General features: G+C 33.9%; 4 protein-coding genes and 1 long non-coding RNA gene across 6 annotated transcripts; 2 read left to right on the top strand and 3 right to left on the bottom strand.

The window, feature by feature from the left end:
- Positions 1-1,629: 1,629 nt before the first annotated feature.
- On the bottom strand, positions 1,630-4,072 carry LOC110719592 (probable WRKY transcription factor 56). The gene is made up of 2 exons (XM_021898558.1): positions 3,310-4,072; positions 1,630-2,023 (listed from the first exon to the last, which is right to left on the bottom strand). Exons 1-2 carry the CDS (start codon positions 4,008-4,010, stop codon positions 1,846-1,848), a joined length of 879 nt encoding a protein of 292 aa, XP_021754250.1. The 5' UTR covers positions 4,011-4,072; the 3' UTR covers positions 1,630-1,845.
- A 1,420-nt stretch (positions 4,073-5,492) lies between these two features.
- On the top strand, positions 5,493-8,534 carry LOC110719287. The gene is made up of 2 exons (XR_002511058.1): positions 5,493-5,962; positions 8,111-8,534. It is a non-coding gene; the product is annotated as an uncharacterized LOC110719287 (long non-coding RNA).
- Positions 8,535-21,197: 12,663 nt separating this feature from the next.
- LOC110719590 (endoglucanase 20-like) lies at positions 21,198-25,042 on the top strand. Its single transcript, XM_021898556.1, is given in 9 exon segments — positions 21,198-21,483; positions 21,913-22,125; positions 22,774-22,974; positions 23,088-23,165; positions 23,298-23,450; positions 23,917-24,025; positions 24,140-24,306; positions 24,516-24,589; positions 24,591-25,042. Coding segments are annotated over 9 exon segments (1,557 nt in total). The 5' UTR covers positions 21,198-21,234; the 3' UTR covers positions 24,904-25,042.
- A 547-nt stretch (positions 25,043-25,589) lies between these two features.
- Positions 25,590-27,385, bottom strand: LOC110719591 (WRKY transcription factor 22-like). The gene is made up of 3 exons (XM_021898557.1): positions 26,929-27,385; positions 26,711-26,830; positions 25,590-26,176 (listed from the first exon to the last, which is right to left on the bottom strand). The coding sequence occupies exons 1-3, from the start codon at positions 27,294-27,296 to the stop codon at positions 25,771-25,773; spliced, it is 894 nt and encodes a 297-aa protein (XP_021754249.1). The 5' UTR covers positions 27,297-27,385; the 3' UTR covers positions 25,590-25,770.
- A 19,938-nt stretch (positions 27,386-47,323) lies between these two features.
- On the bottom strand, positions 47,324-54,226 carry LOC110719589. 2 transcript variants are annotated; one of them, XM_021898554.1, is made up of 11 exons: positions 54,039-54,226; positions 53,809-53,893; positions 53,596-53,672; positions 52,152-52,176; positions 51,961-52,051; positions 51,756-51,822; positions 51,455-51,539; positions 49,112-49,287; positions 48,115-48,348; positions 47,925-48,041; positions 47,324-47,746 (listed from the first exon to the last, which is right to left on the bottom strand). In XM_021898554.1, the coding sequence occupies exons 1-11, from the start codon at positions 54,114-54,116 to the stop codon at positions 47,687-47,689; spliced, it is 1,095 nt and encodes a 364-aa protein (XP_021754246.1). In that variant the 5' UTR covers positions 54,117-54,226; the 3' UTR covers positions 47,324-47,686. The 2 variants fall into 2 exon arrangements, with proteins under 2 accessions (XP_021754246.1, XP_021754245.1); XM_021898553.1 differs by having other exon boundaries at positions 47,324-47,729; positions 54,039-54,224.
- Positions 54,227-54,811: the final 585 nt, after the last annotated feature.

The following is a 54,811-nucleotide window of genomic DNA, read 5'->3' as shown; positions in this document are numbered from 1 at the left end:
TTTTTTAAATTTTTTGATGATTAAATTAAATAATTTAAAAGAGATTCAATTATATGTTGCCACGTGGCCTTATTAGCCTTAATGACTAATGGTGTTAACGTCCGTTAGTCATTAATGGCATGTGGTGACATTTTTGTTAAACTCAGTGGTATATGGTGAATTTGAAAGTTTTCGATGGTATACGGTGAATTAAGTGAAAACTCAGTGGTATATGGTGAAAAAGCCGATAAATCAACTATTGTGGGGTCCATTTTTAGTAAAAAGTTGTTGATGTATTTACAGTTTTGCCATTTGATAAACATATTTTGTTTATAAGAAGATAACTTTGTATTTTCTCCAGAAGAATTAATATGTTGACTTTTTTCAGTACTCACGCACTAACTTTGATTATAAGTTTTTTATTTAGTAACATATTAAAAACAATTCGATCTTGAAAGATGTAGTTTAATAGTATTAAATTTCACAATATCAAATTTTGTAAAAAACCACATCTAATATCCTTAATTTTGTAAAAAAGCACATTTTTAAAAATGTTGTAAATAACCACTCAATTTAATTTTTGTTGTAATACTGAGTCAGTGCCTTTGTAAGTTAAGGACGCTGGTTTTTGAAGATCGGTGCTTTTTTGACCTTTTTTTTTTTGGGTTTGGGCAAGAGTTTTATGCACTGATTTTCATTCTTTTGCTGCTTTCTTATTACTTTTTTTTTTTTTTTTTTTCCACTAATGTGATTTGTATATATATAAAGATGGTTAAAGGTATAAATAGTCAAATTTGTGTGTTGACTACACATGTAGGTCAAAGAAATCTATACTCTATATAGTATTAAAAAGTGTTTTGAAACAAGTCCACACGCTACGTGGCACTCTGTTGTTGGTTATCATTCCATATACGTTAAAAATGGAAACATGACTTGTATAAGAATTGAAGCCTTTAGTGTAAAAAAGGAAACATGAGTTAATTCAAGACTAGGCTGGATTAGCATTAAAAACTTAATCGTTGAACTATACCATAGTTAGTGTCGTTTATTGTAAATAAAATAAATCAATAAAAGTAGAATTGAATCATGAAACCAGAGGAATCTATCGCCCATACTCGACAACTAGCTAGTACGTATCAAATTTAAAAATTGAGGTTTGCGTTAACCATATATATTCTTTAATTAATCTTTTGCTAGGCTTTAACTTCACCAACTTAGAATTAAAAGTTACTGGTCACCAAACCCTCACATTTGGTGCACAACCCCTTAGAATTATAGAAATGGATAGATCGTAGATATTACAATGAACTGTTTTTTTGACTTTTTATCTTCGACTTAGTTTTTACTTGGACGAAAGCAGAAAACTATGTTTCTTGACTCTTGAGCATTCTGGAAGCTTCCTAAGGCTTAAGGATTAAAAACATAGATAAGTTGTATTTGTACAAGTATCACTTACGTACTCGATCTCATGCGGTTTTGTGTAGAAATATTTATCGTTAAGTGTAAAACTCCGTAGGAGGTTACTCCGTAACAATTTTGAGTTTTGAGGGCTTAATTTAGTGACGCAATTATTTACCAATTTAGTAGGACGACAAGATAGTAAGATGCTTGTAAGTATCGTGGCCAAAAAATAAAGAATTAAAGCTAAGGAATTCGATCGATCTGCAATTAACATGTACTCGATCGTATAAGTATATAATTTTCATTGTTTTTCTTTTACATTTTCTATGTGCACTTTTTGTAAGTAATCAACAAAAGAAATGATAGATCAAGACTACTAATTAATGAATTAATTAATGTGCACAAGCACCAAATTAATGGTGTTAATTATCTAAATAATTACATGGAACTACAATAATAATAAGATTAAAATCGAGAGAGGAATTGGAGTTGCTTAAGAAGAGGGCTCAAAGTCTCCATCAATTTCTCGCTAGGATGATTATGAATGCCTTCATATGTTGTAATAACGATACTTTTATCCCTTGAATGGCGTTGTATCTGTTTCTTTACGTTGCATGTATGGTATGTGCAACGATAATAGCTCCTTCACCATGCAAAGCATAAAGATTAAGAACAAAAGTTAGGACTTTAATTAAAGATTAAGAACAAAAGTTAGGACTTTAACTAAAAAGTACAGTAGCTAGCTAGATGAATTTATTCGATCATCATTCTTGTTCTTGGAACGAATGTAGGATGACAACCCAATAACACATGGAAGATTTTTACCTCATAGTAACATTCGCAACATATTGCTTCATATTATAAGTACTTATTAGACTATGTTCTATTCGACTGTTGACATACTTTGTCAAACCTTATTAATTGTTATATCTTAGCCTATACGAAGTATAAATTTGAATTGTTTGAACTCATCCAAAAAAATATTAATCTTGTCATAATTTATATCTAATAGATAGACGACCACAGTACTACTATTTGTGAAAGTTGATCGAGTAGTATGTAACAGCAAAAGAAATGCAAGAACTCTTTGGGACAATAATAGCCATAAACACTAATGTTTTTTTGTATTTACGTCTCAAGAAATATTATATACTCATATAATTTAATTTAAATTTAAATTTCCATATAACCTTTATATGGAATGGTAGCTTAATTAGCAATTTTATTATTACCATATGATCAATAAACTTATTGTACTTCATTAGACATATATTATTCCATGTATAATGTTTTGAATCTAATTTCATTCTAAATATATGAATAATAATCCATTAGAAATTTGATAGGATATGATTCATACGAATTGAAGTAATAGAATATAGCTAATAATGTATTAATGTAGCTAGATGATGTTATCAATATACTGTATATATCATAACAAATATCAATATACTCCATAACATATTAACACTCCATATTTATTTTCCATCAACTATTATATAATCAATTATCTGTATAATTATCAATTTTATATTTTTGCCAAGTTCTTTTTAATATATAAAATTAAACCCATGCATGCATGCAATTTACAGACGATCTGATTGATCTAGGTTAGAAAAAAAAAATGAAATAGGTTACCTTATAAACCTACCATTCATCATGTACTAATTTAATTATACTTCATATTAAAATAAAACGTCACGTGAGTCACTAATAATCTCTATTATTGCTCTTTCTACTTTGGCATTTTGTCTCTAAATTAAGAAAGGTTCCAAGTTGTTTCAAAAAAAAAAAAAAAAAAAAAAAAAAGAAAGTTCCAAGTACGAAGAACAAGCAGAGACGTATCAACATATTTAATTTAAGTTTAGACAAGAACGTACAAAAAAAAAATGCAAAATCATGATCGATATAGATTTTATAAAGACATACCTAGGGTGGGTGCTATTTTTGACAGATTTCTGACCATATTTTCTCCATTTATACCCATCATCAAGAACATCTTCTACACTTTTTGTATGGAAGCAAAACCTCGGAGGCACAACTTTTTTCTTCATAGAATTAGATGAACATGCTATTGATCTTGATACTTTACTACTTGAACTATTATTGTACTCATTATTATGGGTTATTTTCCCTTTATCTTCTCTGCCTTTAGTCGGACCGTTATTACTATTATCGTTGAAATGGTTGTGGTTAGCTGGAGCTGATGAGGTTGATGATCCTACTGACACCGGGCTCGGCTCAAGACCCTTTTGTGGATCATTAGAAGCCGAAGAGAAAAGGTTAACCCAATCAATGTTATCTAAAATAGGAGGAGTTTGAGGGATTTGAAATTGTGAGCAATTAGGGGTTAATGGAGAGTATAATAGGTTGTTTAAGGAAGAAGAAACATTATTAATGTTGTTATTATCATTAATAATGTTATTATTGGTAAATGAAGATGTAGGGTTGGGTGAAAATGTGTGGTTTTGGATAAACTGATGATTATCATCTCCGTTATTAGAAGTGAAAATTTGCATTAGATGACGATCATCATCATCGTTGTTAGTATTGTAATTAGGTATTAGGGTTGATGGTTGTTGGACAAGATCTTGGGGTAATAATAGAGAAGTTATCCCAGTTGATTCCATTTGGAGAGGGAAGTTGTACAAATTTTATGATTTGGATAGATTATGTTGTGGTTGGTAAAAATAGGAATGTTTTCTTTGCTTGTTGAAGATGGTATTTATATTAACAAGGGGAAAGAGGTAGTTGAAAGGTATTGGGAGGAAGGTAGACAAAGGTAGGTAACTGCGCAGCCTCATTTTTGCATGATGTAAAAGTTTTTGACCTGGCCTTATAGTACTTGTTAGGACTATGCTCGGAGATATATTAGATTTAATACTTGTATATAGTAAGTCATATACAAAATATACTAATTTATTAGAATATACGAAGATTAAAAAAAAAAAAACAAAAAAAATAAAGATTATGTTGAGATTATTTCAAAACATTTATACCTCATGCCTCTCGAGTGTAGTAGTGCGTGGTGATAGATCGATGAAAGAAGACAACTACTCCGTATTGTACATGTTATTATTTAGTATATATAATGGTTCTTTTTATTACTTATAAGGGTTGGGTAATGTAACTATTAATTTTAATATGAATGGTGGAATATAATTCATTTCTCGCCACTTATTTAGACTGATGATTTGATGTTAATGTTGCATGTGTAATTAGCATTATCTAAAGAATTGAAAGTCTAGAAATTTACTACACTTTGTAGAAGTCGACTAGTTTAATAAGTTCGATCCACAACGTTACATTATTGTTAAATATACGCGATAAAATTGGCATGGACAAGATTAAATTATATATAACGGCCAGTTGATCCTCTGTCCTTAACTCAATTTGAATATTAGTCTAGACGAATGGAGTAATAACATATGTGAAAAATTCATGTAAAAAGGGAATCAAGATTCAAAAGTGTTAAAAAACACGTGGGAAAGGTAGAGAAAAGAGGGAGCTTGTAGCATACAATAAAAAAGAGAAGTAGAGCCAACCATACACTACTTAATTTTGTTCAACTGCCTTAGCAAAGTATAGAGGGATTGTATGTGTGACACACAAACGTATCCCAGAATTTATCTGTCGTCAGCAACCAAACAAAACACAAGCTGCCGTATTTTATGATATTAAACTTATAATCTAAGAGGACTAGAAATTAAAATCCAAATATATATACTATATAATTTATAATTATGCTAGAGATTAATTTTTAAATGGATAATAATGGTATGTGGTTTCTGAATCAAATGACACGTGTTTTATTAATAATTAATTAAGATGACTTTTAAGCATTTAATTTGTTTTATAATGAGTTGTATATATACTTGTATACTTTGAAGAAGGATCGGAATTGGATAGAGTAGCTAATTTGCCAGTATATATTATTGACCATGCATTGAATTTTAATTTGTTTTTGTGTAGTAATTTGCTTGGTGGAATAATTCACCATGTGTATTGTATTAGCCACGTCTCACAATGAAATAACGAGACAAATATCACATTTTGAGCAATAAATCAGAATTTAGATATTTTATCTTATAGTTTGAACGTAACATTATCTACCGATATAATATAATCATAATGTGTTAAAGTCTTAGGGGTGATAATATAATCTGATATCCATGACATGGGATCAAATCCATTCAATTCAACATCATTCACTACATGTATGCATGTCCTTGCAACTCACTTTACATTAAAAAAAAAAAATTAATATATATATATATATATGTATGTATATGAGAACCCCAACTTAAGTGAGAATAAATCTAGACCTTTGAATTGAGGTGATTCATCTGACGGCTCTTATTCAACCTGCCCCATTAAGGGTAAATGGGTAATTTCACAATTTGAATGACTACCCTCAATCTTCTCAATTTTTATTTTCACTTTATCTCTCTTCATTACATTTTCTCTCTCCTCCTTCATATTCTCTTTGTTCCTGCGAATTCGTTTTTGGTACTCTCATTGTTGCATCGATCTTGCTTTAATCTTCTTCGCTCTTCATATACCTTGATTCTGGACAATTAAGGTATTTGAGTTTTCTTTCTGTGTTGTTATTTATTCAATTTGTTTTTAAGTTTATGAATTTTTTATTATATCGAGTATAAAATTATGGTTTTTGCTCATTTTTGCTCAGCGATTTATGATTTTGATTATTATCGTTGAGATATTTTTGGCGATTTTTGTTGACATTTCTCACGATTAGGTGTCTAATTTGGAGAATTTTTTTTTTATTTTGTGTAATTTTTATTTTGTGTAATTTTATTTAATTAGGGTTTTTTCTTCGTTTTTGGAATACTTACAATCTGCGATTTTGTAGTTCGCTTTTTGTTTTTTTTGATCAGTTATGGTTTTATTAATTATTGTTTGTGATTTTGTTTTTATTTCAATTGATTTTTTTTCTTGAATTGCTTTATTTGTTAATTTGTTGTATTGTATTTGTAAGCTATTTGATATGTCTTTGTGATACATACCTTTTGATCAATTTGTAGCCAACAATGGGGTATTTTTCAAATTAAAGCCTAATACTACTAGCAACTGCTGATGTCCACACCATTATATACTCTGTATGAAATAAAAGAACACATAATTTAACCCAAAAATCTCAAATTGCGATTCTAAATGAGAGCACTATGAGTATGAGCATTGTGTACAGAGTATCTGGGTGCACCATCGACATCCCTAACCTACTTCTTCTGCCAATCGCAAAGTGGTCTTGCGTGTAACTTCCTTTGAGCTTGTAATTGCCCCAAACTCATGTGCATAGAGTAGTAAACTTATTTTAATTGAAAAGAAAGAAGCTAAGTAATGATGGGTTGAAAGGTTATATGCTTATATGCTCAAATGACACTTAAATTCGAAGCACAGTTTTGTTCTTTAGAATATTGGCAAACAGTAACTTTTATTCAAATTTCAGTTTTGTCAAATGGCAACTTCAGATTGCATAGTTTGCCTTATAAGGAGAACTCTGTATCAAGAATCATTTTCGGCTACATTACCAATAAGAAATTACCATCCATGCATAGTTGCATAATAAGATGTTTTGGTCTTATTTGCTTATTCAATGATAATTTATCAGATGACCAAATTTTTATTTGCTTATCTGTTAATTGAGCAAATAAATATTGCTCATTTGTCAAATGAGCAGGCAATAATTTGCTCATTTTTCAAATGAGCAAGCAATTATTTGCTCATTTTTCAAATGAGCAAATTATTCTTTGCTCATTTGTCAAACAGTGAGTATATATGGGATATAGTGGCTTATGTTTCTGGTGTTGCCGTGCTGAGATAGCTACGCTAAGTAACTTAGCTGGATCCGACTACTAGTGTAACTTCTTTGTAGCTGGGAGTAATAAGATAAATCCCCTATCCTTGTTTTCTTCTCTTTGATGCGCAGAAGTCGGACCTAATTAGTGAAAAAGGACACAAGGTAATGAAGGTGAACCACTGGATGTTCTTGTCTGACTGTTCTAATTCTAGTATAAGTGATGAAAGGTCAGTACATTTAGTTTTGAATTTTCCTAGAGGGTGGTGGAAGGAAAATGTTTGTAAAATTCTAAGTTGAATCATCAAATTTTGTTGATAGTGGTTAGACTGTTCTGTGAATAGAAGGGGATGGTTGTCAAAGTAGTTGGCTTCTGGGAGAGGCTGATGATGGCCTAAACCTTCAATCTTACTTCCCTAGTCAACAATGGAAAGTTTGCTAATGCCAAAGTAGTTTAACCTTTCCCTTGTTGATTGCTTCCGCCTTTCATTAATTTTTATCCATTACACTGATGGTTTATACTTGTAGTAATTTTATTCATATGCTGTATGCAATTAGGTGACCCATCATTCATAATTTGTCATTTAAAGCTACTTGTTTTGTGTCCCATCTATTTAAAGCAGATTTTTTTTGGATTTATACTCATACAAGTTGTCATCTGGAAACACGACTTTTCTTTAGTATTGATGCGTTTTTCAAATGAGCAAATTATTCTTATTCTTTGCTCATTTTGTTAAATGAGCGAATTGTTCTTTGCTCATTTTTCCAAATGAGCAAAGAATAAAATGCTTTCTGCTAAGATGTTTTACATTATCTATTCTATTCTTCTGCTTCCTGCTTCACCCTCCTCCCTGCATTTATATTTTTTAAAATTTTCTTGTTGCTTTATTTTTTCTATTTTATTTCTTACAGGTGATAATCATAGAAAAAATTCGTGTGAAGTACACCCTGTCAATAATTTCAAGTGAAGTAAACACAATTCAGTCCGTTAAAGAAATTCCTCGGAAGAAGAAAAAGCAGAAAATAGTTTCTGTTAAGGCCGAAGAAGAAAAGGCTGAAAGAGCAAAGAAGAAAAGGTTGAAGAAAGCTACTTGTTAGTGAAACCTCAGTATTTTACTTGGTAGTGTTGATTTAGATACTTGGCGGTGTTGATTTGGCTTTCTAGGTTTAGGGAAGTAGAGAAAGAATGATTTTGTCAACCTGTAAGTAGTTTAGTAGTGTTGAATTGAATCGAAATTAGATACTTAGTTTGAATCGAAATTAGATCTTTGTTAGTCTTTGAATGATGTAAAAATGGTGGTTATATTTGAATCGAAATTGGATATTTTGTGGTGAATTTTGTGGTGGTTATATAAATCAAAATTGAATTTTTTTTAGTTTTTACTTCAAATACTTTGTCATTTATACCTAGCGTTTATTTGAAATATTTGCTCATTTGACAAATGAGAAACGAACTATTTGCCCATTTGACAAATGAGTAAAGAAATATTTGCTCATTTGTCAAGTAAGCAAATAATTGATTGCTCATTTCACAAATGAGCAAAGAAATGCTTGTTGATTTAATGAATGCTTAAAGAAATGTTTTCTCATTTGACAATCATTTGACAAATGAGCAACTAACTATTTGCTCATTTGACAAATGAGCAACTAAGTTTTTGCTCATTTGTTAAATTAGCAACTAAGTATTTGCTCATTTGACAAATGAGCAACTAACTATTTGCTCATTTGCTAAATGAGCAAAAAATTGATTGCTCATTTCCCAAATGATCAAAGAAATGTTTGCTTATTTTACAAATGAGTAACTAATTATTTTCTTATTTGACAAATGAGCAAACTAATGGTTGCTCATTTCACAAATGAGCAAAGAAATGCTTGCTGATTTAATGAATAATTAAAGAAGTGTTTGCTCATTTGACAAATGAGCAACTAACTCTTTTGCTCATTTGTACAAACTATATGTTCAAAAAATAATAACCAAAGATTCATTTGATTCAATGATAGAATCAATTGCTACAAGTTTATTCAATAGCTAATTTGCTCAACCTCATAACATTCCGATGACTAATGAAATCAATCTCATAATGAACAAGACAGTCCTACATGTTTAAGAAAAATTGATTGCTCATGTGAAATGAGAAAATAAGCAAATAATTGATTCTGTTAAGAAATATAAAATTAACAAAATTTCAACAAAATTAAAAACACAAAATTTCTATATGTTCGATAAATCATGAGGGAATGTGCTAAAAATATTAAATCTTATATCTATATAAAAGTATCATTACACTCTTTTTGGACAATTTCTAATATCAAGATGACTCAATTCACCACAACCTCTGCATAATCTCTTCTTTTTCTAGTTTTGTTCTACAACCTTTTCTTTTTCTCCCGTTAGCCTTTTTGCACTTCTACCTTTTATTTCAACATTTGACACATCAATCTCAGTCCCTTTCTTTTTTGAAGTCTCTTCATTTGATTCATGAACTCCAGTCCCTTTATTCTTTGAAATTTTTGGAGGTTTGACAATTATTTCAGTTGGCACACTAGCTCCAATCAATAGCTTAATGTCTTGTTCTTTGTTTTTTGCACTTCCAGCTGTTGTTTCATTATTTCTTGCAATCCTCTTAGCTTCCAAATCCTTCTTAATCCTTGAAGGGTGGCAGGAGCAGTTGAGGAGCGGTAGCAGGGGGGCAGATAAGATAAAAAAGGTATCAATTGTATTTGCTCTTTGACAAATGAGCAAATAATTATTATCTAGGAAGCACAACCCAACAAAACAAACTATCCTAGCAACAACAACAAGAACGCAACAATGATACTCAAAATTAAAATAAGAAAACAAGAACGATCATACCACAACAACAGAGCTTTGGAATTCGATAATAAATCAAAAGTAAATTCAAAACTAAACATGAACATGGAACACAACTTATTTTTCTTATTTTGCTTATTTGCTCATTTTAATATTTGCTCATTTTTTTTTTTGTATTAGCTCATTTTAAGTTTTTGCTCAATCTTCAAATTATGCCTACACATATCTTAATATTTTCTCTCTGCATCAGATCTAATGTCAAAACACATTAGAAGACAAACAGAAGAGCACATAAAGCCACAGACAGATATTAAATCCTCATTATGATCTCACAAAACAGAAAACTAGCACCAAAAGGAACTAAGGGTACCGCAACACCAGCTCCAATGCTCCATGGCATGAAGTTCAAAGAAAGAAGGGCAACCATATAGCACATCAAAATAGAGAGCATGTCAAGATAAAATGAGCAAAAAACAATAATTGTTAAATTACAATAGCAAAAACACCCGAGCAAAGCAAGAAATAACACAAAGTTTTGTGCATTAATTAATGATTGATATACAAAAATGATAGCAAAAACTAGATGATTTGAAAAGGAGTAAAACTTGATAATGCAACCCTTCACTATGATTTGCAAAACCCAGCATATGTAGCATTCAATTTAACCTGATGTATCAACATCCTAAACAACTAATCACAACAACACCGTAGCTAAAACCAAGCATTATCCAAAAAATTCATAAGATACACCCAATTTTTTTCCCTCTCTTGAAGAATGTGTATTGAATAAATCCTAACATTTGACTATTCCAAACATCAAGAACCAAAAATAATATAGTAACAATCAATACAACCATAAAAAAGGAACTAAAAGAAACAAAACATTCTCAATACCTCGTGTCAATTGCTTCGGACTACACTGTCAGTTGCTCATTTTAAGTTTATTTTGCTCATTTTAATTCTGTTTGCTCATGATAAATTTTCTAGGACATATTTAGGTTTGCTCATTTTCAAATTTTTTGCTCATTTTATAATTTTTTTAAGTTAAAATGATTAAGAACATTCAATTGGAAAAAATAAGAACATAAAAAGAGCATTCAATTGAAAATTTATATCGTTAATTTCAAATGATTTGACCAAAAATTACAAAATAAGAATATTCAATTGGAAATTTCACAACATGAATAACAAATTTTAAAGAAATTCAAAAGTAAATTCGAAAATTATTAGAACATGGAATTCGATAATAAATCAAAAGTAAATTCGAAAATCATCAGATTATTGAATTCGATAATTTCAACAAAAATTCAAAAGTAAATTCGAAAATTATCAGAACATGATTCGAAAATTATCAGAACAATAAATTCGAAAATTCTCCTAGAATATAATGATAAATATCAAATACTAAGATTAACATGCAATTCAATAAGATTAGACGACTGACATCATTGAATTTTAACAAAAATAATCCAAAATTGAAAATAATTAGAACTGAACAATTGGAAATTTTAACGAAAATAATCTAAAATTTAGAGAATGAACAAACCTCAATAATCGATGGAAATTGTGTACTTGTGAACAAGCTAAGAAGAGGAGAAAGAAATTGTCGAGGTTGAGTTTTTAATTATACGCCAATGATGAAGCTTCGTGGTGGAGAGAGAAGACAATTGAGCGTGGTGGAGAAAGACAATTAAGCGTGGTTTTTAGGAGGTTTATATCATTAATCTCAGCTGTTGGATTTAATACAATCTAACGGCTGAGATTTGTTCTCACATAAGGGATGAGTTCTCACATAGATGGTGGTTCTTACCGGATCCCGACCCTATATATATATATATATATATATATATATATATATATATATATGTGTGTGTGTGTGTGTGTGTACGTGCGTGTGTATCAATTAGCTAGCTTTGCAATGTTTTACTAGGCTTATCCATAAGTGGTGAGCTACCGCCTACCGGTGACAATTCTAAAAGATATATATTTGTTTGCCAATTCTGGGTTAACAAGTCTTTGATCTTAGGCAGCAATGAGCTAGTCTAAGAGCTAGGGCAATGAATCTCAGTTGACGGGACTTAGATTTGTAAGTCTTAAATTATCGTGAGTCTAATCAAACACGTGATGAACTCGTCTCACCCAAACTTTTACTTGTTAACCTATTGTGTTACATAATAGATAGATAACTCTTTAAAACTTTATTTATTCCCATTAGTATGTACCCTAGCTACTACCTATGTATGCTTAGTAAAATTACTGTAGTAAATCCATTTATACTTCAAATAATAATAAAATAAATCATCCCAAATAAGTGGTGTACGTCTATCCATAATATTATGAGCACCTTATTATCATGTCAAAATCAACTAAATCTTATCTTAGTTTGAGAATAACTTGTAAACATAAACCATATTGGATTGCCTATCTTGTCTCTAGTTGATCAAATCCAAATTGAGCTTCTTGATGAAGTTAATTGGAAAAATGCGTATAATTTGACCCAAAAGAATGTTTTAACAAGTTTGGCGACCAAGGAGAGTTAAATTAATTAGTTAAGCTTATCAGATGGTTAATTAAGGAACACGTTTTCTAGTTTTGTTGATTTAGGGGAATTTAAACCTATCAAATTGGATCAAGTTGTTTAGAAAATTGTTAGCATGGGCTAATTAGAATTGGTACGTAAGGAGTTTATAGGAACAAGAAATCGAAACAAGACTATTTAAGAAATGTATAACTTTAAATAATAGAAAAGGATTTTTTTTTATTGGTGTACAAGTTAGATACTACGATTATTGCATATCATGCTGCTCTCTTATGATACTTGAATCACAAGTATCTATTTCGTTAAATTTTGTTGTAGATTTTCTCAACTTCATTTATGAACAAAAATCTTTAAATTATATAGATGATTTAGTGACGTTGATGTGTTGTGTGCTAAATCTAGTTGTGTACGCAAGATTTGTTTTCAATTTTTTTTAGGCAAAATTAGCCTCAATAGCATCAACTATAGGTTGGGTGCAAAAAATAGCACAACCTTGATTAGGTGTACTCTACATCACAAACTATTAAGTTTGGTGCAGAAAATGCCATAAATGATATCGAAGACCGAAAATTCTACCGGAAAAGTATATTTTTAACCAATTTCACCCTTTTTAAAAATTTTCTCTCACCTATATAATTAATTTACTGTGCTAAGAACTTATTGCCCCCTTTATTATAATTCACCCATTAACCCCCCAATTAGTAAATATTAATCCTAAAATCCTTTGCAATCAACTGGCATAAGACATTCTTTAAATTGTACTTTGGTAAATTATGAAACTCGAATTCTACCTCTGTGTTGAATACATACATGTATTTGGTTACTTTTTTTTTTTTTTTTTTTTTTTTCATAATATTATGAAATTAGGGCATCCTTTGGTGTTATGATGATTAGTTGAAAATGATGTGTTGTTTGGATGAATTTGTAAAATTTGTGTCGTGAGATTTAGATTTATATGACACTAGAAAACTTTATTTTGCCAAACATAATGCATTTGTTGCAATTTATCATGAATGTCATTACAAAATAAGTTAAAGAAAAGTAATTAGAGAGCACGTGCTAGGTATCATAAAGTAACTAAATAAGTTAGGGAAAATTAAAAAAGGGTGAAAATTGGTAAAAAAAAATTAAAATAAAAATATACACTTTTTGATCTCATTTATGACATTTTCTGCACCAAACTTAATAATTTGTGATGTAGAGTGCACCCGATTAAGGTTGTGCTATTCTCTGCACCCAACCTATAGTTGGTGCTATTGAGACCAATTTTGCTTCTTCTTCTTCTTTTTTTTATTTATTTATTTTTAATTATTTTTTTTAACAACAGCAACTAAACGAGAACTACAATGAAAAGCTTAAAAAATTACCTCTACACAAACTCGCAATATTATGCGCTCTTGTTAACTGGTCCCTGCTTACTTTCCAAATCGTGCAAACGTCTAACAACGCACCTTCCTTTAATAAATCCCCAAAAGTCCAAAGAAGTCTGACTTCCCTTCGATTGGGATTCCGCAGCAGATTAATTAAAGCTAATGAATCTGTAAAAATTGTATTACGTTGATAGCCCTTCATTCTTGCCCATTTAATCGCTTTAAAGCAAGCAATTATTTCCGCATGAAGAGCTAAAAGGGTGTTACCAAAATCACCTCCTCCATCCATAAAGTGTATGGCATCAATAGAGTAAGCCTAACCAAAACCTGCATGTCCCGTTTCTTTTTTCCATGAGCCGTCAACCATAATAACCACCTCTATACCCCTATCTAAGGGAGTACTAGGGAGATCCACCATACTACCAATGTTGAACCTGCTAAAACCTGGTGGTGGTTCACCATTACTATCCACTTCGCGTGAGATGCCAGCAGCTCTCATGTCTGGCTTTAGAAAAATCGCAAGACTACTCATTGTAAGGTCATAGTTTCTGAAATAGTATGCCAGATAACACTCATTTCCGACGGAAAAAAACCCCTCGGAATCACCCTAAATTCCGTCGAAAACCCGTTTCCAACGGAATTCCGTCGGAACCGGTTGTCAGAAAACCTTTTGTAGGAAAAACGACCTTTTCCGACGGAATTTCGTCGGAATTTTTCCGTCGGAAGAGGCATTCCTGCACCGGAAAAGTCCGTTGGAAATTTTCGACGGATACTGTTCCGCCGAAATTTTCGTCGGAAAAGCCAATAAAAAAACAAAAAAAAAATCAGCTCCCACCACCCCCGCCACCAGCCCACACCACCAGCCACCAGCCCCCCTAACCCGTACCACCAACCCACACCACCCACCACCACCACGTCCAACCCCTTTTCCTACACCACCCACCACCACCACGTCCAACTGAAAAACCCACCCACCACCCTAAACCTAACCCGTATCCCCTCCCCACCACCCTAACCCTAACCCCTATCCTCTCCCAACCACCTAAATACCACCACCGAAACCACCACCCACCTCGCCAGATCTAAAAACCACCACCACCCACCTCGCCATTCCACACCCTCCCAAACCACCACTGAAACCACCCAAAAAAAAAATAAAAAAACCACAAAAAAAATACGAAGTAATTCGAAAAAAAACCCAGAAATTTCAAAACAAAACCCAGAATTTCAAAACAAAACCTAGAAATTCCAAAAAAAAACCCAGAATTTCAAAACAAAACCCAAAAATTTGGGCTTGTTCTTTGATGTTTCAAGCAAAACCCGAAACAAAATAAGAGAAAGAGAATAGACAACTTACCTTGAATTCCATCAAAACCCCTAAATTGGCTTGAATTTGGGTTTTAAAGGTCAAATTCGACCATGAAAACTCTAGATCTAGGTTCTCATGATCGAATTTGACATAAAAAACCTTATTTTGTTCTTTGATGTTTCATGCGTGAAGTGTTGCGAGGCATGAAGAGAATGAAGGAAGGAAAAGGAGAAGAGAGAGAAAGAGAGGGCGGAGGAGAGAGAAGGAGGGAGGAGAGGAAAGGAAAGAGGAGAGGAGTTCAGAGAGGAAGAGAAGAGGAAAGAGAAAGAGAAGAGAGGCGGAGAGAGAGAAGAGGAGAGGAGAGAAAAATGAGAACTGAAAGGGGAAGGGGGGTGTTCCGTTTTTTAGGTTGGTTTTTTTTTATTTATTTTTTATATAATTATATTCCGAAGGAATATTCCGTCGGAAATTTCCGTCGGAAAGCCCGTATATTCCGACGGATTTCTTACGGAATTAAAATCAGTCGGAATTTCTGATTTTTCCGACGGAAATACTTGTCCGTCGGAAATTGACCTATTTCTAGTAGTGTAACCCCCTTCATTCCTAAATACTCTCCCATTCCTTGTTAACCATAAGCTCCACAACACTCCCACAAAGGTATGTAATCTTTCACTTTGATTCCTATCCTCGCAATAAAAAAGCAGGATATATTGCTGAATCCATTGTCGCAAAGGAGTAGATCCATCAATTTCAGAGCTAATATGCAAAGGGCAAGTCTGCCATGCATATCTAGCAAATGACCAGAACCTAAAAAGGTGTTGCAAATCTTCTTCCATCATACCGCAAGAGTCACAAGCTCCCTCCAATTCCACCCTTTGTTTTATAAGGTTGGACTTAACAACCAACCCATTCATAACCAGCTTCCACAAGAACAAACTCCATTTTGGAGGGATATTCAATCTCCAAATTAGTTTGAAGAAAGAATAGTCTTGGTTAGTTACATGTTCCAAAGAAAAAACACTCATTAGAAAAGCATATCCAGTCTTAACAGTATAATTGCTTGTTGGGTGATTATTCCAAAATAACACATCCTTCTCATCAGTAACCGGCAATTCCATTTCCAGGATTTTCTTCGCAATGTTCCAATCAAAACGATCCCTAACTATTGCAGCATTCCATTGTATTGGGTTATCCAAGATGAGGTCTTTAACTCTTTCGAAACCAACCCCACATAGGAGAAGGTTAGACTTTAACTCCGGAATTGTACCTTATACCCACTTCATATTAGCAATCTTGACTCTCTTTCCATTACCTATCTTCTAGGCATACCCTTGAACTATCTTATCTCCCATGCTTCGCAGGCCTCTTCCCCCCCAAGAGACATTACCATGAATCTCAGGCATTGACCCCCCAATGCAAATCGAGCAAGTATGAATTGGCTCCAAGACACGAGCCACTAACAACTGTGGGTTACAGTGCATTCTAACAACCTGTTTAAATAATAAAGCCTTATTTAAACAAGCCATGGACCTAATACCAAGACCTCCCATACCCTTCGGGAGGTGTAGGGTGTCTCTTTTCACCCAATGCATGCCCTTGTCCCCTTTATTCGCCTAGAAGAAACGAGCTACCAGAGAATCAATCATATTTGTAATAGAAACATGCAGCTTGAAGCATTTCATTACATGTGAAGAAATACTAATCAACACGGTGTTGATCAACACTAATTTTTCCGATTGAGACAAATTTATAGCACTCTAGGAAACGATCCTCCTTGACACTTTATCAACCAAATACTGGAAGGCCCCCTTCTTTCCTGCAGAAAAGTCAATCGGCGCTCCTAAGTGCCTTTCCAAAAGAGGTACCTGACCAATGCTAAGTATATTTTTATACTCCTCAATTTCACCGGTTGAGGCAAGCTTACTAAACTTCACAAAAGACTTGTCCAGGTTCAACTACTGACTCGAAACATCACCAACTCTATGAAAAATATTAACCACACTCCTACAAGACTCTTTTGTAGCCTGAAAAAAGACCATAGCATCATCTGCAAAAAATAAGTGTGAAATCGGTGGTGATCTCCTTGTCACACGTAACCCCTTGATTTGTTTAACATTCTCCGTCATGGAGAGCATGCGTGACAAAATATCCATACAGAATAGAAACAAATAAGGGGATAAGGGGTCCCCATGCCTCAACCCACACGAAGGTTTAAAAACCTCAGAAACCCGACCATTAATTAGTGTCTTATAAGAACCCGTAGACACACACTGTTGAACCCAAAGTGGAGGAAACTCATACACCTGTAGAACCTTTAGAAGGAACAACCAGTTCACTCGATCATAAGCTTTGGACATATCCAATTTGATAACTGCTTTGGCAGAGGCCCCATTACTAGTATTGATCAGGTGTAAGAGTTCATGGCTCAATTGGATGTTATTCTCCACATATCTTCCCGGCACAAAAACATGTTGAAACTCAGTAATGAGATCCAGGAGTAGAGTCTTCATCCTATTTACAAGGCATTATGCATTTGTAAATTGTGTTACACAAACTAATAGGCCGAAACTGTGACGCCAACTCTGCTATATCCACTTTTGGAATCATAACCAACAGAGAAGCATTGAACTCCTTTAACAAGTAACCCGTAGAGAAGAAAGATTGTACCGATTCAAGCACAGAAGGACCGACCGTATCCCAGTGTTGATGAAAAAACTCTGCTATAAATCCGTCCAGCCCTGGCGCCTTTAGATTGTGAATTGAAAACATCACCTTTCGGATTTCTTGAAAAGTAAAAGGTCGAATTAAATCAGCAGCATCCGATTCTAAAATTTTTAATTTGGCAAATCTAGTTCACGTAGAACTAAATCTATCCTCTCTTCTCGATTATCCGAGACTGGCCTTGGCAGGGTATCATGGATTAGCACCTCTAAATTTTTTGACCAGTGATCCAGTCATCCTCTCCCTTCCTCAAAGTAACAATTTCTCTTCTCTTTTGCCCTTGCTTAACCCTATTATACATCATAGTCGAAGAACAATCCCCTTCCTTAATCCATTTTTTTTTCATACGTTGTTGCCAATATTGAAATTCCATGGTACTCTTCGAAATCCGATCATTAATTGCTTGCACATATTCAGTCCCCTCTTGCAAAGTACTAATATTTGCACCTTGATCCTGCAACTCTCTCGTGTATTTCCTCCAATTTATGCCCCAAATCTTTTTGTTATTCAAGCACCATTGTTGTATCTTGCCTTTTTTTTTTTTTTTTTTTTTTTTTTTTTTTTTTTTTTAAGGTATGTTAGCTATCATTTTTTTTTATTTTTTTTAAAGTCTTATTCTTGTCTCCAAATAAATTTACGAGGCCGAGCACAAGCCTATGTCAGAGAAAAATCTTACCAATATAACTTTGGTAGGATTCCATTCTAAGTACCAATTGAAGATAAGTGGACTAGTGAAGTAACAATCATTCTCCCTTTTAATAAAAACTCTTTTTAGAGGTGTCAAAAATAGGCCAACGAACCTGAAAATGAACCGATTCAAATTTTACATTGTTTGAATATAATAATTTAGCATAACTTAAACTCAAAATAGACCCAACTGACCCGACTTGACTTAACTAACCTAACCCAATTACCAAATTGACATCTCTAATACTCTTTTTTTTTTTTTTTTACTTAATTTATTGTGAGACAACTAGCTTAGTCTCGACCGGTCGACCCACACATATCCTAACAATTTTCTAACAGTCTATATGTATGATATGGTAAAATATGTTTGTATTTAATAAATTTTATGTATATATGATAGACATTGTTGATCTTCCACTACTTCACGTACTTTACTAATAATTTGGGCCATAAACATTTTACGAAGTACTCTGTATACTAGTAACAAATATGTTTGGCGAGAATAGAAACTCATCTTGAGATTAAACTTAACTATGTGGTCACAGATTCGAGCTCACAAATTGGAGCCCAAGTCCGTCCACTATATAATATCTTCATATTTAAGGGTAGGGTTCTTCTCCTAAAAATAAAAAATATTCTAGTACGAGTATATTGTCAGAAGTAAGGGTCTAATTGAAATTTAATATTTATCAAATTGTAGATATCACATCCAATATCATCAATATCTACGAATAAAAAAATCACTTAATTTGAAGAAAATAATTTATATACGATAATATTTCTTCTTGGTCTATGCGACTATGCATGATGTATGTATATGAGAAAATAAACGTACTTCTACAAATAAACTCACACTCTCATTTTCAAGTTTTTCGACACAATAATGTTATTTTGATTATTAATACCTTTGATTATCTGTTAATAAAATTAGAAAGTTAAAATTAAATTTTGAATATACACATTAAAATTGGTTGATCCAACAAAATTTTATAAATAATAAAAATCAAATTACCATGATTTTTCGTCAAAATTAGTACTCAATCGAGCTTAGTATATATAAATATAACTAGTGCAAAAGTTGAAATTATTGCCATTAATTTGGAACGAAAGATGTATATTATGCATCATCGATCGATTTTCTTTTGGGCATGCCCTGCACCATATCCTATAAACCTAGTCCTTCATATTATCACCAAACCAGCAGAATGTAACGTGAGAGTTTCCATACAACCACATGCATCGCTGACATCTCCTAGTCTCTTATCTTCAATTATTCCTATATTGAAGGAATGATTATTGAATTTTTCTACTGATAAACTAAATTGTGCATAAATTGTACGTAATTAAGTAAGAAAAAGATAATGTATGGGATTATATTGCATGCAAAAGGATAAGCAAAAGATATCAAATCATCAATCTATTTGTATGCAAATGCCACATCTTAGCAAAAAATTGTTTGCTAAAGAGTCTTACTTTTAAAAGAGCTATAATCAAATCTTACCACTTTCATCGATTAATTATTTTCCTTCAGTCTAAAAAAAAAAAAAGGAAAGGGAAACCTTGATCGAAATTAATAATGGCGTAAAAAGATAAGATAACATTTTCCCCATTGATCATCAAGTTGAACGGTACATGTTAAATAGAGGGATAGATAGGTTAAATTTGTAGAGTATAAAATCTCAATACTTTTATTAGCTAGTAATGATAGCCCTCATAATTAACACTTCTGGAGTATCTGGACTATCATGCACTTATAAGAGCACTATGCACTCATGAGTTCATAATTACAGGCTAGAGTGAACATGCAACTATAGCAATTGTACAATGCGAGTGCCTAGTAGTAATGTATTGAGGTGTAATTTAACCAATTGAAGGTCGTGGTGATCGTCGAAACTTACTTCTTAAAAAAAAATGTGTTTAGGGATTCATAAAAAAACTGTATTTTTTCAAGCTTGTCGGATCGGACCATCATTCCAGATCACTGTTGATCACCTCTAAATTGAATTGGACATGCAATATATTTGTAGTAAATATGTTTACTATGTACAATTGTGCGTCATTGATAATGATCGTACTCAATTCATTGGAAATTAAATAAAAAGCATGGAGCACCATACGCGGTGCATGCATGGAAATTATAACAGTTAATTTAAGCCAATAAGGTCAAAAATCTAACTCAATATTCAACTTAACAATGCTTTATTAATTTTTATTCAACTATTTTGTTAGGTACATACCATACTGGCCTAATTAATAACATGTTTGATATAGCGACAGATCGAGAGCAATAATCTTAGTGTGACTTAAAAAGTTTCCATTTCCCAAATCCTTACGTTATGTTCACATATTTTATGACTTCACCATTTCATAATTATTTAACGACTTTGGGGGTAAAACCGAAAAAGTCTATCTTTACATACACCTTTGAAAAATAAAATTAAAGACAAATTAATTAAAGATGGACTTACATGGTACGTGGAATAATCATGCATGGTATGGTCCTAGTCCTATAAATATATGTTGCCAACGGAATATGGGTGAAAGTACTTGTAAGAACTACACACAATAATATAATATACTCATCAAATACAAGAGTTTATGGCTAATAAGTTTATGATGATGAGGCTAATGATAATTATAACAATCTTTTGCACCTTCTTTGGTTGTGTAGAGCTAGTTAAGGGGCAAAATGATGATAAGGTGTGCAATCAAGCTAATTCTAATTACAAAGATGCCTTAGGCAAAGCAATCTTATTCTTTGAAGGACAACGCTCGGGTAAGTTGCCGGCGAGCCAAAGAGTCAAGTGGAGAGGTGATTCTGCCCTAAATGATGGCAAGCCTGATAACGTAAGTTATATACATACATACTTGTGTAGTACATCCTGCCCACCTCATTTTGGTTTGGTAAATGACTTCGTAGACGGGAAGCTAGGATTAGTTTAAGTAAATAAAGTATAAAATAATAACAAGATTAAAATAAGCATGATAATTGAAATTAAATTACAAATTAGTCGACATAGTAAATGATTAGAGCTTTATGAAACATAAAAACATATAATGTTGTCACAATAATAAATCTTGTACTTTAGTTTATACTCATGACCCGTACATATGAGAGGTAAGGAAATCAAAACATTAGCCCCCAATATCATGACGTACATTTGTTGTTACGTCAATATGTCCTATATATACTTTTATCCATGTATTTGGGTGTAGCTCATAAAACATTAATCCTTGAAGCTAATTCTAATTCTTGTTTTATGAATAAAATGGCAGGTGAGCTTGGTTGGAGGATACTATGATGCAGGAGATAATGTTAAATTTGGGTGGCCAATGTCATTTACAACAACCTTATTAAGTTGGGCAGCAATTGAGCATAACTCTGAAATTTCTTCAGCCAAACAGCTTGATTACCTTCGCCAAGCCATTCGTTGGGGATCCGATTTTATCTTGAAATCGCACACCTCTTCTACCACCCTCTACACACAGGCATGTTTGCTAATAATTTAATTAATTATGTATATATTGTTGGTCTAAATGAAATTAGATTTAATTAATTAACTAGTACTATGTATGATCCTAGCTAGCTACCACTAAATTTTATTTAGCTAAATCATCTTCATCACTTTCAATAGCTTTTGATAATAAGTTGGGTTGTATGCCATGCGACTTATGCTTAAGGAATATGACTATACGAGTAGTTGTTAGAGACCACGCCTCCACAACCCTACTGTTGAACAAAAGTACATAATCGTTACGTTGCAGGCTTACAGTAGTTTTAGTTGTTGTAGTAGCGGTTAGATGTTAGCAAAAGTACATAATCGTTACGTAACAGACTTACAAAGTTTTAGTTGTTGTAGTTGCTGTTAGATGTTAAGAGTATATCAACCTACAAAATTTTTCAACAAACACTGCGGAGGCACGTAATTTAAGAAGTGTGATAAGGAGTGAAAACACGTACCTTAAAGTTAGTGTTGTCATATTGAATCTTCCCCAAAAGAAAATTTTGGCATGGCGTGGAACAGAAGAAGTGTATCATGGAATATAATTCCAAATTACATAAGCTTTAATTTATTAATTATAATACTGCAATTATTTATATCTGTTTAATATTTTTGAAGTGATGAAATTAAGCAGGTAGGAGATGGAGACGCAGATCATGCATGCTGGGAACGCCCAGAAGACATGGACACACCAAGAACACTCTACAAGATCACGTCTTCATCCCCCGGAACAGAAGCCGCCGCTGATGCCTCTGCTGCCTTAGCAGCTGCATCAATTGTGTTCAAAGGGGTTGATTCCACCTATTCTTCTAATCTTTTGAAACATGCACAAACTGTAAGAAACGCCTCAAATTGCAAAAATTGAAGTAAGATATATATACTGCTAATACGACGAAGTACTCGTAGTAATTAAGTTGTACACACGTACGTATGTTTGTTGGTTTGCAGCTCTTTGACTTTGCAGACAAGTACAGAGGATCATATTCAGCTTCTTGCCCTTTTTATTGCTCTTATTCCGGTTATCAGGTAAATTGTACGAAGTAATACCTTATTATAAATACATTTGTAACCAATTAAGTATGTCTATACATGCTACATGGAATATACTATATGCTAATTTCAACGTAACATTGATAATATCTTATAAAATTTGTGTAGGATGAACTTCTATGGGCTGCAGCATGGCTCTATAAGGCAAGTGGTAGCAACAAATACTTGAACTATGTTTCGAGCAATAAAGGATGGAGTCAGGATGTTTCGGAATTCAGTTGGGATAACAAGTATGCCGGGGTTCAAATTTTGCTAGCCAAGGTACCAGCAACTTTTAATTAAATTACTCAGTGGTCATGAAAAGGGCCTAATCCCAGGTTAATTAAAAAAATATGGACTATACATTCATATAAACTATTAAAGTATGACTTCTCAATAAAATTACAACAATGACAATATGTTCATATAACGATGCAGCATATTGTGTACAATATTTTCAGCCTTATACCAATTAACCTTAAAGGCTTAATAAGTGTTACAAAGGCTTATTAATTTAAGTGTCTTTTGAGTATATCATCATGTATTGAGGAATAAGAGATTCTAGGATAGTTGAGTCGATATAAACTTCGATCTCACGTTCTTCACTCGAGGCAGAGGTTTTAGTCTCATGGGGTATGTACACGGTGAGGCCGGGTTTGTTATATTAGATAGGTGGCCGGCCTAGCATGAGGCACATGTACGTGTATGTACCAGATTGAAAATACACCAAGGCTCATTATTGTTTCAGGAATTTTTGGCGGGCAACAAAATGCTGAGTGATTATAAAAGTAAAGCAGACTCATTCGTATGTTCAATTGTGCCTGAAAGTGGTTCTGCCCAGTTTCAAACAACTCCTGGTATGTACCAATATACTAGCGCTGTACTTAAACTTCTATTTTCTAATCATTATGCAATAATTTTTGTTTGATTTGATTTATTTCTTCTTTGATTTCTGGATTTATATTTATCAGGAGGACTTCTATTTATTAGGGATGCAGCAAATTTGCAATACGTGACAAGTGCATCAATGATCATCTCAATCTATACTAAAGCTCTAAAAAAGGCGAATATTTCTGGTGTCAAATGTGGCTCAGCTAATCTAGCTCTTTCGAAACTTACAGCTTTCACAAAATCACAGGTTCGCTTTCTATTTCCTTAATTATATGTGACATAAAGGTTTTGCACAACTTTTCAGGAGATACTGTATTTAGTTATTGTATTGGTATTTAAAACTGACAAGTAATGGTACATTGTTATGTTGATTTAAAAACTATCATAATGCTTGCTTTGACATTTAAAATAACAATTATATGAGGTAACGTGCTCCTCGTGTCCCTTTTGTTGTAGGTGGATTATATTCTAGGAAATAATCCTAAGAAAATGTCCTACATGGTGGGTTTTGGAAGCAAGTTCCCAACAAGTGCACCACAGAGGTGCCTCAATCCCATCCATTATGGCCCAACCAGCTAAGGTAGGTTGCAACCAGGGCTACTCGAATTGGTACAACAGTAACAAACCGAACCCTAATGTCCATGTTGGAGCCGTCGTTGGAGGACCCGATGCAAATGATCAGTTCAAGGATGTAAGATCAGACCACACCCATTCAGAGCCCACTACTTACCTAAATGCTGCTTTTATAGGTTCAATAGCGCCTTTGCTCTCCGGTGATCATTCAGCAGAATGTTTGAACTTGAGGAAGACTAATGGGACCTTAGATGTGGCCGAGACAATGTAATATATATATAATCGTAGATCATTTTAATATAAATGAATTGGTCATCAAGGATGTACTAGTATAAATAGTATAGCATGCATGGATGACTGCAAAAAATGTAAGGATACAAGCTAAGATAAGATTATTCTATTAGCATATTGTATACATGTAAAATGTTACAATAGGGGCATGGATGATTGTAAAAATACTATTTATATACTAGTATAAGTAGTATTTGCTTGAATATATAGTATGAAGTACTACATATATATGATGTTTGCCATTCATGTTTAAATAATTGCAATAACTATTCCAGTCATTTTGTTCTAACTTGCTTCTTGTTTGTGTTCATTACTTAGTAATCCCTTATATTATTTCTCATATAGATGCTTTTTGTAAGATAGAAAAAAAGGCCAAAAAGAACAAAAATGATTCTCCGGCACTCATAAATGATGATTTTTTTTCCTTAAATATTGAATTTGAGTGTTTGTTAATTAAGCGATTTAGATTCCCGTCGTCTTTTAGGTATTGTACTCATCTTATTCAAATTAATTAACTAGATGATAGTAATTATCCTAGATATGAATAGATTATGATAAAGATTTTGATTTCTAAATGTTAGAGGACCTTGGCTCTAGATCCCATGTCAGAATACTAATTCAATCAAAAGCTTAATTAAACTAATGGTCAAAACTCATGATGTAAACTTCATCACTACGGTATATTGTTTCTTCTGACACATAATTACATCTAATTAGTACAATCTACATAGATGCTTACAAATGATCAAAGGGTATGACTAGAGGTAAAACATTATTGCATTTCTATAACCTTTGAAATAAACACCAGCTTAGATCAAAATTGGATGATAGCCCAAGAAAGGATTAATCACAAAATTCCATTTTTCAACTCTTCCAAATAGTCTAACCCGGCAAAAAAATCATCTTCATGCACCCTATTTCCCATACAAACACGTTCTCCTCCTACATAATTTGTAGAGCTTCCATCATCCTCATAACCTTGCACACCTAAATCTCGATCATTTTTAGTTGATGATTCTAAGGTTATAGTCCTCACCAAGGCGTTTTGGGATTCATTTTCCGTTACAACTTTGGTTGGAGAAGAATGAATGAACCTTCGAGCACAACGGCCAGCTTGAGAATGGCGACGAGTTGGATAAGGATGTGAATGTTCTTCCATGTAGGTTATCAAGAATAACCCTGGGTCACTAATGCTTTGCTCCACTTGCTTTCTTGCTAAGCACCCTCCTGCATAACTGCATCTATAATAGCTCCTGTTTTTCCAAGGCAATCACAAAATTAAGCATTGATTGAAGTTTTTAAAATCTAACATTTTTGTACGTACTTCTAACTACTTAGCTTGTTCATAACCCTTAAGACTATGCTTAGCAAATTCATTCAATAACACAGAAAAAGTGAATGATTAGTCTATTTAAGAAGTTGCAACATAAAAACTACATAGTATATGAGATAATCTTAAGACACTCTTTGAGGTTTTTTTTTTCTGAAAGGCACTCCTAGAAGTTTGATTTAATAATATTTGGTTCAATTTTGTAAGAATAATTTTATATTAGCGTAATTTGTAAAAGAAAAGGTCCATCAATTCATCATTGAAGGGTAACTCACATAGTCACATGTAATACATCCAAACAAACTACGGTAAAACCTTACGAAAAAGTTCTTTAAGCTGGATCACATGTAAAAATAAAAAGTTGACCAACAACTCAATCTTAATTAATACAAAAAGCTAGCATAATTGATTTGCATACTGTGTATGTGAAAGGGTTTGATAAGAATAAGTAATAAACCTTGGATATGGGGAACCCTTGATGACTTTTTCTCCATATTTTCTCCAATTCCATTTATCAGACTCAACGCGATCACCTATTGCTTGTTGAACCACCTTTATGATTTTATGTTTGATTCTCCTATTTAACAACAAGAAACCATTAGAAAAAAATTAAAGAGCGAGTAACCATATATAGTTACTCGAAAATCAATTGAAAGAAAGGAAATTTTAACAAACCTTCTTTTCAATATGGTTGCTGGAGCATTAGCATATGAGACATCGGTTGCCTTCTCATTTGGTTCGTCTGTAGGACTGCTAGTGTACCCATCAAAGTTCATCAACATGGAACTATCAACAATGTTGTTGGGAGACTTAGATGAAATACTATGGTTAAGTGGCTCGAGCTCATCATTGAAGACGAGCATCGTCTTCTCTTGGCCGCCTTGATTGTCATCGAGGCCTAATAACAACGATTCAAACCAAGCATCATAACAAGGTGACATGTTCATGGTGTTACTACTAGTAGTGGTGACCGAATCATCACCTTTGACAATAGCTTGTAAACTCCATTCATTAGCTTTATCAAAACTTAACTCATTCATCATATTTGGAAATTTTTACAACAAAATTTTCATTAATTTCTAAAAGTGGAGTTTTTTTGATGAGAAATAATATTGGATTAGATTGGACCAACTTTCTTATTATCTATTTACGTAGAAATATAGTTGAGGAAATAAATTGTGGCTTTTAAAGAAGTGGAAAAATGGAGACCGGAAATTAATATCCGAATTTTTTAAATATTGATTATATTAATTGGTTGACTTGTCAAAATTGTCAAAGAGTTTGATTTTTGTTTGTTTTCTTTAATAATAACAACGTAATATTTGAATGTATGACTTTGTGTTTGCTTTGTGTTCTCCCATGGGTTATGTCATCATGTGGCGACCGTACAAGTCCGCAATTTGTGCCAATTATTAACTAGATTAATTCAAGCTAATTATTTACTAGATTAATTAAAGCTTAATTACCCTAGTGGCTTGTGAGATCTGAGGAGCATGCAAGTCAAATCTTCTATATACATCCGAAAAATTAATTGGATTTTGATTACTAAAGGTCTAAAGTCACTCTAGTGAAAATATCAGGGTAGTAAATGTACTCCGCAAATATGATAAAGTTTAGAAAGGTGGTATGAAATATAGAGTATGGATTTTTTTTTTTTAACCTGTAGAAATTGACATATTAATAAACCAATAATGATTTGTTTAATAAGTGACAATAAATGGTAATTATACGCCAACAATCAATTTATTTATAAGTTTGTAGTTAAGGAAGTTTGTAAGTTGAGAATTGTCGCTCTCAAACTCTCACTACTTGGAACTTTAGAAGTAGCATTGAGTTTTAGTAATATGATCAACAAGCTAATTAGATTGGGATGGGAAAAATGTTTGATTTGTAATTTATAAAGTGCAAGTATGTATAAATTTTTTATAATATTACTTTCATTAATATGTACTGGTGTTATAATTTAAGATAAATATTATTTTAAACTTAAAAAATTATGGGTGTCAATTTAATTATAGGGTGGGTTTTAGAATCGCCATTTACATTACCTGATTAAAAAAAAGTTATGAATTGACACATAAGACAATATGTTGCCCAATATAACTAACATCTTAATGAAGTCTCATTTTGATAATTAAAGATACCTTATACAATATACATGACTACAAGTAAAATGTCATTATCTTATTGAATATTCCATTTAGCATGTCAGGCTACCATATACAATGAAATTTGACTTCAGAATCTCATAGAATGATATATAATATATCCTATTATCTCAAAATTTTACTCATGATAACCATTTTTTTGTAAGGTAAGATGAAAAATCGTACTAAATCAGCACCTTCCACATGTCAGTTCCACAAATCAACGGTTAAAGATAGAAGAGAGACGAGAGGTAAGAGAATTCCTCTACTTCCAAACAAATACATTGGTCTTTGTTATTTTAATTATATTCTACTTGAGAGTAGACTAGCAAAAAAAGTTTTTTCTAAAAAATCTCTTAATTATTCTAGCTTGTCAAACAAGTTGGAATTATTTAAAAATGGTTAACCCAATAATACTACTTGTACATAGTTTCTCCCTGATGTAAAGTCAATATGGTCAGCCAATGTTGGCGCTTCTCGATAGTGCAACTTGCACGTAGAGTGCTACATGCTTAGTCGGTAACCGTGTTGAAAACTTTTTATTACAATCCAAAATTGGCCAATAATAATAAGATATAGACAAAAAGGCAATATATAAAATACAAAAAAGGAAGGGGACAAAAAAAAAAAAAAACAAAACAAAACAAAATAGGGTAAAAAAGAATCAAGGATCAAACGGTCCAAACCCCATTGTCACGGCTAATATGACTAACATATACTGACATCTAGAATCCTACTTCAGGGATGAGGGATGACTTAATGAGTGATTAGTGAGCTTAATATCACATAACCTATCTGTAGTGAATTTTTCAACTCGTCCTACATGTGGTCATAATTTAGGCATTGCGGCGTTTCAAGGAAAAGAAACTAGAGAAAAAGAGTCACCAACAAGTTTTAAGAACTTGTAAACCGTTCACGGGTGTGAAGGTTACACCCCATTCACGATCACGGAGATCGCTAACTCCATAGTGGTCCGGAACCATGACCGGATGTTCGGGGATGATAGTACGAATCATAACTTAAAGAGATTGATCCCGCCTTAAATAGGCCTCTACTCAATTCTTATGATATTCATGTGCGCTTTTTGATCAACACACATACATTAATTTAAGTCTAAACCTGTTTAATCTACGTTGGTTGATTATTAATGCACAATCAAATCTATTATTGGTGATCGCTTGAATTAAAATCATATTATCCTAAATCAAATTATTAATTATCTTATTAGGTGTGATTTCAAGTACAAAATCCCTTTAAATCTACAAAAGGGGCGTGATCAAGCTATAGCAATAAATCATGAATAATCAAGCAACATATGATTAATATAACAATCAACATCATCAAAAACATTGCTAGCAGTAAGATCCTAGGCAATATACTAAACGGATTAATAACAAATCATAGCATGTCACTAATAATCAAAATCAAAGCGTTATCCTAAACATGATACTAGGAATCATAATAAACATCCTAAACATGATATTAGGAGTTAAAATAACATCGTAAACATGATTTCTACTCCAAAATCAAAAGAATAATAATAAGGGTGATTGAATTACTCACTTTGATGCCTCAACCTTCTTGCTATTAAAACAATACACACGTTAGTAAAATTCCAAAAAAGTTAAATCAATAAAGTGACTAAATCAAATATGAATTGAAAAAGAGATTTGGGACCAATCCCTCAGAACTATCAACCTTTCACGTCGAGGTCGAAGGCAACGTCGAGTATGGCTTAGAGTATTCGAATCTCGCGAAGGAGGTATTGTGACTGATTTAGGAGAATATCAAGGATGTGTTTAGGCTAAGGCTAAGAACATAGATATTTGATGATCGATAATGATTGGAGCTAGGTGGTTATAGCTAATTGTAGCTTATGATTGATGGTTTCTAGCTGATTTGAAAACGGGGAAAACGACCTCTATTTATAGGGAAAATAGAGAGTCTGGTCGATTAGAAAAGATCAGAATTTGGAACTGAATAGAATTGCTCTTGACGCGATGCGACAGAATTGTCGCGCAGCACTGGGTTCTGTGCGGCGACAAGCCTATCGGTGTGCGATGGTCCTGACGTGACGCGATGGCTCTAAAAGATAATATTTTATTCGAAGTTTGGTTTTTGATGGGTTTTTTATGCAAGGTATATCCGAACTTTTTTGAATTTGAATAGAACAAGGGTTATCAAAAAGAGAAGTTTTATTCGATCTCAAACTCTTTGATCTTTATCTTTTCGGAAAGTATAGATTAGAACCTTCTAGAGGATTCTAGAATTTCCTAAAGAATCCTAATTGATTTAGGATTGAGAATAAGATATTTGGATCCTCACATGATCATTTTGTCGTAGGTAAGGTGGACCTAGGCTCGGTTTGGGCTTAGTTTATCTTTTTGGAAAGGATAGATTAGAACCTTCTAGAGGATTCTAGAAGTTCCTAAAGAATCCTAATTGATTTAGGATTGGGAATAAGATATTTGGACCCTCACATGATCATTGGGTTGTAGGTAAGGTGGACCTAGGCTCAGTTTGGGCTCGGTTTAATATTTTAGCCATAACTTATTCGTTTTAAGTCGGATTTGGGCTTATAATATATCGTTGGAAAGATCTTATCAAGCCCCATCCAACTAAATAGTAATTATGGATCAAAATAATCGAGTTTGGACGTTTTTTTATGACTTTGACACAAAATGAATGTTTTTAAGGACACAAAATGAATGATTTTGGGTTTAAAGGCACGAAATGGAAGATTTTGGATTAAAACATTTTAGGAAAGGTTAGGAATATGGTCAAGGGCTTAAGGAAAATTCACGAGACTCTTCAACTCTTTACCAAACTCGTTAATCAAAGACGTGAAAGGTACTCATCACTAGGTCTGGTTTTGGGGAGACACAATCAGGTGTCTATAGAAGCTCCCACTTTGACTGAGTTTGGAGAGACGTAAGTTTCAAAAACAAAAGTCAAAGTACATCAATAGGGACGAAGAATAATTCAGAACGTTCTGCGATCCTAAATCATCCTTTTTAACGCCAATACCTGCAGAAAGCGTTGGTTCTACAAATAAAGGAGTTAAAGGAAAAGAAACACGTATCTGGGTTTGCCAAGCACACGTCTTTGGGTGACGTCAAATCAAAGTTCGTTTTGTTTGACAACCTCCACATTCTCAGGGAGCGCTGTCGAAGACTGCTACGCATCGAGCCATCTTCTCATGTTGGGTGACAACCTCCTCATTCTCTGGGAGCGCTGTCAATGTCTACTAGTCTCAAAACAAATGAGCTTTGAAAGAAATGCCATGCGTATTTGGACAAGAGTTTACTTGAGGAATGTTCACTCGTTTTTGAACAAGAGCTTACTCAAGGAATGTTCACTCGTCTTTGAAAAAAGAGCTTACTCAAGGAATGTTCACTCGTCTCTGAACAAAGGAGCTTTGAATGAATGTTCACTCGTCTCTGAACAAACTCGTCTCTGAACAAAGGAGCTTTGAATGAATGTTCACTCATCTCTGAACAAAAGAGCTTTGAAAGAAATGTCCACGCGTCTCTAAACAAGAGCTTTGAAAGGATGTTCACTCGTCTCTGAACAAAAGAGCTTTGAAAAGGTGAGTTTGCTCGATTGGCTCCGAACCGAAGCTTCAAAGGAATGGTGAAAGTGTTCGATTGGCTGCGAACAGGAGCTTTAAAGAATTGGTGATGGATGGTGAAATTGTTCGATTGACTGCAAACAGGAGCTTTGATAAGTCGTGTTTTGTGTATATTATTTGGCTTATTTTTAGTTAGTTTTGTTAGTTTAGTTGAGTATTTGAGTCCGTTTTGGTGTAATTTGGTTTAGTTTCGATGATTCGATGCTTTTATGGGTAGTTTCGTTGTTTTTGATGTATTTTAGGATTAACGGAGCTAATTTGGAGATTTTACGAAGTCACGAAGCTATGTCGAGGCTCACGAATATTAAATCATGTGTTCGAGACGAAATTGAGTGAAAATGAAGCAAAACGTTGATGAAATACTTGACAAATATGACACATGTTCACTATTATGCTCATAACTTTTGGTATACAAATGATAATAGAGTGATTCAAATTGCATTGGAAAGTAGACTTGAAGACCTTTCCAACGATATATTACACGCCTCAAACTGAGCTCCGGATATGAAGTTATGACTGATTTAAGATGAGTGATACGCACAGCAGAGTAGGCACGTCTGTGCCCATCACCAGGCACGTTCGTGCCTGTAAGACAGACTCAGCAGCGTTTTTATTTTTAGAGAGGCACGTCCGTGCCTCACACTAGGCACGTCCGTGCCTCCTGGGATTCTTGTGCGCCAAGGCTTAGCCGATTTTCTTATCTTTTTAGGCTTTTATAAATACTTTTTAGCCTTGTTTTTTTAGGATTATTCATTAAGCCTTATTTTATTTTATTATTCTCTCCTTAAGAACTAGTTCTCCATTATTATTATTTTCTAAGTTTTTGTAATTCAAGATTCAAGCTTTTTACTTTCAATTTTATTCAAGATTTGGTATTTATTTTTCATCCTTTGTTATTTAATTATGCTTTCATTATTTATTATTGTTTTTTGTTTCTTTAATCATGCGTGAGTAGATTCTTTAATTCAAGATCTAGTGTAGCCCTATTACTATTGATGCATGAATTAAATCTTTAAATTCTTTAATAACTTTAACAATTGAATTGCTAAATTGATTGTGATTATGCCAATGCTAGGTTAGACGTAACTATAGTATTGCGATTATTCCATTGTTTTTATCACAGCGAGAGTTGGGTATAAACGGATTTGAGTAAATCAATTTAGGGTTTGATTCTCAACACGAGAGTAGTTGGGTTTGATAATTGGGAAGTGAGAGTAATGTGTTTAATGTCTCTAATATGCATGATACCATGAGAATAGGCTTGGTTGTATGTTAGGGAAGCCATTGATACTCGAGAGAGATCCTAGGTATTTATTAGGGTTTACTTTTCCCCGTTCAATTGAAATCGTATGTTAAGGGTAGAATTACAATTGCATCGATAATAGTTGTGGTGAAGCTAGATCTTGGATGTTTTAAGTACTTGATTTAATCATCTTATTTAGTTTATTTTCGAATTCTTCTCATACTTAGTTCTGTAGATAATTGATTATAATTGATTTTTGCTTAGTAGAAATTCGAGTCTATTTAATTATTTTTGAACCTTAGTCTCTTGGGATCCGACCCTTACTTGCCAGTCTACATTAGTATTGGTTTGTTAGGTAATTTTTGATAGGTACGCGACACGCCTACCAAGCTTCGATGATTTGATGAAATTGCTCGATTGACTCCGAACAGAAGCTTTGATGAATTGTTGCATCCTGTAAAAATCAAATATTGCAAAAGGACTTTGTTGGTGGTTATTTGGGTGTTGCCCTAGGACTTGGTGAACTCGACTCATTATGGTTGGTTGGCTTGAGGTTGACTCAAGGTTTGGTGTTACTCGACTCATTGTGTGACTCAATGTACTAAACTCGACTCGATGTGTGCAAACTAAACTGATGACACGGTTCAATGTGCATGACTCGTGTGTGCATTGTGTGGTGAATGTGCTCGTGCAACTCGAAAAATGCAGAAAAAGCAAAAATTTTCCGTCATTTTTATGGAGGGGACTTTCTCCCGAAAAGAAAGATGTGAAAAATGAATGAAGTGTAAGGTGTTTGTGAAAAACAAAGTTTTTTGAACATCCCCAAAAGGAAAAGAGATGAAAAGAATGAAGCGAGTAATGATGCATATTGAATGAGCTTAATCAAGTGTATGTATTAATCGTTGTATCTCATGGTGCAAGGATTAATGATCCAGTAATGAAAGTATTTGGGAAACTTAGGCACGGAGGCGAAGTACTTCATACTTTGTGATGCAGTGATGATTATGATAATGAGTAATTCTAAGATGACAAGGCATGCTTTAGAGTCGTATCAAGATTTCATGACAAAGGGTTCCTAAAGGAAGGATTATTTGGCTATGCATTTGTGATGTGTGTGAAAGTAACACTAAAGTTAGGCTGCAAGAGCTAAAGGTGTGGAAAAATATTTTGTGGAGAGCCAAATGATGGTGACTTTTAGGTTGGGTAGGCTAATGAAGTAGGGATCAAGCTCCCAAGTTTAGCTCTAAATGGATAGGGATGAGCATTGGAGATCCCTTGACATGATCATGCATGAATGTGTATGAACGCGATGAATAATTATTATGGTCGCACCCCAATGTGAGGTTGCCCTACGTATCCGTTAGGAATTAGGCTGAACGCAGCTCTAGCTGAACCTCGCACAAGTGTGTGTATACCTCAAGGAGGTCTTTCAAGGGTTGTAACAGGGTTAGTCTAAAGGTTGAAGAAGAAGGGATAAAGGGTCAAGACCCAAAATAAGCCCCCAAGGTGTGCAACCTTGTATTTGAATCTTGGTATTTATATGCTTGAGATTTCTCACTTTTGTTTTTACTTGTTTTTGCATTTGAGATTTGTATTTTGAATATTCTTTGGATAAGTGTAGGCAATCCCGATCATGCGATCTATCACTCACTTGGCATTCATGTTTCTCTGGCACGGTGCCGAGCACTCGATAAGAGACATAATCCAAGACATGTTCATATCAAAGACATTGGAACACTTGCCCTTTTGCACACTTTTATTGCTTTTTTGAACTTTTGAAATTTTGGAAAAAATCACTAAAGCTTTTGCACTTGGCTTTGAAAGTTGCATATGTTGCACAACATCTCATCCGAAGGTTAGGTGGTTGTGAGTTGAGAAAATGAAGGTTTAACGTTTAGACGAGGCTCAAAGTGGTTTATCAAGAAAGGATTGTATTTTTGAAGGTGATATGATGTAGCTACAAGGGATGCCTCAAATCGCCGGTATACCTTGTGTTTAACTCAGCGTGGATTTTTTTTTTTTTTTTTAATGCAATGCAATGCAATGATCATATGCAAGGAAATAAATGCTCATTTTATTGAAAATGGAAGGGGTAAAAACAAACTCATGAAATAAATCTAAGGAAAATGACGGAGGGTGCCTATGCTAGACTTATTAAGGGAAAGGGAAATAATAATAAAAAAAGAATCATGAAATCTTGTCGTTGAAGCCCGCCTCGTGCTTTGTGCTTATCATCACTTGGCCTTCTTGTTGCTCGGAGGAACATGAAGGCAATTCAAATCAATGAGGTCTTGGATGCGATCCTTAAGGGTGAAGCATTTCTCAGTAGTGTGACCATTGCCTCGATGGTATTTGCAATAGGAGCTTTGATCCCAATTAGGAGATCATCTCTCAGGTTCTGGATCTTGGATTGGACCAATGGAATGAATAAAACCTTGGCCATGGAGATAGTTGAAAGCTTCATCATAAGTCATTCCTATTGGTGTATATTCATCAATGGTCCGTTTAACGCGCGGCTTAGGAGCATTGAGTCTTTTCTTTAATCTTTGATGGGAAGAAGAAGAAGGAGGATGGTCGTTCTTTTCATTCTTCTAATCTTAGCAATGAGGGTTTAGTTTAATGACTGTCATTCAATTCACTAGGTTTTCCACCATACTTGTAAGCTTGGTAATGGAATCTTGGAGCTTATCAATGTTTTCCTATAGATTTTTTGTGTTATCCTCGGTAACATCTATGAAAATTTCTTCACCCTCCTCAATCATGGTCACTTCGTTAATAGTAGTTATATAAACTTCTTCAATCATGGGCTCATTAATAGGTGTAATGAGAAGAGAAGGGTCAAAGGTGATTTGATCTTCTGTGATGGCTAGAACCTCAGAAAGTTTGTTATTATCAATCAAGTCCTGGATAGCTTCCTTGAGTTTCCAACATTCCTCGGTATCATGACTTCCTCCTTGGTGGTACTTGCAGTGTCTATTAGGATCCTACTTAGGTGGTCTAGCCTTTGGGAACGGATTTTTGATAGGTCCTATGGGCATGACCAGTCCTTTGTGGTGTAGTTTATCGAAGTCTGTCTCGTAGCTCATGCCAAGTGGAATAAACACTCTTTTCGACCTTTTAGATTCGTTGCTTAGGAGTTTCTATAGCATGTATTTCATTAATGGGAGAGGAAGAAGAAGGATGGTCTTTATTTTTTCCTTTCCCATTATTATTATTAGTAGCTGCCAATTACATAAGGTCGTCTTCAATTTCGATGCTTATATTGTAGACAGCCTTGAAAGTGTTTATAAGTTGATATTTCAGGTGCTTTTGGTACATGTCTTAAAGGTTTTTGATGAACATTCTCACAGAGTCTTTTTCGTCTGGGGCCTTAATCATCCTAGCAGAAACTTCCTTCTAACTAGTATAAAATTCGGTGAAGCCTTCATTATGTTTTTGTTTCAGGATTTCAAGCTCTTTGTATTCAATCTCTACTTGTACGTTGCACTGGTATCTCTTGATGAAAGTATGTAAAATACTCTCCCAAGTAGCAGTGTCCTTGGAATCCAGGGAAAAGAACCATTGTTGACACACTGGTTCTAATGAGAGATGGAACAACGAAGGGAAAAGTTGCTTGTTAACCCCCTTTATTTCCAGGATTATTTCAAAAGCTTTCAGGTGGAAGTAAGGGTTATCTGTGGGCTTGAACTTAGGAATGTCAGTGGTAGAGAACTTTTGCGGAAGAAGTTCCTTATTCAGTGAGATTCCTTTGGTATTCATGTCAAGATACTTATAGTCATTGGAAAATTGGCTTAGCGTCTCATCGATGCGATTGATTGTCTCAGGTGGAACTTGTTTATTAGGATCTTCAACTTTCTCCATTCGAATGGTGAGTCCTTTGACAAGCTCGGCAAGACCCTCCATGGTCTTTTGGAGTTTGTCAACATCTTCTTTTTTGGTCGCCATTGGTTTCTTCTTCCTTCCAACCGTGCTCCTAAAGAAGATCTCTTGAATTTAGGAGTTGTCTCGAACTAATCGACCCTCTTTCCTTGAATAAACGCTGTGGAAAGTGAAACCATGGACATTTATTATCAATTACTTAACTCAAACTCGATTCAAAATGCATAGATGGGGAAAGATCATAGTGTATTAGAGGAATTATATGTATGGGGAAAGTATGAAAGAGGAAAGTATGTGAATGTGGAAAATGTCTAAGAAGGAAAGTGTATTTGTGGTAAGGTATGTAATGTAGCGGAAAGATATGGAAATTTCCGGGAATGGGAAGGACCCTCAACTTGAATGACGGAAAAGATGACTCATTCATGGACCTAAGACATGGTCATGGTGTGAAAAAAGTATGTAAAAAGTGTGTGAAGACTCGTGAGTGGAAGTGTTATTTACAAGACTCGTGTCATGACCATGTGACCAGACATGTGGTTAGACTGAAACAAGACCAGGGAGAGACCAGGTACGGGCATTAAACTGGTTAACCATAGCAGTGGGACTCGATGTGAAGACATGGAAAAAGAAAACTGAACCATCGGATGGCGATGGAACTCTCGCGTGACGATGGCTCCATCGCGATGCGACATGTCTGACGTGTTGCGATGGTTACAATCGTCTCGCGCCATTAGTTGAAGGTGGTGCGCCAAAGATGGAGCATCACAATGACTTGTTTTCGATCGTTCTTTCGAAGGTTTAAGCCTAAAAAGTCTCCTTGGTCGAGCATATTCATTTGTTAGGTTTATATTAATTAACCAAATTAATTAGGAAAAATTGCTTTAAATAATACCACCTTTCTCCCGTCCGCTAAAAACAAGTCCACCTTTTGTTTATTTCAGAATAATACGACCTTTGGGGGGTGTCCGCTTTAAACAAGTTATTTTACCTACAACCTGAATAACCGGTTAAAATTTTCAATAAATTCGTTTAATAATCTAATTAACTATTAATTAAAATTTTAATTATGGTTAATTAATAATTAAAATAATTAAAATCTTAAAAAAAAAATACCCACCTCCACCACCAGCCACCCTTTCCCCTTCCCCGGCAACCTTCCCGTTCCCTGGCAACCTGTCAGCCCAGCCCTCGGCGCCGGCCGCGCCTAGATCTTCCCTCCCACGGCACCGGCGCCGATCCCATCCCCATGCGTCTCCATGCGGGGTGGGGGTGCTAGCAGACGCCAGGGAAGGGAAAAGGGGTGGCAGCCGGTGGCTGGTGGGGAAGATGGTGGGGGAATTTTTTAAAAAAAAAATAAAAATTAATCGTCTTTTAAAAATTAAAAACATTAAAAAAAAATTAAAAAACAAATAAAATTTTCAAACCAATCAAACAATGAAACGTGTCCATATAACCTGTTAATTAAGTTAATAACTGGTCATAACTTGTTTAAAGCGGGCACCCCCTAAAGGTCCTATTATTCTGAAATAAACAAAAGGTGGACTTGTTTTAGCAGACAGGTGAAAGGTGGTATTATTTAAAGCAATTTTTCCAATATAATTTTAAGTTGGTAAAATACTTTAAGTTCACTGAAAATATTTTAAGTTCAATAAAAATAATTTCAAGTCAATAATAACGTAGATATCTATTTACAAACAAAACTACACAAAGTACACTCCATATTTTATCGTAAATCTAAATATCTTAAATTATCAGAACAAATTATTTGACCGTAAATAACATTCAAGTAAAAATGTTATCTTAAAATTTTATCAACCACCTAGGCATTGCCCGGACACAAATATATATATATATATGTGTGTGTGTGTGTGTGTGTGTGTACATATATACACACATATATACACATATACACACACACACACACACATATATATATACACATATATATACATATATATATACATACATACATATATACATACATACATATATACATACATACATATATATACACATATATATATATATACACATATAGACACACACACACACACACACACACACACACACACACACACATATATATATATATATATATATATATAAAAACCCGGTCTCGCAGCCAGGCCACGAGTCAGCGACACTTGGCATTTCAGTTATTCGCCAAGTGTCGTGCCATGTAGGCGAAAATTATGTATTATTGTGACACATATGACATTAAGTATGGATAGATTTTTTAAGATAAAATTGTTGTAGAGAGTTTCATTGTCGATATACTCCTAATATTTCATATATACAAAATCAATTATAACTTCTAATAAATATCCCATAACTCGATTTTATTTCCATCCTAATGTTCGTTTTAAAAAGTTCTTTAAAATAAGATCCATTTATAATATATTTAATTTTTAATTAGTAAAAATAATTTTAGTTTGGTAATAATACTTTTAGTTTAGTAAAAATATTTTAATTTCAATAAATAAAAATAATTTCAAGTTAATAATAACATAAATATCTATTTATAAATAACACTACAAGAACACTATTATATAAATAAGCGATATGATATAATATGTCTAAATATTCCGCATCATCCAAAGTGATTATATAATCGTAATTAACATTCAAGAAAGAAGGTTTATCATAAAATTTTATCAACAATTCAGGCATCACCCGGGCACAAAACTATAACTAATATATAAAGCGGAACTTTTAGCCTTTCCACGAGACAACGACACTTGGCATTTTAGCTTTTCGTCAAGTGTTGTGCCAAAAAGGCGCTATATAAGGAAAATTATTTTGACACGTACGACTTATTTAATTATATTTTTAATAAAAAATTGGAAAGATTTTGTACGATAAAAAAGTTAGTTTATAGTTTTAATTTCAATAAAATTTGGATAGAATTTAGGATAAAATTATTGGTTTATAGTTTTATTTTCGATAAAATACCAATATTATAAATTAAATTATAATTTTATTCAAATTAATAATTAGATTATAACTCTCTATGATTATCTTAAAAAATTATTTTTTTATCATAATATTTGTGATAAAGAATACTTCAAAATTTCCTTCAAAAAAAAAAAGAGAAAACTTCAAAATAAATCTGTTTATGATATATTTTGTTAATTGACATAGAAAAAAATTAGTCATTAATGAATATATAAAGTTGTACGATTAATCAAAGTCACGCGATATAACAAAACTTAAGCGGTTCGATTAGCCAACAGGGGACGACTGGCATTCCAACTTTTCGTAAGTGTGGTGCACGTAGGTAACAAATAACCATTATTGACACATATAATTTATTTGGATAGTTAAAAAGTTTATATTAATGATATGTTTTAAAATTTAGCATACAGATAAAAAAAATTATCTTAAAATTTAACAAACAACCCAGGCATCGCATGGGGCACGAAATTGTATATATATAAAGGGGAGTTTTTTCCCCAGTTTTTAGAGAGCCACGTAAGATTTTAATTTTTTAAAATTTATTAGAGTGCCATGTAGGATTAGTATTTTTAGAGCGTTACGTATAGGATTATGCCACGTAGGATTATTATTTTAAAGCGCCACGTAGGATTAAAATTAAAGGTTTAAATTTATTATAATTATAAAATATAATCATTTACAATTGAAAATTTTATCTAACAGAAAAGAAACAATTTATTTTATTTCGTATTTATACAAAAATACTATTAAACTTAAAAAATGAAATTCACGTTCAATTGATCAAAAAAATCTTGCGTGGACCTAAGGTTTATATACACGCAACTGATGCTATATTGAACATAGTGACCCTAATTTTAACATAGTAACCTTGATTAAAACTTGTGTGCCTTTAATATTAGTGTGAACCTTAAGTACGATGTTAAATTGAACGTATAACCCTAATTTTAACATAGTGACTTTTATTATTCATATTGAGCGGTATATTAAAATTATCATTAAAAAAAAAACCTCTTATACCTTTTATAATGTCACAAACTCACAATAACTTTTCTTTCAACATAATAACCTTTATTTTAATATAGTGACCTTTTTTTTATTAATTAAACAATCATAGTGTCTCTAATGTTAGTGGTCATAATAAATTAGTGTGAAGCAGGTCCATTTAAGAACTTCTATCAATTGATTAAAAAAACTGACGAAATAAAATAAGTGATTATAATAAAATAATTTTTTTAAAAAAATACTAATAAAAAATTTATGAAATCACGTTCAATTATAAAAAAAAAATATGATTTTTGGATTAGATACGAAAAATTAGAAAAAATTATTGAGACTAAAAATATATCCTCTCTCTTTTTCCAGCCAAAAAAAAAAATCATCATTTATCAATTTATTCGGTTAAAAGATTAATTTCTACGTTAATAAAATTTATCATATCTAATAAGCTTTATTGCCACTATAAATCCAATATTTTTTCAATTTTATATAAACTCATCTAATGTTCCACACAAATAAACTTAAAACTTTTGCAGGCAAAGAAGCATATTTTAGAATTTGAACACCATGAAATTCTTGAATACGATGAACAATGATTATAATTTAGAAGTCTGTTTTGTATGTGTGAACCTTAATTGTAAAGATTAAAAAAATAATAATGTTATGTATTAATATTTTGTTATTTCGATTAAATATTAAATGTTAAGTTTAACTATGAACAAAAACCACGTATTGCACGGGTTTAAATCTAGTTTATTTTATTTCGAATATAAAAAAAATATACTATTAAACTTAAAAAATGAAATTCACATTTAATTGATATTTTAAAAAAACGGATTTCATAAAAAAATAATGAAAATAAGACAAGTGATTATTATAAAATATATTATAAAAAATACTAATAAAAAATAAAATTACGTTCAATAAAAAAAAATATCAGTTTTCTCTTAAAAAAAAAGGTATCAGTTTTTTATTAGATATAAAAAATAAGAAAAAAATCATTTAAATTAAAATCTTTTTCTTTTTCTAGCAAAAAAATAAAAAAAAAAATTGTTCATCATTTATCAATTATTCATCTAAAACATTAAGTTATACGTTAAAAAAATTTATCATATCTAACAATAAAATTTATCACCACTTTAAATCCAATATTTTTTAAATTCTATATAAACTCATCTAATATCCCATGCGATGAACGCTGATCATAATTAAAAAGTCAGTTCAGTCATAAGTGTTAATTTTTCAAGGATGTAAATATTGCAAGAGAGCGAGTTTAATTATGCAACTAATCAAATGACACGATCAACAATTGATTTACAAAAAATGATGGAAGCCTGCAAGATTATATTTTCACCATGTTCACAATTTGAAAAAAGTTGGTTAAACAAATACATATAGTTTCACATATTTTATTTTCTTTCGTTTTTTTCAAGAATTGGTTTGTATTGCTGTTTAAACAAACAATTTACAAAATTTACTGTGTTTAAATATGCGTTAACGTTAATTGTATAAGATTAAAAAATAGTAATATTATGTATTAATATTTTGTTATTACAATTGAATATTAAATGTTAAATTTAACTATTACAAAATATAAGAATTGGTTTGTATTGCTGTTTAAACAAACAATTTACAAAATATACTGTGTTTAAATATGCGTTAACGTTAATTGTATAAGATTAAAAAATAGTAATATTATGTATTAATATTTTGTTATTACAATTGAATATTAAATGTTAAATTTAACTATTAATAGAAACCTGTGCATCGCACGGGCTTAAATCTAGTAATAAATTAATTTAAAGTTATTTAGTCAATACTAGCTATTGTAAATAATCATTCTATCCATACAAATTAAGAGCCTAGTTCAAATTACCTCAAAGCCCAACTTTACATCTTATTTCTAAACTTTGGCATATATTTGGGCCTAAACAAGTCGTCCTAATTATATTTGGATTAGGAAACCCCAAAACACGCTTCTTAATATTTATACCCACCTAAATTTTCCCCCTTCTTTCACACCTCAATCTCACGTACAAAACATGGAGAAATCCCAAAATTTCTTTTGCTTCGTAGCTCGGAGGGACCAAGTCCTTGCCCTCTCCAACTCAGATTTGCTCGACAAGTCGCCGAAGAAGGCCACGACCAAGTCTCGTTGCGACCAGAGAATCTCCCTCGTGCTATCAGGGATATGGAGAAGACGGGCTGAAGTGAAACCCATGTCAGCAGATTGGAAGGTCTTGAAAGACTGATTCAGCGAAGCCGAAGGCACTTCCTCGGTTTCTTTCTCGGCCTCCGCATCCTTCTTCAAGCCCTCATCATCAAAATCCTCTGGTTCCTCGCCTAGAACCTTCACATTGTCCTCGGGTTTATGCAGCAAAAGAGCATCAGTTTCCCGCTGAATATCATCAGTGAAAGGTCCTTCCTGAGGCGGGAACGAGGAGCGCAGAGGAGGAGTCTTCTCTCTGGATTCGGTCTCCTGAACGTTGACCAATTGTTCAGGAGGAGGAGTCTTTTGCTGGACTTCTTCTTCAGCGAGAGTCTCTAGGGGAGGAGGAGTTTTCTCCTTGGTCTCTTCTACTTTCTCTTCATCTAGTCGAGGCTTCTTCGCCAGAACAAGAGCAGCTTGAAATTGCCCCGGCTTGATAACAACTCTCCTCTTCCTCGAACCAGACATTTCTTCTTCTGAGGATGATTCAGGGATAGCTTCGGAAGGCTTTCTCTCGTCCCTTTCTTCTTTGTCATACTGCAGAAGAAGGAACAAGGGGGGCAATGAGCCATATAAGTACAAAAAAAAAAAAAACAACAACAACATATAAGTCAAGTTTGAAAGTTTACCGAAGTCTTGAGCAGGCACTCGTCTTCGTCTTCGCTTCCTTCAACTCCTGGAGCAGCTGTTTCAGCTCGCTCGGCAACAGGATCAGAAGTCCCAGCAACAGCGGAACTCTTAGCAGCAGCAGAGCCACGAGTCGCAGTGGCTTGTTCCTCGGCAGTCAGAACAAAGAATGGGTCACTCTTCTCCCACCAAGGTTTCTGCTGCTGATACTCAACCGCGCTGACTATTTGAAACCTCTTCTCATGCAAGCTAAGAGGCCGATCCATCGAATTAGTGATTTTCGGGGTATTGGTAATCGGATTCCTCTCCAGAGTGATCCCAAGCACCTCGTAATCGATGCCTGAGTTCTCTTCGTACAACGCTGAAAAGACAAAACAACAGTTAGCTTCGGCGAAGAAAACAAACATCGAAAAACAAAAGAAATCAAAAATAGTTCTCGGCCCCAGCCGAGCTCCTTACTGCCTAGGTATCTTCGCCTGAGGCCGACGATAGCAAGCATCTTCTCTTGAAATATGTAGTGGCAACATGGCAGCCAAGTAGTAGGGACAGTCTTCATTCGGCCAGCAGCCCCGCGCACTGTGGAGCAGCCGAAATGTTCCATTTGCTTCAAGTCGGCCTCTGAGAACTCATCAGGACCAATGCTTGCCATTTCAGGATCAGGCTACCTCAGATACCTTGGTGCATCAAAGTAGTTTGGGTGTTCTTCGTCCCGGGGCGGCCTTACTCAGATCCATTGGCCCCTCCAATCCTTGTCCGAGGTATCATTCCGCCAAACCAAAAGGTAGCCTTTTACATCCTCAATCTGCCACCAACCAGGGCCATGATGCTTGTTGGCTTGGACATTCGGGACTAGCTTATGCGTGCAACAGAAGCAATGGACGCTCGGCGTAAGCCCGAAAAACAAACACACCCAAAGATATGACATCAGCCTTCGGATGCTCATAGGGGTTAGCTAGCACAACGAGATGTTGTACCCATTTAGCACAAAAGTCACAAAAGCATGAAGCGGAACCAAAGCCCGTACTGCAACTGACGGGTGTAAACCCTGATGTAGCTTGGCGGAGGGCGGTGAATCCTCTCATCCAAAGAGGGCATTCGGCACCAATACCCATCTTCCTCTATAATTCCGTAGCAAATCTCAATTTTCTCGGCAAAGTAGAACTCGACGTTGTTCCCAATCCACCAGCCATAAGGGGGAGACGACATAATGCCCGCGTTCGCCGCCTCGTCTAACCATTCCCTTTCCACTGGGGGTAGAGGCCTAGATGCTGAAGCCACGCTTCGGCCGGAGGTGCTCTCCGATCCCGAAGTAGTCAAAGGAACGACGACACTCATGGCAGAACCACTAGCAGCGGCGGCGCGACCAACACTAGCCCTAGGATTCTGGTCGCTAAGGGGAGGCATCATCGCCAAAGGGTAGTTCCGTCGCGCGATCAACTGTGGAACCTCCTCCTCCTCTTCATTACTCGGCTCAACCTCCACCTTTTTCTTTCCACGGTCGCCAGCTATTTTCGAAGGTGGTTGCGCGAAAGAGGGGAAAAGAGGAGGTACTTGAAAAGGCAAGAAAACCGAAGAAAATTTAATTTGAGGAAAAGTACCTTGGTCAAATTCAGAATTTTCCGATCTATGAGTTCGGAGCAACAAATTTCAGTTTCGAGCCTCGGATTGCTGAATATGAGTGAAAGAAGGAAAAGGGTTTAGCAACGGTGATTAGTGAGAAGAGATTGGAAATCAGCGAAATGAAATAAAGAGAAAGAGTGGGACGAGTAGCTTACATACCTTTAAGAAATGGGAATATTGGGAGTCCATGCCACTAAAACCCCCACTAACACTACTTCAACGCTCCACCTTTCCGTCTTCTTTTCTAATTAACCGCCCACTAAACCATCCATATCCTCCATTAACTCTAAACAACATTTATTGCCTCAATATCTACAAAGTTCAAATGCTAATTAATCATTTGTCTCCCTCCATTTTGCAAGTCAAAACCCAACTCGTCAAACTTCCGAATTGGGTGTGAGGGGCAAGTTGTTTGGGTCCAATTTACTTCAATTGGGCCAAGTCCACAAATGATCCAATTACAAAGCCCAAAAGAGGTTCAACTCTCCTAAAAACATGTCAGGTCAGTCCAAGACCCGGTCAACATGGCAAGCCCATTTGACTTCAAGGCCCAAGTTATCTATTTGAGCGAGTTATAAAAGCCTTGACACCCCTTTCTCTACATTCATTCACTTCAAGCCTCAAGCATTAATTCTCTTGCATAGCTTTCTCTTTTTAGAAGCACTGAACTGACTTCGACATCGGAGGGGCCTTCCTTAGCACAATCCCCGAGGCCAGTTTACGTGTGTTTGCTGTGCAGGAAACCCTCGTCCCAGTCGTCATTTGGGCCGAGTCCAGTCTTCAGCCCACAAGAAAGGTCTAGACGAAGGGCCCATTGTTTTCACCCGGAACAATAACTATTATATTTGCACTAATTCAATTCCCAAAAAAGGATTGCCAAGCTAAAATACTAAATCAACCCACAAAAAAAAAAAAAAAATAATTCTAAATCGATTAATAAGGCTTTCATTCTTATTAGTTTATTTAAACAATTTCAAATTTCAACAAATAAAAGTTTAATCAACAGTTTTTTTTTGGGGGGGGGGGGAGGGGATTCAACAAAAAAAGTTAAGTTTAGCATTCGAAAAAACATTGCTATGTGAAGCAAAAATATATCACGTTAAACAAATTTCAGTCAAGTAGGAAGGAAAAAAAAAAAAAAAACCTAACATCTAATGCTATATCTATTAGCGATTAAATTATTCTCACTAAAGTCCAGAATAATAAGACATGAATCAATAACATTTTGAAAAATTTGCCAATTACAGCCATTTAAAAAAAAATCGAAAAATACTAATAATTTGTTGATCGTCATTCTATCCAATTTTTTCCTTGATTTACGTGCCAAAAAAAATTCCGTTAAGGTTTTATGGGTCATTTTAGTCCTTTTTGCAGTAAAAAAATAGTTGCACATAAATCAATACATTTTTCAATACGTAAAACGAGACACTTACGTTAATTTTTTGCCAATTTCGAGCTCAATTTGGATCCTAAAAACTAAATTGACTCCTAAAACTTTAACGAAACATTATTCAACACGCAAATCGAGGAAAAAATTAGATTTGGTAGCAATTAATAAGTTATAAGTACTTTTGAGCTACAATTTGCAAACTTTAAACTTTAAATGGCTGCAATTGGCAAATTTTTCTAATATTTTAGGTAATTTAACTGCAAATGACTCAGTATATCTGATTGTGCAGTTGTACTTACTTAGAACACATATATTTAGTAATATTAACACCGAAGAAAGAAAAAAAAATAGTAATTACAGCATAATAGAGAGATGTAATGAAAGAGCAAATCAAATAAATTGAAACTACTGGTAGAATGTGAGTGATACAATGATACCATCCTAATTCCTTCATATTGAAAGCATGCAATGACTTGATAGTTGATACCGATAAATATAATGCTCACTTGTTACCTTCTAACGAAAAGAATTACATTCTCATTGTGGAAAACATTACCACTAACATCAATAAAAATAACTATAATTAAGAATATTTAAAACCTCACAGCCCACCGCAGCTTTACAGTAGTATGAGATTTGCATGACTGTAGTAGAGGCTTTGCATCCGATCTGCAATGTACATATCGTAACATTCATGACACATCTGCAAAATTTTACCTTCTCTTTGACGATAAGATCACTCTCTTTCCCTCCACGCAGAATTTTGAACTCCCTTCAAGCTACAGCAAACAGGAAGCTGAAATTAGAACCTTCACATTAAACTCTTTTCTAGTTGGCTCCGGGTTTTATTTTTTGTTTTCATTTTGGAGGCGATGGGATGCAAACATTAGTGTTAAAATAAAAAATTCCCCTCAATAAGCATGAAACAAAGAAACAGGATTACTTATTCAAGAGATCAAAACTTCGAAATATACCTTTTGTTTTAGAAAAGAAAGAGTGTCCGCTTTAGAAGAGAAACTAGAGAAAACTGTAGCAGAGTGCTGATCAACCATAGCTTTCAGCTCTTTCAGCTTTAAAGTTTTACCAGGTACCTGCAAGAACCAGCTAGCTACTCAGCAAATTAACATATTTACTTTAAGGCTTATTGATATATGGAAAACAAACCTGACGAAGCAACTGGCGGCACAGATTTTTCAACTTCACTTTTGACTCTCTACCACTGTTGATTACAGGCATCTCATCATGTTCTTCTCTCTCTACAGAACCAGCACTCTGAGAATCTTCATCATCACAATCACTGTCTCCAAAAGTCGTCTTTTTCCCTCCGCAGTGAACACCAGCAACTTTTCTAGGCCTGTCTTTCATACCAAGACCTTGTCTCCCAGTTGTTTTTTTATCCTGGAAATCAACCAAGTCTCACTTAGAAATATCAATCCACAACTTTCATTTCCTTCAATTTTTCTCAGTGGTTTCCCTCAATTGCCATTGTAACACATAAACAAGAAGAAAACAACAGCCTGATCCTGCCGATATGCATGGTTCTAGGGAGTTCAAGAACTACAGAGAAATAATTCTCAATAACAGTAGAAAACAAAACAAAGCATGAGCCAAGCATACTACGCTCATTAGAGATACATGCTAGAACTGAATAAGAATCACATATGGATATCTTATTTTAATGGATTTCACATCAATTTCTCCTTGGCAAGCCTTTGACCTAAGGATCTCCCTTATATAAAGTCCGCAAATATTTTCTAGTATATGTCTTCCAAGCAAAAGTACCAGAAAATCCAATTCCATACCTAACCCAACAAATAAAGAGTCTTACACACGGGGGGGGGGGGGGAATGAAATTCGATTGAGCACTTGAACAGTATTTCAGGTACAAAAGCAACACATCAGATTATTGCATACTTTTACCAAATAAATACTATATTATGCTTGAATTCTTATAAAAAATGTTTAGATTGATTGAAGTATATGAATTACGAAGTCAATGGTATGATATAATCAATTATGCAACATTCAGGTACCAAAGGTCATTATTTACTCTTCTTGAAGTTTTGTTTCTAGTTAGGCTTGAGTCATTATTATAACCTGTCCCATGCCTTAATCTTATGTAGAATATCATAGACCAAATAATTGAAAGATGATTACTCACTTGACAAAGATTGTATAAATTCTCTTGATCTTCTTCAGCAAAACCGATCTTTTTGTTACCAGTAGAAGCCTCATCAGCTGCTTTCCTCTTCTTAGATTTGGCTCCTAGAAAACCCCCAATAACAAAACCATACTTGTAGCCCCACCACTCTGGCGGGTATTCAACAATCTCCTTTACTGTACACAAATATAATATGTAACCTTTAGCCAGAGATAGAAATCATTTTGTAGCAGAAAAAATTCACAAATGGTAAGTCTTATTATTTCTCTCCCCAATCTTTGTAATTCAATATCAGAGAGGTGCAAAGACACATAAGACCAGCAAGTTGCACTTTAAGACTGCAACATCAGCATAAACATACCAACAACCAGAAATGAATAATTTGACATAGATAAGCCACTAAAGCAGAATTCAGATTTGCTACAGACCACCCCAAAAATGCATTAAACTCTGACAATTTAAAACAAAAAATCACTGCATCTCACAATGATGTTAGCCATTGATCAGTTATGCCTATATAAGAACCAAGACGATAATTCTTAGTTGCCAATAATGGAATACATGTCATCCTACCAGGCTACCAGCAACATAACTTTCCTAAAATCATTTGATATTTTTCTTCTCACAAGCCATGACAAAAGACCCTACTCTTGGCTGTTTTGCAGTCATAACTTTCTTTTCCCTTTCCTTGGGTAAGACGGATTTGCTCTAATACTTCCTCCGTTCCACAAATATTGCACCAATTACCATTTTTGGAAGTTTTACAAATATTGCAACATTTCCTTATTTGCACATGTTTTCTCTCTTTCTCTCTCCTTATCACATGGATCCCTATCTTTATTCCTCTCTATCTCTCTTCTCTTCTTAAAATCCATGTCCCACTACCATGTTGCAATATTTGGGGAACGGAGGAAGTATTTTTTTTTTTTCTTTTTGTTTAAGAGAGAGGGGGGGGGGGGGGGGGTTCTGTCCTCCCTTGATGACCACTTTTAGATGGCCTTTACAGGTTGAAGCACAGAAGTCAAAAGACTTCAAGTCATAAGTTTAAAGGGCACAAGGAGTGCACCAAGGCGCAAAATTCTTTGTAGGTAAGGCGCATTGCACACTGAATTAATATATAATTAATAAAAAAAACATTCATTTCTATTCAATATTCCGTAAGTCAAATAAGGAACTATGAGAAACGGTGAAAGGGTCATGTGATTTGGGAATGGATACGGGGTATATGGGGTTCCTCTCTCCTCCAGGATTATATTATACCTGACCATCACAAAGTCCCATAGTGTTTTTATATAATAAAAAAAATATCTTACACATTAGCTATTGACGCCTAACCAGCATAGAAAAAAGCACATAAGCGCACGCCTTATGTAGGTCTTTGAGCCTCACATAGCTAAGGCACCAGCTCTCATGCCTGACTAGGCTGGAAAGTTACTAGAAAAGAACACCCTTAAACTCTTAGGCTTGCTTTTTAGAACTCAAGTCTTGGCTGGAAAAACCACATAAGGTTAAAGAACAAGGAACTTTTGGTACCTAAGCCTTACAACTCAAGGCCAAGGCCTCAGTGCCTCACTAGTGTAAAACTAATGAATAAATTCTGAAAAGGTTATAGTACAGAAAACCCTCAAACACTACATTCCTATAGGCTTCATCAGCAAATTCCCAGTATCCAATCTTGATACTTTCACAAAAGAACCAAAAACCTAAAATTATCTTGCACTGTGAAAGCCCAGAAAGACAAAGACAAATTGAAATTCTTAAACCTTTTGTGTCACCTTCCATGACAATCAAACTAAAGTGCCTTAATCTCATTGAATAAGTGGGTTCACCTTGCATGGTTGAAAAAATTATTGAACACGTCCTACAATCCTACATAATTATGTTTCATCTTCGTTTGAATAACCTCCATCAAATGCACAACTTTTACATTCAACATGGCACAAATTTTACACCAAGGCTTAGATAAGTAGACTAAGCCAACCAAAGCCTTTAAATAATCAACTGTAGAAATCTGTAGACTGAGTTGAGAAGGTCTGAAATTCAATACTCTACAAGCTTAGCAAATCAAACCAATACACCTCTCTTCCCAATACAGAAAAATATGGAAATTTTATATGAAAAAAAAATATTAGGGTAGGATTAACACTCGTTTGTATAGAGTGTAATATTCTCTCTATAAAGTTTATTACATAAAACATAGTACTTAAGGCAAATAACTCTGTATATCTCTAGTGCTAGACTGCTAGTGTCCTACTTTGTTATACATTCACGGAAAATTAAAGCATCAGATGTAGACAGTTAGCATACATAATTCAGGATCTAAAGAGGAGATCCAAACATTACCTTCAGCATCATAGGGAAGCTCATCAAAAACTTTTGTCTCTGATTCATCTTCTGTCGGAATTGTCGATTCCTCAGACTTCTTCCCCTACAGTACACAATTTCCAATTACATGAAAATTGAGATTAAACATCTAGGTCAAAGAGATCACGGTACATCAATGTATTGACATCAGCATTTACAATTTGGAAAATGTAATTTTAAATTTTAATGAGAGATAGAAAGGTAAGTTACCATCAACAAACTAAAGACTTCAAGATGCAACACATGTAGCATTTTAAGATTTTTCACAGTAGAAACTTACAAGTATTCCTTCAAGATCCAGAGAAGAATAGTTGTGAACTAGCTTTCCTTTTTCCCTCTTCTTATACCTGAACATTCATTAAAAACAATTTATTAAAAAAAAAAAATACACATGGTAGAAAGTATCTTTGGAACAACGTTAATTAAATTCATGCAGTAACTACAAAGTACAAACACCACAACCCCAAAAAGGCAAAAATACATACCGTCCTTGAGGTCGAGTAACCTTTACTGATTTTACTGCCACAACAGCTTCACAAATTTCAGAACTCACTTGCTTATCTGTATCTTCTTCAACTGCATGAATAAAAACGGTCAAGTCAAATTCCACAACAGTTATATCAGATGAACAACATATGTTTCATTTACACGTAATACTTTCTAATATTGCAAATACCTTCTATATTTGTCTCCGCTGCTTGCTGCAAGACGGACAAAAAATCATGCTTGTGAGAAATTCAGCTATGACTACAGGATATTGAAACTCAAAAACAGCATACTCAATAATACTATGAGCAACACCAAGGGATGTTACAACGAAATTGTGCAAAACAAAAAAGAGCAGTAATACAAATACCTAAAAAAATATAGTTTTTTTAGGTGTGCATGTACCCCTGTATTTTTTGGAAATCTATGTTGTACACCTGCTTCTACAAATTTCAGCGGTGATACAAATACCTATAAAGATAAGGGTTTTTCTATGGTTTGCATGTACCCCTATATTATTTGAAAATCTATGTTGTGCACTAGCTTCTACAAATTTCAACATAATGCCCCTGGACTTCTAAAATTGACTGAGTAGTTTAGTAGTATCCTCTCTGTTAACCCACAGTTAATTAATTTTATTAACTCTTTATTTTTTGGGATCTATCTTTCTGTATACTAGCAAAAGTGTTGCAAAGCATTAGTCTCCAGTCTCTACCACATCAAAACCAAACCACCAATCTTTATCTTCCCTTCCCTCTCTGTCAGCCTTTAATTACTCCCTAACTCGTCTGCAGCCTCCTCTAGCCACCCCTCTTCTTCAGCCACCATCTCCCCAAGGAAGATTGGGTCAGTTGATAGTGTGTTAAGTGATAAGCTGATAACAAGGGATTAATATTTCTAATAGTCACATGTATAAAAGGCACCAATGCAATAGGGATCCAGTGTTATTTTTGTCTAGCGAGATGATTTCAATGAGGTGCACTTAAGCACAAAAAATGCTGAAAAGGATCCCTATTGCCTCTGTGCATCTTGAGCTTTTTTATACTGTGATATTCTGTAAAATATCATTTTTTTTTTTTTTTGAAAAAAAAAAAAAAAAAAATCTTAATGTGGTGTTAATGGTACAAATAATTAACTAGCAAAAACACCTAATGTGGTTTCATCAGCAGAATTAAAACTGATAAAATTTTGAAAGTTACGGGGCATCAGGAAATTTAGAGTAGACACAAAGGTACACCATAGAAAACCCAAAATATTGACACCCAATAATGAGTAATGTTGAGACGTTAATATAATCAAAGAATCAAAATAACAGGCTACATTATTAATAGATGGTAAAAGAAAAAGACTCATCTTCGGTTGTCATTCGCGGTCACAATTTAGTAAACATTTAATGAGACAAGTTCATAATTATTGCAGGACATTCTTATAATAAGATGTGTAGAATATTGTATAAAAGCATATATCAATGGAATAACATGAACAAAAGGAACCGCAACAACTACAAATGAATCATATATAAATACGAAGCATATTATAAATAAGTTTGCTTAAATTAATGAAGCCAAAACAAATGTGAACTATGATTATAAATAAACGAAGAAATAAAATTAACTTTGATCATGAAAGCTCACCACTTTCAATTTTTTCAATATGTTATCGAATTGTGAGGTATCATATGCCCAATGATTAGGCTTCTCAACTCCAATACCTATTAAAATTTCACATAATTTCATCAATTATACAACCAATTTCAACAAAAATATCCAGATTAATAGATTATAAAAAAAATAAAAAAAATAAAAAGGAAATAAGAAATTAAGAGAGAGAAAGAAAGAAATTCAAACCAGACGTATCCTGTTTGTTTTGAACTCTGATGTAACCTTTGATACCTTGCTTATCTTTCCCAATACCTTCGCCTTCTTCCCAACCCTAAATCGAGAAGGAAAAGTAAATCAATTAAGAAATTATCTTCCGATGAAACGAAAAATCCTAGAAATCGAACTTCCTGGATTGTTGGAAATTGGAACAAATTGAAGAAGACAAAAGGGATTGGAGGAGAGAGAAAGTGAAGAACCATTTGCTTCATGAGGCGGAAGGCGGCGGATTGGCGGTCGATGCCGACGTAGCGTACGGGAGCTTCGGGAGCAGCCATGGCTTGGTTGCTGGCTGCTGCTGCTGCTCTCGGAAGAAGAAATGAAAGAGGAAAAAGAGAGAGAAGGGTTTTGCGGGGTTAAAGGTAATTAGAAGGAGAATGTTGATTGTACAATATCTAACGGCTCTCTTTATCCTATGTAAATATATATATATATATATATATATATATATATATATATATATATATATATATATATATATATATATATATATATATATATATATAACGGCTCACAATTGCCCTTATTGAAAAAAGAAAAAAAAAAGAAGTCATCAAGCACACTATATTCATCATTAATAAAAGTCGTAGAACATTTACAATTGACAATTAACGATAAAAAAAATAAAACATATTTTATAACGAATAATTTAATTTTTTCCATTTTAACAAAGTTGTACTTATAGAGAAAAGACCTGTTAATATGCCATATTGACATCGCCCGTTTATATGGGGTCATCCGCGTCATTTTGCCAGCTATAGTAAGGGTAATGTCGTCAACAACAATTGGATCCTTAACTGCAGAGTAGCGGCGTCAATTCTTAGCAGACTAATGTCCGTAGAACAAATTTTATGAACCTGTTCGTAACTAATATGACCCCGTTGTTAATTCCCCCCGGTTCCAACTTCAACATTCCCCCGGTTCCAACTTCAGCTCCTAGTAATGGACCTAGCACTAACTTGGTGAAGAATTG

This window comes from Chenopodium quinoa, unplaced genomic scaffold (assembly GCF_001683475.1).
Source record: "Chenopodium quinoa cultivar QQ74 unplaced genomic scaffold, ASM168347v1, whole genome shotgun sequence".
Taxonomy (NCBI): Eukaryota; Viridiplantae; Streptophyta; class Magnoliopsida; order Caryophyllales; family Amaranthaceae; genus Chenopodium; species Chenopodium quinoa.
This window is presented reverse-complemented; position numbering and strand designations above follow the sequence as displayed.

What these genes read in the sequence shown, in the direction of transcription:
- LOC110719592 (XM_021898558.1), bottom strand. Translation starts at nt 4,010, where the DNA reads ATGGAATCAACTGGGATAACTTCTCTATTATTACCCCAAGATCTTGTC. An exon ending in AAAAATAGCACCCACCCTAG is followed by an intron (nt 2,024 to 3,309) that starts GTATGTCTTTAT and finishes TGCATGGTGAAG; the next exon opens with GAGCTATTATCGTTGCACAT.
- LOC110719591 (XM_021898557.1), bottom strand. Translation starts at nt 27,296, where the DNA reads ATGATGAATGAGTTAAGTTTTGATAAAGCTAATGAATGGAGTTTACAA. An exon ending in GCAACCATATTGAAAAGAAG is followed by an intron (nt 26,831 to 26,928) that starts GTTTGTTAAAAT and finishes GTTGTTAAATAG; the next exon opens with GAGAATCAAACATAAAATCA. An exon ending in AAGGGTTCCCCATATCCAAG is followed by an intron (nt 26,177 to 26,710) that starts GTTTATTACTTA and finishes TTGGAAAAACAG; the next exon opens with GAGCTATTATAGATGCAGTT.
- LOC110719589 (XM_021898553.1), bottom strand. Translation starts at nt 54,116, where the DNA reads ATGGCTGCTCCCGAAGCTCCCGTACGCTACGTCGGCATCGACCGCCAA. An exon ending in AGCGGAGACAAATATAGAAG is followed by an intron (nt 52,052 to 52,151) that starts GTATTTGCAATA and finishes TTATTCATGCAG; the next exon opens with TTGAAGAAGATACAGATAAG. An exon ending in TTTCTTTTCTAAAACAAAAG is followed by an intron (nt 47,730 to 47,924) that starts GTATATTTCGAA and finishes TGTTTGCTGTAG; the next exon opens with CTTGAAGGGAGTTCAAAATT.